At 40.2% G+C, this 72,089-nt stretch overlaps 2 protein-coding genes across 2 annotated transcripts; both read right to left on the reverse strand.

The window, feature by feature from the left end:
* Positions 1-8,754: 8,754 nt before the first annotated feature.
* LOC140142176 (uncharacterized) lies at positions 8,755-42,939 on the reverse strand. The gene is given in 54 exon segments (XM_072164143.1): positions 8,755-8,901; positions 9,580-9,801; positions 10,506-10,577; positions 11,288-11,391; positions 11,788-12,133; positions 12,523-12,594; positions 13,014-13,283; positions 13,548-13,655; positions 14,012-14,119; positions 14,606-14,659; positions 14,946-14,999; positions 15,409-15,516; positions 15,788-15,828; positions 15,831-15,915; positions 15,917-16,057; positions 16,452-16,559; positions 16,955-17,368; positions 17,719-17,880; positions 18,374-18,526; positions 18,697-18,795; positions 18,974-19,081; positions 19,083-19,136; positions 19,418-19,516; positions 19,722-19,820; positions 20,077-20,175; positions 20,390-20,443; positions 20,655-20,699; positions 21,024-21,077; positions 21,413-21,511; positions 21,676-22,095; positions 22,248-22,301; positions 22,665-22,712; positions 24,498-24,729; positions 25,696-25,889; positions 25,891-26,183; positions 26,459-26,887; positions 27,519-27,864; positions 27,867-27,946; positions 28,285-28,710; positions 29,014-29,433; positions 29,698-30,129; positions 30,498-30,508; positions 30,709-30,805; positions 30,808-31,119; positions 31,289-31,705; positions 32,194-32,685; positions 35,527-35,916; positions 36,358-36,783; positions 37,186-37,593; positions 38,351-38,770; positions 39,065-39,481; positions 39,882-40,304; positions 41,684-42,112; positions 42,582-42,939. Coding segments are annotated over 54 exon segments (11,538 nt in total). The 5' UTR covers positions 42,925-42,939.
* Positions 33,248-35,505, reverse strand: LOC140142943 (uncharacterized). The gene is given in 4 exon segments (XM_072164970.1): positions 33,248-33,375; positions 33,566-33,656; positions 33,658-33,989; positions 34,452-35,505. Coding segments are annotated over 4 exon segments (1,017 nt in total). The 5' UTR covers positions 34,918-35,505.
* Positions 42,940-72,089: the final 29,150 nt, after the last annotated feature.

The following is a 72,089-nucleotide window of genomic DNA, read 5'->3' on the forward strand; positions in this document are numbered from 1 at the left end:
CACTGGAAACCTCTGGCTACATAATGTTTATGTACAAAATATTTCTTGCAGATTAATTCGCTTAGCAAAGATATCGTGAAATTTGAATTTCGTTCTGGTGCACCAGAACGAAATTACAACGCATTGTCTATGGAGCAGTGTAATACACACAATCATGCATAACTCGCGAACGCAAAATCGGAATCAACTGAAATTTTGGGAATAGGTTTTTTCGTGGATATCTATATAAATGAAAAATGACATAAATAGAGGATGCTAGGATCACAAAATACTCCTTTAAGACCAAAATACTCCTTTAAGACCAAAAAAAAAAGGTTCGTCTCAAAGCTTGCGCGCGCGTTTGTAAAATCCCACGATTTGACAAAAAACAAATGCAGAAATTTTTTTTATTTAAAAAAAAAAAAATTTTTTTAGTTTTTTTTAGAAAAAAATCGGGAAAATCAGACTTTTTTTTAAAAATACCATGAAAAAAAGTCAGGAATAAAAAATATATAAAATTTCGCATTTCTAAAGCTTTGAGACCAACTTTTTTTTTGGCCTAATCAGAATTAACCCTAAACACAAAAAATAGTTAAAGGAAAACCACTATGCATGCATGCATTCCATAAGATGCCATGATGCAATTGGCCTAAGGAAACAAATTAGTTTGATCTTTCCATGGACCATCGATGCTTGGTCGATCCCTATTATTTATGAAATCAATTAATTGACCATTATTAATTGTGATAACATAATAAACCTTGCCTGTATTGATATCAAAATAAGGCAATAGAAACAAATTAGTTCAATCTTTCGATGGACCATCCATGCTCGATCCCTATTATTTATGAAATCAATTAATTGACCATAACATAATAAACCTTGCCTGGTATTGACATTGAAAAGTATGAATTTAGCATGACTTGTTTGCACAGTAGGAGCTGAATTCTGAATAGAGGAATGGCCTTATGATACATGTATCAAATAATTTGGATTTTTTTCTTCAAATTCGCGATATAATACAAATTTTATGATAAATTATTAAAATTTGATTCAACAGAGCTGAAGGTACACCAGACCAGTGCTGTACGGTGCAAAAACTGATTGAGGCGCCAATGGCTCCTAACTTTATAAATTTGCGCGCCCGCATTTTGCTCCCAGGTAAAAAATCTGAGGCGCCAACTGAACAGCCACGTGTGTTGAATGTTCATGGCTGCTGTACTCAATCTACATATATCCATTGTTGAACACGACATACTTCATACACAGCATGTACAGAGTAGGCCTGTATGTTTTCCAGGAAGTCCCCATCGAGACATCATGATAAATGGATATTCATAGCATACATTTGTACTCTTGAATGCTACGTTACATACATGTTTTGCATTTGCTGGTGATTAAAAGCTTCAACAGTTTGGGGGCCATTGGCGCCAGGGATTGAATATTTAGTCGCATCAGAAAATATCTAGTCACCAATGCGCACTAAAATGGTCGCACCGTACAGCACTGCACCAGACCTATCGAATTGCATTCTGAATAGAGGAATGTCCTGATGATATCAAATAATTTGGAATTTGGATTTGTTTGTACAGTATTTCAAGTAGGAGCTGAATTCTGAATAGAGGAATGGCCTTATGATATATGTATCAAATAATTTGGATTTTATTTTTCAAATTCGCGATATAATACAAATTTTATGATAAATTATTAAAATTTGATTCAACAGAGCTGAAGGTACACCAGACCTATCGAATTGCATTCTGAATAGAGGAATGTCCTTCTGATATCAAATAATTTGGATTTTTTTTTTTTCAAATTTGCGATATAATACAAATTTTATGATAAATTATTAAAATTTGATATTTTTTTTAATTTTTGATATTTAACAGTCCTTGAAGTAAACTACATTTTTCTCCCCCACTTTTTTTTTAGTGTTTTGGGAAAAATCCAATCTTCTTAATAATGAGAGATTAAAATTTTCAATTGATCATAGGCTTTACAAGTCATGTACACTCTACGTACAATCATGTCATTAGATTTGTTAAGTTTACTCCAAGGACTGTTAAATATCAAAATTATCAATTTTGAAAAATTTGCCATAAAATGTGTACTAGTATTACATGTATATCGCAAATTTGAAAAAAAATCAAAATTATTGGATATCAAAAGGACATTATTCGTATTCAGAATACAATTAGATTTGTCTGATGTACTCTCATGTCCCACAAAAAACTGCAAACATCCATACCCCAACCACAAGTTTGAGCTTCCTCTACATGTGGTTCATCAATATTCAGTTTGTACCATTCATTATCAGTCACCATTAATGGGTATATTTTCACGGGAAATTTTTCTGGACACATGACCAATGCGTATCAATGTGAGTGTAACCTCGATGACCTCACTATTCAAGTCTTAGTAATTTTGAAAAGGAATAGTATTTTTTTCCGCAATTTCGATAGAAATTTGTGCATTGCAAACTTATTGAATATCATGCAATCTTAATTTCTTCACAATATCAACAAAACGTAATTTCAAAAATATCTACCTACCGAAAAAAATATTCATCTACAGAAACTCTTACCATAATATTATAAACTTGCGACAAGTTACTTATTTTGCATCAAAGGCGGAATTCTTCCTATTCAAATACGTTGGTAGACCACCCGCTGTGCTCGGGGTCACATTCCATAATGCTAATATGTCTGCGCCCATGGGTGTCATGTGTCAAGAAAATTTTCCAGTGAAAATTTACCTATTAATTTTTACTGATTATTAACTCAAAAAGAAAATAATACTTCCCCTTTCATCTATTCTATGTGTCATCTCCTGGTGAAACACTGCATCTATTTCGCCATCACAGTGAATACATCACCTTAGTTACTGGTTCACATTGGTTTGCACACAGCACACCTGTTATCAGCCATTATGTTTTGTGATCATTTTGATCATGGTTCCTAACATTAGCCAGTGACCTGACAACGATCAATTTGATTTTGCACTACGAAAGCGAATAGTTCTCTTCTCTGTTTTTGGCAGCTGTGACGAACGAATAGCGTGGCCATTAACACACAAGTACACTTATTGATGTTTATATCTCTAAGCATAACTATTTTATTTCTGAAGATAAGCTTTTCACATTTCGATGGCGTTTTATAATCTTCTTCGAACACCTCAGTTAGGTGCTCTCTGAGTCAAGTTGTAGATTAGACTAACTTATCTTGGGATTGATATAAAACTATGTGGAACTAATGTTAATAATAGGTCACCCCAAAATATACTTTTAACCAATGAGGATTCTCAAAAGTAAGGGGCGTCCCCTTTAATAGCCAATCGTATTTATAATTAATATTCATCATGTTTGATTTCCAAGATGAGCAAGTGGTCAAGTAGGAACAATTGTGGTCCACTGCCATCTATTGTCTTTCTTCATTTTTGGCACATTTCCATTACCAAGAAATGTGGGAAGAACATGACGATAGCATTTCTTTTGTTATCAAAGCCTTGAGAAGGTTAATAACTTCATGAAGAGGTTAATAACTTCATGAAGATCATTCTATATTATTACTATTCATTTTACTTTTACTTTTCATTGTGATAATAGGAGATCCACCCATAAGCTCTTTGGGTCAACATCCTCTCTTTTATAGAAATATTATTGATGCCAAAATCTTATGTTTTTAAAGAACTTGTTTTTCTCACCAAAGGTGACCAGTACTATGTATCAAATTTGGTCTTTAGATATTTTCCCAATATTTTATCAAATATTGTACAGCAATTAGTATTTTCACTTTAACTATGTCACAGCAGCCCAAAGGCATCAGCTCTTGTTCGTTACTGCCGCATGGTGCAGATCAATGGCATAGCCGGGGGTGGGCAATGGTGGCAATGGTGGGGAGCCCCTGTCTGTGGTAAGTCTTTCCCCCTCCCCTCCCCTGGAATGCTGGTGGCTTGGATAAATAATATTTTTGGTGTTTTTTTTAACCTTGGAGCATTTTTTGTACACATTTTTGACAATTTTCGTCCTTAAAAAGTTTTTCGCCCATTGCCCCCTCTTAAAAGTCCTGGCTATCCCACTGCTGTAGAATCACTATTACAATCAACCTATTTTTGTTGAACATTGGTCATCATATTCACTTCTTTGGGACTGTAAGCCTCTTCTTTTGCGAAGTGAAAATTGTTGCAAGTGAATTGAACTACATTGTACTTTCTCATTTATCAATTGGAGATTTCTAGGGAAAATTTTTGCACTATAAAAATGTGTTTCAATACCTATTATTTTGTTCTTTTAGGGATGTACCAATTGATTCTCAGGGAGGCTTGGGAATTGGATTGGGCATCATTTCATTTTCTGCTACTGAAGGTGCCAAATTTTAAGTTTTGTTTGCTGCAGAGCAGCAAAATTTTCATTTTCAGTTTTCATGTATAGGCCTACCTTACCAGAGTTGAAAGGGGAATTTTTTTTACTCATTACTGGGAGCAATTTCTTGCTAGTGGCTAAGTTTTCCTTCGCAAAACTCGCATGCACCCCTGGAAATCATTTGGTGCACCCCCTAGTTAGTTGAGATTTTTCTTGCTATTATTTTGAATAATGATGGAATTCGAGGTTTCTTCTCATAATTAGTCATTTGGGGAATCGCTTCATGCTTACAACAAGCATCTTTTCACTCTGGGAATAATATTCTAAAATGCATTGTATCAAGGTCTCAGAAATGGCCTGTTCCAGTATAGTGAATCTTAGCTCATTCAGTGATCCCCAGCAAAAGGTTTCAAAAAAGCTGAATAATTGTGAATAAATTTATTTAAAATTGTCATTTTATAAATAAAAAATTTGGCAAAAAGAAAGGAAAACTCGATATATGCCACTAGCAGGCTATAGCACATCACTAACAAACTTTCCAAATTCTGAATTTTTTGTGAAGATGTACGATCCCCACTGAATCTGGCCTCATGTATGGATTTCAACTGGAATAGCCCAATTTTAATCTTGGATAGTTTTTCAAAATTTTTGGCAACTTTGCTGCCAAATATTCTGTCAACACCTCAACCTTTTTGATCTCAGCAACTGTTGATGTTTTTGGATTTACTGTTTTATATCCCTGGTAAGACATTTGTTCTTAATATCTACTCCCCCTGTAGAATTTTCAAGTTGTATTGCCCGACAAATGTTATTACCCAAAATGCAACACCTTCCCTGCATTGGTTACCATGGTTACAGGCCTATTCAGCGATTTGCTCAGAGAATCATAAAGCCATCAAAATTCCATTTTTCACCTTCGTTAGAAGCGACACGATCAAGGGAAATGAGTTTGAAATATTGGCACACAAAGTGTTAAAATTCTCTTGTTCCAATTTTTTTTTCAGTGATTGATAAATTGATGCAACTTCACAAAGAGAAGTATAATCAAAATAGGGTTTTCAGTTTTTGAAAGCTCTTTTAGAAACTTATGTGAAACTCATTTTCAACTAGGGCCGACATGCCACGCTTTCCCCTTGATCATGTCACATATTTGCTGCATAGCCTGAAAGTTTTAACATTTTTGATTTTCTGTAACTTTCGCTTGGATCACTGAATGACCCTTCAAGACTTCTGTGTAAAATACTATAGCCTGGGGGACTCCCTTTAGACGAGTCTTTTTTTTCCCTAATTTGCTATGCTAAGCTCGCATAATTATATTGAACTATTCACTAAAGGAATCTGTTTTGTTTGATTTTTACAGTACCTACTTGACAGCATGAAACATTGCCACTTATCCAGTTTAGGGTGAGGACTTATCCAGTTTAGGGTGACGACTTATCCAGTTTAGGGTGATGGGGCTGACCTTTGGTCAATGCTTCAGGTTCAGATATCATTCACTGGGACAGAACTGATGGAGGGACTATCTTCAAATTTTGTGTTGCTAATAACATAGTGTGATGCGATCAAGCAAAATCAGAAACTCGGAAGTATCAAATTTTCAGTTTCTTATAAAATAATGAAAAACATTTACAAAAGCTGCATTTTGCAGAAAACCACATTGAAATTGAACAACCAGTTCCAAAAGATATGAACAATTTATTTCAGATTTTAAACAAGAGGAAATATTCCCTTAGTTAAGCTATATCTCAAAATCAATATTTTTAAGTTCAGACTGATTTTGCTTGATTGCATCACATATAGTATTTCTATAGGATAAAAATTTCTAGTTATTTTGGCTAGATGATCAGGTAAATGCATGTTCAAAATGTTTTAAATGTCAGGTTATAAACCATCCTTAAAAATTTCTCGCAAATATCAAATTTAACATAACGATCCTATGAATTAACAAAATGAATATTGTGCAAAAATGTTGGCCAAAATATATTTCACATAACATCTAAAAAATAGTTATCATGATTTAAAATGACATTTAATCCACTTAACAAACATATGTTTCCAGAAAAATACAGCACTAATTTTTTTTTAATTAAAAAAATATTATCCTGTTTAGCCAAATGAAATGCAGCTACATCCCAATCCTTTTATTCAGTTCTAACTGGCAATGAAAGTACGATTTAAATATCTGGTTAATTTTTCGAAATAAGGGCCAAAACATGCGTTTTTAGGATCGCTTTTGGTATGTTGTGACAATCAAGCTCAAAATCATAATACAAAGACTAATTTCAAATGATGCATTTTAACTTTTAGAAACCAATTATCAAAAAAATATCAACATTTTGAGCTCTGTCTTCACCTACAATCAAGATTTTGCATGCTCTGACTCCCCCAAATTGTCCAAATACCAAAATTTTGACTTTTATTGCCAATTAGAATAACTAAAGGATAATGATTTAGCTATGTTTCATTAGCTATAACAAGATACAGTGGAAACTCATTAACACGAAGTTGTGCGCAATTCTAATTTTACTTCTTGTTATCAGGAGTTCGTGTTATCCAGTTCTAATAACATGTGAAATGTATGCATGGGAATGCAAAACATACTTCTTGTTATCAGGAACTTCATGTTAAGAGGGTTCGTGTCAACGAGTTGCCATTTGTAGTATTTTTTTATTCCAAAAAAAATAGTCCTATATTTTTCTGGAATAGGGAGTAGGCACTTCAGGCACTTTTCAGTATCTGGACTAAGTTCTTCAATGAGACACAGAAGAGTGGAAGATTTGAATTTTTGTCAGGTCAATGTCTGCATTTAATGAAACCATATACACAAAAAGAAAACACTGCCACGCATGATGTAGAGCATTGGGATATTCCACTTAAAATCCATATCCCCTATGGAAGTCTTCACAACCTTAATCTTCCACACAGGGAGTGTGAATTTCAAATAGGATAACTTGACTGAGCGACTCCACTAGAAATCTACACTCCCTGTGTAGGAGATTAAGATCACATCTTCCATAGGGGGTGTATGGATTACAACTGGAATAACTAATAGATAAGCAAGGGATCTCACTATTGAAATTGAACTTTTTTAAACATACATTTAAGTAATCATGCTAGTTGCAACATTTAAAATTCCAAAACTCTTACCAATTTGAGGCGATCAAATAAGAGAGAACAACAAAAGCATCACACAAGTACTACACTTACTCAAAATGGTTGATTTTTTTTCATTGTGTATTTCCCCTCTGAGATGAACATGACAAGATATGAGAAGTTAAGATATTACTCTATGCTTAATAATAAATTTTAGACTAGAGAACAGATAGAAAGAAATATAACTACAAAGAAAGGATAGAAAGAAGATTGTACTAGATGGTGCCGTTTTTAACTACTACTACTACTTCTACAACATAGGTTTTAGTTATCAAAAGTGCAATATAAAAATATATTTCTCCTAAAATATGGATTGGACTTACTACCAGCCTGAGGAAATTCTGGGAATTTTACGAAAAAAGATCAGCAATTTTTGAGTTCACTGTTCGTCCCATTACTTTCATTCGTGATGAAGTCATAAAAACAGAACTATGTACAAAGTGTGTCGCACCGAAGCGGGATTTCGCTCATTCAATTCCATTCTTCACACTCCAGCCCTTCAGCTGCTTAAATTTGTAATTTTTTGGTATGTGTACCATTTCTCACAAAAATTGCTGATTTTTCAGTTTAAAAATTCCAAAGCACCATGATTTTTGTTAATAATATGATAAACTGTAGATCAATTTGGCAAGAATGTTAGCTTATATCTCGATAGGTAACTTTACACCCTCTTGTAAATATTTATTAGTTCAGTCAAATATCAAATTATCATACAAGAGTCTTGACAAATTGTCACCAATAGCATGTTTACATCTTTTTGTACAATGTTACTTCTACATTTTAACATTCTGGGTGTTGAGCTATCCTACCACCTATTATATTGACCACTGACATCCAATCGTATATAAAAACATTTTGTCTAGCACCATGGGTTAATAAAACCCTTAGTAATAAAAATATCCTTGTCCATGATTGGTTGAAGGGTACATACACAAATCTTTTGAATACTTAAAAAACAATTTTTTTTCAAGCACCATTTAAAAAAATGCACATCATTTGTTCCAGAAAAAATAAGTTCCCTAAATATTAAAAATGTTGACACTGTGAAGTATACTACAGTCTGTGTTTAGAACTAACCGTTAGGGGCGCTGTGTTTGTGAGAAACAGACCTGAAAGAGCGGACTACTTTACTTCTACGACCCAGAACAAACTAGTTAACGGGGGAACTTGTTTAAATTTTTTTTTCTTAAATAAAAATATCCTAGCTGAAGCGGGTGTCTAGTCTCCAACGGAGTCTAAGCCAGCAAAAGGGGTAGGAACATTTAAACAAAACAGACTGCACCCATTTCTATGCCAAATTGTTGGTTCTTGTTACCAATATCTGCTGGTGCGACATCAATGAATGGTAGACGAGTGTTCTTGGTGGTTACGTATTCGATAATTGTCTTGCTCCATTCATTAGTGTGTGCCTGTAAAGAACAAAAACGAGAAAGATGTGGTTACAAAAACGGTGTATGTGGTCAGGTAAGCTTATCACTATTCATAGCAAGGATCAGTGGTTACAAAATGGTATTGGTGTTCAAGTAAGCCTATCACTATTGAGGATCAAAGTTGCTTGAAATTATACAAGTTATTGGTAATCATATGGTTTGTCTGATATATATTTATCTGAAATTACTCATGTCAAATTTTAGAATTTTTAATTTTCACCATAAATGGAGTAACCATATTGTGGTAATGAGCCCTCAATGAACATTTCCTACAAAAACTAGCACAACTTCAGATAACTGAAATTTTGAGGAAATTCCAAGTTTTCAAAATTTAAGAAATATGCAATCATCAAGAGGGAATCTTGAGCTTCATTCCAGGGGAATCCACATTTTAGTCCAGCTCTGTTAAAGAGGAAGCCCCACCAGAGAAGCTCTTCTGGGGTGAACCAAACCTGCCTGGTTATCAAATTAATCAGTGTCACAGATATCTCTGAATTCGACAAGAGCTAATTGATGCAATAACATTAAAACATCAATTTGAATTAGCACCTGTCAAATTCAGAGATAACCTTGTCAATGATTAATTTGATAACCAGGCAGGTTTGGTTCACCCTAGAAGACCTGCACTAGTTTAGAGCGAGTGACTGATATACTTACATAACATCCATCTTCTACTACATCATAACTGAATTTGCTTGATCCGCCGACAGAGAGTTCTATCTCGCTGCTGGTCATGACCTTAAGTGCTTTCTTTGTGTTTCCTGCTTCTTCATCAAATACAGCTACTGAGTTCAAGCAATGATATGTGAGGTTCTGGCGAGCTTGTGTTGTTAACAATCTTAAGAAAGTCATCTGTACTGCATCGTTGACATAGGTGAACTGTGTGGGATAAAAATATTAAACATGTGTTAATCAACTTTGGAGATGCAGATTTAAAATCTCTCACAAGAAGCATCAGAAATTGTGCTCTTTGTCTCTCCCTGAATGATTGATATTGATTGATCTAGAGAGTGAGCAACCACTTCATTACTTGATTGACCTACATATTGTGCTCTTTGTCTCTCCCCAATTGATATTGATTGATTGGTTGATTGATTGATTGATTGATTGATTGATTGATTGATTGATTGATTGATTGATTGATTGATTGATTGATTGATTGATTGATTGATTGATTGATTGATTGATCTAGAGAGTGAGCAACCGCTTCATTACTTGATTGATCTACATATTGTGCTCTTTGTCTCTCCCCAATTGATTACTTGATTGACCTACATATTGTGCTCTTTGTCTCTCCCCAATTGATATTGATTGATTGATTGATTGATCGATCTAGAGAGTGAGCAACCGCTTCATTACTTGATTGATCTACATATTTGCCAATCAACTACTGGTTTGATCAACTGAAATTTATTTGTTGATCAATAGATAGATTATTTTAAACAATTTATCAATGATTGGTTGGATTAATGATTTATTTGATCGATGCCAGGACAGAAATGGATAAGAACTGAAATTACCACAGATCCATAATCTGTTTTGATTGGTTAATTATGTGACCAATCAGAGCCAGTGTTACTTACTTGTTCTCCTCCCTCCATTGCACCGAAGTAGACATGTTTGCTTGCACCACTGTACCATGGGGCTTTACGTGTCTGAAAAAAATTAAGCAATAGGGAAGATAATTAGGCTATTTAATTTCTACTTGTTGTCCCAGGTAAAAAACATTTTTGATCACAGATAGCTATTTAATTTCTACTTGTTGTCCCAGGTAAAAAACATTTTTGATCACAGATAGCTGAAACTGCATATTATTGTACAATTGTTGCTATTATACCGGCTACTTTTTTGGAATCTTACTTCCCAATTATTTTAGCGCTGAATCCTTTCTATGAAATGTTATCAATTTGTATCCAATAGCAGTTCAATTCAGTTTAATTGGTTGAATGTTGAACCTTCCATCCTTTCTATGAAATGTTATCAATTTGTATCCAATAGTAGTTCAGTTCAGTTTAATTGGTTGAATGTTGAAACCTTCGTAACTTCAATTAAGTGCTAAATTACTCGCACTTTTAACAGTAAGATTTCTACTCTACCCCTTGCACCACCCTTAACTCTCTTTACACGGGTGTCGACTGCAGACGACAAGTTTCAATTTTTTTTTAAAGTCAAAATTTCAGAAATGTGAATTTTCATGACCATATTTGGCATCAGCATGAAAAATGCATTAAAATGAGTATAAACAAGCCTAGTATTGGTTCAGTGGTTCTTGAGATAGCTCTTGATATTTTGAGAAAATATCTCAAACCTTGGGACTTCTTATGTTGAAGCCTATGGCTAGCATGCAGAGCATTAATATACTTACAGCTGGCTGTTGTGGTAGAACACAGCTTTCGCTGGTCTGTCTGTCACACCATACTTCAATGGCATCCTCGCGGCAGCCACGGTTGGGATCAATGAAGTACATACCTGCAACAAGAAAGTAACATGCCCTGGTTTAAGTCTTAGGATAAAAAGTAGATGTCCACTGATAGCTAGTAGGTGTTGGAGAACCAATTATTCATATGAAATTTCTTATTAACTAGGGAGTTTACAACAGACTTGCCAGAATCCTCTGCAATTCCTAATGACACATGTAGCAAAAACACTTGTATCACTTTGCACAGGTTCCGTTTGTTTTCATGTTGAGAATAGACTGGCTAAACATGGGTCGATAGTCATGAAAAAAACATATTCTGCAAGATCAGCAAGGGGCTCCATTCATTGAGGTACTTTTTGTCGCATCAACCCATGTTGCATTGATAGCGAATAAATATGAGAGAAATGCATTATGGGAAGTGCTAGATATTTTCTCTGATTACTTACCACTTTCTTTGCTTGGATGACTCAAGAAGAGATCTTTGCATGTGCGTGCTGGGTTGGTTCTTGTGCCTGTTGGTTTCTTCATGCTCTCAATCTGTTCGTTCAATGATGCCAAAGCGGCCATGATTTCCCTGTCGGTCAAGTCAACATTGCCTTCTTTGCCCTGTGCTGCACGCGATGCATCATCGCCGTAGTAGCCGTATGGATCTGGTCCCTTTCCGCCTCCAGTTTGTGGGTAGGTTACGCCATAGAGTCCTTGCACCTCGCCTGGTGGACCTGGTGGACCTGAGGTACCTGCAGGTCCTGGTGGACCTGCTGGACCGGATTCACCACGAGGACCTCTTGGACCCTACACATTGGAAAGAAACATCATAGAATTTATAACTTAGTGCACTTTTGTTCACCCATCTAGTCACTATGCCCTGTAAACTAGGTTTTTATTTTCAGTCCAAGTTTTCCTTTAACCCTCTTCAAGCGGGTGTTGATTGCAGCCAACAAGTTGCAAATTTTGTTTAACAATTCAAAAATTTCAGAAAATGTATGTATTCATGACCATATTTGGAATCAACGTGAGAAGTGCATTGAAATGAGTACAAACAAGGCTAGTAGTATTGGTTCAGTTTTTTTTAAATAGTTCTTGATATTTTAAGAAAACATCTCAAAACTTTGGTCTTTTTTATGTTGAAGCCCATGGCTAGCACAAACATGAACCAACTGATACAACCTAACACAACTTACCTCTGGACCATCAAAACCACGTGGGCCTGGAGTACCATCTTTACCATTGCTTCCGCGAGAACCAGCTGGACCCTATTGAGGCAAGCAAGGTGAAAATATACCATTAGAAGAATATATTTAATACATGACTTGGATTGATACAAAATAAGAGCAGTAGGAGGTTAAATTCACGAGATTTGATCATCGTGTCATTTCATCTTGAAATCTTGTCCACAAATGGCTTCAATTGAGCCATTATTTCACAAATATTCAGCTTTTTGAAATTTTACACAATAATAATGCCAAAATGGTCCAATTGCGTTTTAATGTTGAACAAGATTGAAGCCATTCAAGTTTTAAATTTTTCATTGTTTCATCTCTCTGCTGAATTAAGTACAACAAATTAAAATCTTGGATCACATTTTCACATGGTCGGGTCAAGTTTGACTAGTCTTTGCACCTTTACAAAACTTCCCTTTCTAGTACCAAGTAACAAATCAACATGTACTTACACGTGGACCTGGACCGCCTGGCTCGCCAGGTGCACCAGGATCACCACCTGCACCGGATGGACCTTGTGGACCGTTCATTCCTGGTACGCCAGCATGTCCCTTGAAACCTCTTGGACCAGTCTCACCACGCTCGCCAGATGGACCCATTGGACCAGCAGGTCCAGATGGGCCAGAAGCACCACGTTGTCCGGCTGGACCTTGTTGGCCAGGGGCACCTTGTGGACCAGATTCGCCACGTTCTCCTTGTGGGCCAGCAGCTCCTGGGGCACCCTGTTAAGACAAAAGTACCAAATTGTTATACAACTTCCCTTGAGATTGAGTTTCCCAAAAAGGCTGCACACTGCAGTAGACTTATCTCCCATCTAACAGGGATGAACATTTATTAATGATTTTATCTTTTTTATGCATCAGGACCAGCATTCAACCTGAAAGTATAACAAAAAGATGGTCTGCAGCGTACAAAACATTGAATCTGCTTTAATTTTAACTTGCTATTTTGTATCTATATCCAGATACTGTTTTAGTAATACTTACGATAGGTCCTGGGGCTCCGGGTGCGCCATTGGGTCCTTGTGATCCTGTGTCTCCCTTGTCTCCACGGGGTCCCGATGGACCACGGGAACCATCCTTACCATCTTGACCCTACAAGACAAAATTAAGAAATGATCAGTATGTTAATAGCACATAACCATGTACTCTAACCCCTATCTCTCCCTAATTACATAAGGATTGAATCTTGATGGTCAATCAGCTTATGGTTTAAAATCCAGCTTTGTTTGCAATTAATTTGCAGACTAACAAAACATGCTTCGTATACGTACAGCAGTTATGACCGCCAACAAACACAATTCGCAAAATTTTGATCTTCGTAGCAATTTATATTGGAACTGCGCATAATTGATATTTTGATCCTTGGTATCAATTATTATTGGGATTGTATAACTAAGGTAGAATCTATACAATACATTTCACAAGGTTGTATTTGCATAAATACTTACATCTGCGCCTGGTTCTCCTGGAGGTCCATTAGGTCCTGAGGGTCCACGTGATCCTGGTGCTCCTCTATCTCCTGAAGATCCTGTTGGGCCAGTGCGTCCGTTCTCTCCCTGGGAAAGGCGAGATATGAAGCAAACTTAGGTTAAATAAGTTATTGAGCTATACAAATTCTACGCGAGCAAATTCTTTTTTTCGGGCATCACATCAGTTTAAACATCCTCACAATAGCTATTGATAGAGGCAAATGTCACTGTTCAAATGCAACTCACTATGGACCACAATGGCCTCATCCCAATGGCATCGCTCAATAACCTCAATTAAACAATCATAGTGCAAAATTTGACCTCAAGTTGCAAAGTATGAATATTAGTACCCAAATTTTCAAAGGTCATTCAATGAATGTGCAAATGTATTGGGGTTAAAGAACTGTGCCTTGATAGATGAGCATGTTGTGGATCCTAGTGACTCGATCCTCCTAACTTTGTGCACAAGAGAAGGTTCCTGCAAGGGTCTAACAATTACTGTAGCCTGGACTAAATGCATCTCTTTCTTATTCAATTTTAAAATTTAAGGAAGAACAAAAACTGTCTACTTACTGCAGGTCCTGGAGGTCCGGATGGACCACGTGCTCCTGGTTGTCCAGCAAGACCCTGGAAATGGGAAAGAAATCGTATTTCAAATTAATAACACTATAATGTGACCATAACATCTGTTTTACATAACAGCTGGCATCATCTTTACAATATAGCAACACATTAGCGTTCTTCTAAACAAATTTTACATGAGTTTTTTTATTTGTTGTTCTTTTTCAATAAAAGACTGCGACATAGAAGATACTCCTACAAGGTCTTTCTGATCTTTTTTGGATGAATTCTGAAACAATTTAACGACAAATGTTTACAATGAAGTGTAGGATACAAATAGTTGCATACTTACCAAAGGTCCTGAGCCACCAGCTGGGCCGGGGGGTCCTGGTGGACCTTGTGATCCCTGAAAAACAAAAATTTCAACAAAGTTAATATCTACTAAGTCGTTATCCAAATTATATTCTTATGAATTCCAATCTTATCGCAAAGCCATGAAGGTGAAAAGTTATCCAGCATTGATCAACAGTTTGCTTTATTGTTTTAAAATCTCAATTTTTCAGAATATCTTTATTTCCAGGGATTCAAAAAGATGTTACATGTATGATATTTCCATTAATCAAGGCAGTTTTTGTTTTTGTGTTTTTTTTTTTTTAGGGTTTTTACTGCACAGCCAAATAAATGTGCAAACTTACTTAGCATTTATTTTTAATTATATTTTTCTTGAATTGGGCGACACCAAATTTCTAACCATCAAGACGAAGATAACAAATTGTGAGTTTATTTATTATTCATGCACAGCAATGCAAACTTACTGGACGTCCGCTGTCACCACTCTCTCCACGTTCTCCATCCTGTCCTGGCAAACCTTGTGGACCACTGTCTCCTGGTCTTCCTTGTGGGCCTGGCTCACCACGTGGGCCCTACAGGTAGTAAATTTTAAGAAAATGTTAAGCGTTTAGTATCATAATTAAATTGCAATCAAGCATCGGGCTCAGGGTATGGTCTCGAGACTAGGGGGCTACTTTTTCTTCCAAATGAATTTTAGAATCACTTTCTGGAAGCACGTTTTTTTTTCGTAAACAAATAGAAATCAATTTTCTCGAAAAACTTAAGAAGTCCTTTAAACAGGCTGATTGAATCATTCCAACTTTAACAAAAGTCTTAAAATGTTTTCTTTGTTTTTGTACTTACTGGTTGACCGTCATTTCCTGATGGACCAGATGGTCCTGGGGTCCTGTTTGTCCTTGTGTTCCTGGTTGACCAACTGGACCCATTGGACCTTGTTGACCAGCTTGACCCTGTGGACCGGTTTCACCACGCTTCACCTTGTGGTCCTGCAGCACCTTGTTGTCCTTGTGGTCCGGCCTCTCCAACTGGACCTGCTGGTCCAGCGGGTCCTGGCTCTCCTCTATCTCCCTGTGAACCTTGTTCGCCTCTTTGTCCTTGTGCTCCTGGTCTTCCCTGTAAGATTATTCATCAAAACACAATAGTAAGCTTTTTATAGTTGCCGTTTGTAACTTTTTTCATGACCATATTTGGAATCGGCATAAAAAATTCATTTAAATGAGTACAAACAACAAGCCTAGTATTGGTTCAGTGATTCTTAAAGATCAAAACTTGGACCTTCAATGTTGAAACCTTGGGGCTAGTACACTGAGCATTAACAATTAACTTACCATTACAGTACACTTTACATAACACGTGTCCTGGTTTGTTTTGTGTGACTTTTTGTTCGCTTGATCGAGTCGCACAGCGCACAATCCGCACATAAATGTGAAATATTAACTCTCAAAAGATTTCAAAGATGTCCAGATTGATAATGAAGATGAAATATATCATATGCAATGGAACTTACAGCTGGGCCTGGGAATCCGGTTGGTCCTGGTGGTCCTGGTGCTCCACGCTCACCTGTTTCTCCTCTTGCTCCTGGTGCTCCAGTCGGGCCGGGGTCTCCGTTATCTCCCTAACAAAAACAAAAATAAAATAAGATTAAATGCAAGATCCGTTTCATCATGTTTGCATGCTTTTTGTTCCTGCAAATACATAATAATGCAGCAAAGTGCAGCACTATTACCTTGCATATATGCCTTCTTGCTTTGGTGCCGGGGGACATTGCCATGAACAGAGCAAACAATGCTTAGTTACTGCTTCCCTAGCTTAATGAATTGTATGACTTGTATTACTCCATGTATGCAACTTAAGTACTTATTTTGATAAACAGAACCTTTTGAAGAACCAAAAACTCAATTTCACATTAAATTGTGAAAATCGAAAGAAATTATGCTTGGGTGTTAACTTTTTTATTTTTTAAGTTCCAAATGAAATTAAATAGACCAATATCTGTGAAGTACTACTTACTGATTCTCCTGGTAGACCAATAGATCCTGGTGGGCCAATGGGTCCGAGCGGGCCCCTATCACCATCTTGACCGGCTGGTCCTGGTGGACCGCGTGCGCCTGATTCTCCTGGTGCGCCACGTGGGCCTGGAAGTCCGGATGCACCACGATCTCCTGGAGCACCTTGGATACCTGGAGATCCTTGAGTACCTTGTTCACCTTTTGGTCCAGCTGGGCCACGAGGTCCATCGTTACCTGCACGCCCTGTCAAACCACGCCTTCCGGCTTGTCCGGCTGGGCCTGGTACACCACGCTCACCTGGCTGTCCACGTTCGCCTCTTGATCCTGGTGGTCCGGCAGGGCCAGTCTCTCCAGCCTGTCCTACTTCACCCTGTGCTCCAGTATCTCCCTGTGGTCCAGCTGGTCCTGGTGGTCCCTGTTCAAAACAAATAATAACATTTGGCATCAATAAATTTTCTCCATGTATATCATAGTGGTAGGATGTATTGAATGGATCATTCATTACCAAGTTGCTTTGATTTGGCCTGTGCCTTTGTCACTCGCAAAGAAAAAATGTCACTCGCAAAGAAAAAATGTCACTCTCAAAGAACTTGAGATATCAATAACTACATTTGGTTGCAAGCATTTACAATTCTGAATGAGGAGCACGTTTTGATTGACCATTATATAAAATTCCGTCTTGGTAGTGAAATATCAGCAATAAAACAATACAGAAATATTTAAAATAATGTTTCTATAAGTTTCATGGAACTTCTTTTTTCTTACCATTGCACCCTGTGCTCCTTGAGCGCCAGCTGCTCCACGTTCACCTTGAGGTCCTGGTACACCTGGGGGTCCAGCCTGTCCTGGGGGTCCTGCTTTGCCCGTTTCACCTTGGTTACCTGGGGCTCCTGTGGGTCCTTGGTCTCCATCATTACCAGCAGCTCCCTGCAAACAAACACCACACCCATGTTAAGATAATCACCTACAGCATATCTGACCACTTATCTACTAGCATTGGTCTTAACCTGTTTATCCAATCCTGTATTGGTTAAAAGTTACTGAATAGCCGATGTCAATACTGGGACATTTTCTATGGAGGGGGTCCTGAGAGGGAGGGGGGGGGTTGAATCCTGAGGGGGGGGAAACCTGGGGGAGAGCAAATTTGGCATTTATATCAAGAGATTGATTTTTGATTGTATTATGGGGATGAATCCTGGGGGGTGAATCGGAGGGGGGGGGGGAACCTGGGGGAGGGCAAATTTAGAATTTATACCAAGGGATTTTAAATGTTTAATTGTATTTGGGGGATGAATCCTGAGGGGGGGGAAACCTGAGGGAGAGCAAATTTGGCATTTATCGGGGGGGGGCTGAATCCTGGGGAGCAAATTTGGCATTTATACCCCATAGGATTCAATGCAAACTTATGATCAGAACATACCTGAGGTCCTGGGGGTCCTGGTGGTCCAACTGCTCCTGGTGCTCCTCTTTGTCCTGCTGGTCCTGCAACTCCTGGACGGCCATCCTCTCCAGATGGTCCTGGTGGTCCTGGTTTGCCATCACGTCCTTCCTTTCCTGGTGCTCCGGTTAGGCCCTGTAAAAATAACGAAGCATCAAAGTATTATCTGTACATTCAAAGTTCATCCTTGATATCAATACAGTTTAGAATCCTCCTACTTGAATTCTATATTAACATTATTAGCCACATTCTATAAATTTAGACTTTGTTAAATTGACTTTGAGATTGTTATAAATGATACATACCCTGGCTCCTGGTACACCAGCTGCTCCTGGTCTTCCTGGTTCACCATCTGCTCCCTTTGCTCCTGGCTCTCCACGTGCTCCTCTCTCGCCAGTATCTCCCTATTGAATGAACAGAAAATAATTGGTAGGTTAGATTCAAACTGATTAGCTTACTGCATAGATTAGGCTATTCTTTTTACAATCTGCACCTTGGTTGAAATCTGGAAAAATTGAAATCTGAAACAATTGTAACTTCAAAATCTGACCATTTTACTGAAGAACTAAAATCAAATCTTACCTTGGGTCCAGCAAGTCCAGGTGCTCCAGCAGGTCCAAGTGGGCCAGTTGGGCCACGTTCACCAGCAGGTCCCATTGGTCCAGCAGGTCCTGGGGCTCCACGTGCTCCCACGATCACCATCTTCGCCAGATTCTCCTGGTGGTCCTACAGGTCCAATTTCACCCTGTAAAGTGAATTGATAAAATTCAAAACATCAGCACAACTCCTTCCTATGTCCCATTTTTTTTAGTATTTTGACTCGACACACCCAACTGTATGTACACAATTGGTCATCATTATTAGCCTTCACTGGATACTCGGTGCTTGTTTTCAAGTGTACTCTTCCAGCCTTCACCAAGCATTTCTGGTCTGTTTATAGATGGGTTTTTTTAACACAGTCGCAATCACCAAACTCAATAGTTACGTTTTCTTTCAATTTCATTACATGTAAATATGGATACTTACACGGATGCCCTGTGGGCCTGGTTCTCCACGTTCACCTGGTACACCTGGTAATCCAGAGTCTCCCTTCTGTCCTGATGGTCCTGGGCTTCCAGTAGGTCCCTATTAGTCACAAGACAAAAAAAAAAATGAATTTGTGTTAGTTTTCTAAGTAGTCAAAGGGATGCTGATTTCCTGTGTTAAGTCACTAGTAATGTGAATGTATGCTTGAGAATTTTATATTATTTTCAGATATCTGGACATGCCATATCAACAGTTAATATGAAATCTGGATGGCTGACGATATTAAGTGTGTACATGTACTTACTGTAGGTCCCTGAGCTCCTTGGAATCCTGGGGGTCCTGATGCTCCTGGGGCTCCTGTTGCTCCCTTAGATCCTGGGGAACCATCACGTCCTGGTGCACCCTGAATATAATGCATACAATCTTAGAATTAAACATCGGTATAATATTGGTATACACTGTACTTTATTTTTATCTTAATACCATAATGAAAATTAAAATGTTGTCATTTCTGTTCATTAGAAATTGGAAAAGAGGAAGACGAAAAAAAGATTGAAAGAGACAAGAAAGAAAGAAAGAGAAAGAAATAAGACTAGAAAAACACACACAGATGGAGAGTCTCAATTTATCAGTATGAGCAAAAGAAAACCAGTATTTACCTGTTGTCCTGGAGGACCTTGTGCTCCATCACTTCCACGTTCACCACGGGTTCCTTGCAATCCTGGGGGTCCACGGGATCCTGGGCTACCGGCATCACCCTTGAAAAGAATGGATTACCAAGTTATTATTAGCAGATTGATTCAGTTTGCGTCAATATTTTGCATCATCAATTTGTTTTATCCTTTGCATCGTTTTGCATGGGTATCAGTGTGTGTGTGCATGCATGCATATGAATGCCCATGTATATTATCTTTTGAGTGCATTAGTAAAAGTTTTGTTTATTTAATTCTATTATTTGAGAATTTCCCTTACCTTGGCTCCTGGGTATCCTGGGCTTCCTGGGGATCCTGGTGATCCTGGAGATCCCTGTTAGAGACAAAGAAGAAACCGACATTACATACCAGGAAAATATGATATCCTAATTCCCCACAAAAATGCACTGAACACTGTTTTGCTTAAAAAATACCAAATGAACTTCAGCAATTAGTACAAGATATGAAGTTTATTTTCTAGATTCTTTGTGACAAAATCCATCATTTAACGGTTCATCTAGGAAGAAAAGAATTGTGCTACTTACTGGTGGTCCTTGTGCTCCTGGTGCGCCATCAGATCCACGTGCACCCTAAAAATGAGAATAAAGACAAGCATTAAATCTCTCAACAAGCCTATGCCTAGCATACAGGGCATTTTTCTATGAGTTTCTCGTATCTATGGTTCCAATTCTGTTAGACAACAGGATGCGCTTCCATTATGGGGACACTGTTTCCGCATAATTCATTACCCCTTGTTTTTTGAGACATTAATATATTTTTTTTATTAATCAAAGCATCTGTCGGCATCGCTGGGCAAGTTTTTGTAACACCAAAAACCAGCTCTCTACCTAAATGACGGTTAGTTCATACATGCTGAGTAGAAGCTTACTGAGCTTGTTTAAGATCATACTTACTGCTTCTCCTGGAGATCCAGTTCGGCCTCTTTCTCCCTGTGGTCCAGAAGGTCCCTAAAGAAGCAAAATTTAAATATCAAGGGTTATTATTAGCAAGCTCAGCAATAGAAGTGCTTTAGGATTATTATTATGTCACGACTTGATGATTGTAAGAAATATTTATTAATTTACTCAACTGAATTCGATTTATTCAGTGTACCATTAATGTTATATTATAATAAGGTGTAAGTAATTATTTCTGATGTTGAGTTGGGAGCCTCTCTATAACACATTCAACACCATCATCTCAAATATTTAATCATTAGAATTCTGCTTACTTGATACAAGTATTACATATACATTGGAATGAGGCCATTTTAATAGTTTCATTTGATCAGAATTGTACTTACTGCGGCACCTGGTTGTCCGGCCTCTCCTGGGGAACCATCATTTCCACGCTCACCCTGTGCTCCTGTTTCTCCCTGTTGTCCTGGTAATCCAGTGAATCCCTGAAGACAGAATAATAATATGGCCATGATTATTAAGCGCAATACATGACAACAATACACAGAAACGATTAATAGTCAATTTTTTCTATTTAGACAGCAAACAGACTATAATGCTACTTTTTCATTTTTCATTTGAATATTGTAATCTCATGATCTCAACTTACAGTGTGTCCTTTGGGTCCTGGAGATCCTGGCATACCTGAGGGTCCTCTCTCTCCAGTAGAGCCACGTGGTCCAACAGGTCCTGGTCCACCATCCTGTCCTCTATCACCATCAGATCCTGGTCGTCCAGATGGTCCGGGTGGTCCGCTTGGTCCAGCAGGTCCTGGTGGTCCAGGTTCGCCAGATTCACCAGATGGTCCCATTAAACCTTGTGCGCCTCTTGCTCCAGGGGGTCCTGGGGATCCACGTGGTCCTGGTGCTCCTTGGATTGCTTGAGGGTACTGGTATCCTGGTAAGCTGGGTCCTTTGAATCCACCACCTTGGCTGGTAGCAGCTCCTGCAAGATTTCCTGGGGGTCCTGGAGGTCCTGGTGGTCCAGGCATACCTGGCATACCATTCAATCCATCAACACCCGAGTCTCCCTGTTGAAGAATATTACTTGCAATTAGTTATCAATAAATTCTTGCATAATACCTGCACAAGAACACTATGTCCAACAGAAATGTAAGCAAGATTATTTATAACAAATTAAATTTTCTGATAATTTGTTACATTGATGATGGTGTCAACTTACTCTTGGTCCTGAGGGTCCTAGATTTCCGGCTGCTCCGTTGTTTCCTCTACCACCCTGAACAAATAAGTAAAAAAATTATCAGTGAACAAATGAAGAACTGCAGCAGCAAAGAGAACAGAGAACACATTTTTAAAGACTCGTGCAACAATGTTAACATACAATTTGGTTGAAAGCAATAGCGTCACACTTTCAGTGGTAACACTGGACCTTCGCTGTCAACTTATTTAGAGGTTAATAACCAGGGGGGACTACATCCCACCTACCCCATTTAGTTATGCCACTGACTCAACACCGACATATCCCAGCTGTGGATCAAACATTCAACATAAGTTCCATAATGCTTGTTTTGCGTTATACATGCACTCAAAATCAAATTAATTACAACAACAAAAAAAGAAGAAAAAAAGTGCTACTTACTGGTGGGCCTGGGGGTCCTGGTAAACCTGCTGGGCCTGGTGGGCCAAACTAAATAGCAAAGAAGGCAAGAAAATACATATATATGTGCACAATACAAGTTATAATACATCCCCCCAGAAGTTAGAATTCAGTATATGCTTTGTCCAAACGACTCGAGAAATTTTCTTTCAAATCATACACACCAATTTGAAATTGCCTGGTTTATTCATCACATTTATCCATATTTAAATTAAATGTTAGCTCAATAGACCCTATGCAATAGTGCATCAACAAAAGCTATATATGCTCCAAGATCTATTCCACAGAATCATTTATCACCATCATTCTGAAATGCCTATTGATAGATTCTTTTTAAGTTGGGTCTGTTGCATAGGGTCTTTGGCAATAGTTGATGGTTATTGCCCCGGGGTTTTGCATGGCGTCTTTGGCAGGAGTTATAACATAGGGAATTAAGCAAGAGTTCTGAAGCCGATTGCATTTAAAATATTGCAGAACATTTAAGCTTTTGCATTTTATTTCACACATGTTACACTATGGATCACAATGGCCTCATCCCAATAGCATAGTTCAATAACCTCAATTAAACAATCATAGTGTAAAATTTGACCTCAAGTTGCAGAGCATGAGTTTATGTACCCAAATTTTCAAAGGTCATTCAATGAATGTACAAATGTATTAGGGTTAAAGAACTGTGCCCTGATTGATGAGCATGTTGTGGATCCTAGTGTTACTCCAGTAGAAATCCATACACCTGTGGATGACATGATCTTTATCTTCCATGCAGGGAGTGTGGATTTTTAAATGGGTTACCTGAATGGCAACTTCCATCTTCCATTTCACACCCCCTGTGTGGGAGATTAAGATGTCTTCCATGAGGAGGTGTATGGATTTCAACTGAATAGGCCAATATCGTGAGGGCCACGCCCGATACAAGTGAAAGCATCATGTGTAGACATTTAATACAAAATTAATTTGTGTGAAATAGGACAAAATGTTCAAAAGAACTGGTTACAAAAACTGCAAAAAGTGGATAGAATTTCATCAAAATGATACAAAGTCAAGCAGAATAGTTGCAAGAGATAATTTCTGCAACCAAAATCCAACTTTGCAAGTTGCACGCTTTCCTTGGTGGTTGGAAATTACTCCCCAGATATTACCCATCACTATGGACCGCAATTGCCTCATCCCAATGGTATAGTTCAATAACCTCAATTAAACTTAAAATAGGGGAAATTTGACCTCAAGTTACAGAGTATGAGTTTTTGTTCCCAAGTTTCTAAAGGTCATTCAATGAATGTACAAATGTATTGGGGTTAAAGAACTGCACCCTGATAGATGAGCATGTTGTGGCTCCTAGTATATGGCTTCAACTTGTATCATTTTGAATGCAACTCCTCATTAATAGAGAAGTTTGCACATTGAGGGCGGATCCAAGTTTATGGGGACCCAGGTTCATAGAAAGTTATTTTTTTTTAGGGGGCCAGAGGATCCGCCCTTGTGCACAACATGGCATTAGCAATAGCATTTCAGCAAGAGTTATTCCATTATCATGCATTGTTTCACATCCACTCTCTCACTTTCACTCAGCTCAGCAAAAACAAAAAAAAATGAAAATAATGCAAGGAAAATGGGGGCAATAATAAATAAAGCAGGTTCAGCAGCCAAGTATATGCAGTGCTTACGTGAACCCCCTCTCTCTTTGCTTTATCATTGCTGATGTACGAGCGAACCTACAGAGAGCGGGGGCCGTGTATACAAACTTTACACTGCACAAGTCATGTTGACAAGTTGCTATGCAAGAACACAGAGCATCCGGTAACTGCGTAAACCTACCACTCCGCTACCAAATTCGCTCATATCAGCTGCCTCGCCTTTTTGACCTTTTTCGCCTCGTGATCCTCTCCTCTGTGATGATGAAGATGGCGATAGCGGAGTGGGGGAAGGGACAAAGAAATGAAAGAAAAAAACAAAACTGTCAGACATTTTGAAAGAAAAATATTTTTTGGAATTCAACTTACGCTTTCTAGCCCTGATCCATCGAATGAGGCTGGTTCTCCTTTTTGTCCTTTATGACCGGGGATACTTTTAATCTGAAAACACAAGTACAAGATTTAAGTACCCTCCCCATTAACAGCATATTTCCCCTTTACAATATTTCTGATTAAACTAAAACATAAATCATTTTTGAATTGCTCATTGTTAATATCGATTCTTCCTCCAAGATTTTTCTTTGTTCTCCTTCCTTCCACATGAAGTAGAGAGACTGGAATAAGCAACTTGAAATTACTGATTTGAAATCTTTTTTATTTTAACCCTCTGAGCACTACCTGCCAATCTAACATTACCTCTGATTGGTCAATTACATGATATCTTCACTTAAATCACCAATCGGAATGGAGATTTGAAAATAATTCACCCCAATTTTTTTGTGTGGTGAAATTATTATAACAATGTTGCTGATGATTGGGCCAATTGATAATGAAAACTTCTTTTTGGCCAATCGGCAGGTAGTTCTCATGAGGTTATGCTTTAGATTTATTACTGTATGAAAAACCAATACTCACTGTTGCTATTATGAAAATGTAGCCAACATCAGTCAAGGAAGACCATCAAGGTGATTGGAAAGAAAAAATAAACGGATTAATTTCTTGCTAAAAAGAAAAAGTATACACATTAATAGCAAATTCTTCTCCATTCCAGTATCCATGATGACTACTTCACCTCCATGATCAAAGCAATTTGACACCTTTATCTTCCATACAGGGAGTGTGAATTTCAAATAGAGTTACCTGAATGGGAGACTAGATTTGAAATTCACACCCACTGTGTGGAAGATTGAAGTCATAGGAGAGGTGAAGTAGTGAAGTTGTTGAACAGCTAACCAAGTGATCTGTAAATCTGTTAGGAGGCAAAGTAACTTGTAAAATCATTTAATAATTCAGGGTAATCAGTGCAGCAAGATTTCAAAGGAATCTTCACATCATGACACTTATCTTCTCGCTCTCACATTCATTCATCACATTAAGTGTACACACATAAAATAACACCACTCAAACAATAGAATAATTTTTTTTTTTTTATCTTCCAACCTGGTGGTTTCTTGGCACACTTGATCTTCTCACAACTGATGTAAGAATTCTCGTATGCCGCTTCCATTGTGAAATCCACCGAGGGTCTATCCCCTCTGGCTAGCTCCACACACAGATGGGTATCCTCGTCGCATTCTGATTTGGTCTCGGTCCACCTGCACAGCAAGATTTCTGAATACTGTCTGTCCTCCAGATGCCAATGCTTGACTTGTCTGCGATGGGGCCAAAGTCTGCTCATCCAACAGGTTACGTGCTCCTCTTCCGTTAAAATCAGTTGTTGTGTAAGTTCTAAGCTTCCACAATCCGTTTCCTCTAGCATCCGCTCCGCTTGATACGGAAGAGACGTCTACGTCAAATTCGATGTTGTTGATGCCAGCCTCCAGTTCTCCCTTGCCGGTTAACTCAAGGCGAGTAGTCTCAATCAGTACACCTGGGGGAAAATAAATAACATATTTCAAGAATCGACTTGCGTTGGGATGATCGATGCATCAATCACCAGTCCTTTAAAGGTTCATCTGGTCATGTTGAATTAACTTATTTGTAATATGAATAATATACCTTACATGAATGTTCATTGCTTGCATGTTATCTTTGACTTTGTTAATTTACTTCAGACATGATCAATCAATCAATCAATCAATCAATCAATCAATCAATCAATCAATCAATCAATCAACCAATCAACCAATCAATCAATAAACTTACCTTGGCAATCAATACTCATACAATCCGTAAGAACTGAAGGATCTGGGACTGCCATGAACTCAAAATCAGGCCTGGGACTGCTTCCCTGGCGAAGATCAGCACATATGTATCTGACATCCTGACATGTATGGCCAGTCATGTCAAAGTTGATGTCAATAACTCCAAAATTAATTGGATCCCCATTGCCATAGGCAGGCATATCGGCTTGTCTTCTGGAGAGGGTGTAGTAAGACTGAGGGGAGTATCTTGGGCCCTGGCCTTGTATACTAGTACTTCCATACACTGTCAATTCCCAGAGTCCTTGGCCAGATGCTGCTCCGCTGTCTCGTGTTGTAGCAGCATCGAGATCGAACATAATGCGGTTGAAGCGAGAGCCCTCAATTACCCCACCAGTGAAGATGGTTGTCATGAGGTCATTGATTTTTACAGCTGTAAATAATAAAATATCACATTTATTACTTAGTTGGGATTTCAAACACAAGTTATACCACATTGAACTGAAAAGCTTGATATCAGCACCATTTACCATCACAATTTGTTACAGGTCTCAACAATTTTGAGGTTGGTTTCATTCAGTTTAACAAGGTTAACCTAACCCTATGGTAGTGTGTATTTAAGGAAGCATTTCCAAGGTGTGCCAATATACTCTGCAATTGATGTTAAACAACGAACAAAAATATATTTTCTGGATAATTTCTTTAATATTTTTTATGCTTTCTCATTGATGACTGATAGTACCCAATGCTAGTTTCATACTTTCCTGCCACTTGCTGCTCAGCATCACTGCGCAGTCGCACCAGAAATGCTAGCGGTTGATGACCAGTGGCAAGCCGATATATATCAATCACTCCACTGCTTTACTCAAAGGGGCAGATCACTAGGAGTTGAATGTAATGTGGCGGCGCTCCAACATACGAGAACAGAAAACAATTTTTAGCAATGCTGAGCCACAACATTGGCTTTCCTAGTCATGTCGCTGCCACTCAGTGTCACGCTGTTCAGCGGCAAGCGGCAGAAAGTATGAAACCAGTATTAGTCGAATTATGAAGACTTGACTTACGTCTCTGGCACTCGTACTCTTTGCAGTCTACGATGGAATCACCACCATTTGAGTAGGTCACATCAAAGTCCGGGTTTGGTTGGAACCCTTTGGCAAACTCCAGACAGAAATACTTCCATTCGGATCCGCATCCCAGCTGAGTGAAGTCGAAATCCCCAGCTAACTGGTCAAAGTTCATGGAGTACCCAGGTGTCATGTCTGTACCGGCAGTTGGTTTATCCAAGATCTGTCTTCTATACCCAAGACGTTCGCCAGCACCCACTGGGCTTCTGCTGCCAAAGATTCCAAAACGCCACAAGCGTTCTCCGGTTACTCTTGATGCGCCACTGAGTGAGAACACGCCAACGCGTCCATAACAGCGGTGTCTGGTTTGTCAGAGATGACCTTTCTGGCTTCCAGAGTCCACTCCATACCAGTGATCATCAGTCCTGCATGGAAAAATTGATTTGGGAGAAACTGACATTACACAATTGCAGCAAGAATATCAATCCCTCATAACTTAATCATTTGAAATGTGATTTAAGTAGCAATGAATTATACTGTTGTAAAGTAAGTTCAGAAGTTATCAGTGAAGGGTGCTAGTAAGACAATAATGTTCTTAACTTTAAAACTGCATGATATTTCCAATCAGCGGAAACGTTTTACAACAATTCAATGCACAATGACTGCATGGAACCAAATTTATTTTGCTTTAATTCTGCATAATATTTTCCTAAGAATACTGGCTAAGTGAAAATAAAGCAATTTCCAGTTTGTAATTTCTTACCCTGGCAGTTTTCCACACGGAAACAGTCGATCAGCACCTCCCTATTGGGCCTAGCCTGAAACTCAAATGATCTCAGTGGGTTCTTGTCCAACTCCGTACACAGATACTGCACATCTCTGCAGCTCAAGTCAGTCATGTCAAAAGTAGTATACACATTGGGATATCCAATGGTGGCCCCAGCTTCCATCAAAGGTAGACTTGCATGATATGCTGACAGCACGTTATCTTGTCTGTTCATCTGAGGGCCGCTACCATCGGGATTACTGCTGCCGTACAATGCCATGATCCACAAATCTAGTCCCTGTCGTACGGTGCTACTATCGTCTGCAGATTGGGCGACAGTGGTGAAGACGACGGTGTTATCGGTTGATCCTTCTTGGAGGACCAGGCTATCCGGAGTGGTTACTTGCCCAGTAAGGACAACAGCTGCAATGAAATAACAATTCAAAATTTATAAGATGCTGGCATACAATACATTTACATTATTTGAATTTTGCTATGTTACTACAATGATCGTCTGGTTCAAAACTTTTTGATGCAACAAAAAGAAATCAATTTGAAATCCATACACCCCTTATGGAAGACATAACACAAGGGGTGTAGATTTCAAATGGAGTCACCCCTTCAGGTTACTCCTTTTGAAATTTAAATCCATGTGCAAGAGATTAAGGTCATGTTTTCCATAGGGGGTGTACGATACCAACTGGAATAGCCCAATCTTCAACTTACCTTGGCAACTGACTTCCTGGCAAGATATTAAACTATCTCCTCCTGTCGCAGTTTGGAAAGCAAAGTCTGGATCCGATCCGGCTTGTTTGGAGAATTCCAGACAGATGTACCTAAAATCAGTGCAGCCAAGTGGGTTCATATCAAGCCTGATACCACCTAATTGAAAATTAATCGGAGCCGGTGGGCTCAACTCCCTAGCCTGATTGTAACCATCCAATATCTGGGCACGAGGAACTACCCGCCTTCCGCTACCATCTGCTGCGGTACTCACAAACAGACCAAGTTGCCATAAGCGTAGACCGTCTACATCCCGACTGTCTTCGGTAGTGAGGGCATCGACATCAAAGGTGAGAGTTGCCATCTCGCCATAGGAGTAACGGCTGGCCTCGTATGTCCAATCAAGTGCAGTGGCAATTACACCTGCAAAGCAAATGTCAAATACAACACTTAAATATTTTGATCTTTGATTTCTGGATATGATCCAATTTTTTTTTGGATTTTCTGGATTTATGATCAACCAATACTAAGCTTCTTTGTATTCATTTTAATGCATTTTCATGCAGAAGTTAAATATGGTCATAATTCTTAAATTTTGTAACTTTTTTAAGGTTTTCAACTTGTCGTCTGCAGTCGACGCCTGCATGGAGATTCAAATCAACCCCACTTGGCCTTAGAAGTACCTACCTATACATCGATCTGCCATGCTCACACAATCTGTTAGAACAGCATCATCCGGTCTTCCAATCATTGTGTACTCGATACTTGTAGATGGGTTTGGTTTCAAAGTCACACACATGTATTTCGCCTCCTTGCAGGTAACACCACGCATGTTTAGATCAACCTCTATGGATGTCATGTCCAAGGTGTCAATAGGTTCTAGAGCCACATCCTGATTGGGTTGTTTCAGAACATTTGATTTCAATGAATACTGACTCCCACTACCGTCCATGTTTTGGCTCAAGAATACATCGGCCTGCCACATGCTTGTTCCTGCAATGATATTAGCGTCTGCTGCCGGGATACCTTGGTAGTTGAGGACAAATTCATTGCTGCGTTGGTTTTCTACCAAGGGCTGTGTGCCGGTTACATCGGTAACTGTGTCTGTGAATATGGCCTCTGTAGCAGGAAGAAGAGAGAATTGTTGGATCGACAGTTAAGTTTTATCATAAAATGTTTTTTTATAGCAAGTTCATTACAAAATACATGGGTTTCTATATATAGCATTCAAGTTTAAATGGTTACAAGTACAAATTTTTATCCTAATCTCTTAAAAGCCAAAATGAGTTCCATCAGAAAATCCATTCACCTCAAATGGAAGACATGACATTTCACACATACACTCCATTTGAAATCTATACCCTCTGTGTGGGAGACGAGTCGTCCAAAGGGGTGTATTGATTTTAACTGGAATAGCTTTACTTCAATGGCACAGACTATGAAGATAGCTGAAAATTGACCTCATGTTTAAGTACAAGTTCTTGTACCATGTATGAACCTATTGGGTGGAAGAACTGTGCACTTACAGATGAGCATATTTAAGATCTTGGTGCATGTTTGAGAAAACACAACAGTTTAAAGCTAATCATGCTGCAAGGTTTTAAAAAAGAAACTTACTCAAATTGCATTTCTGTGGTTTGCACGATACAAGGGTGTCCGTCTTAGAAGCTGCCCTCCACTGAAGTCTCCTCCAATTACAGGTGCCACTGGTTCTGGGGTTCCTCTTCACCGACACGGAAACTGTAGTTGGGCACAGGTTCATCACCCTGGGTGAATTCCAGACAAACATAATCGTGTCGGTGCACCCAATAGAGCCAATATCGAACATGGTTTCCACATCATTGATGATCAATGGAGTACCACTGGTCAGAGAGGTGCCAGCTTGGGCCTCGCTGAGTGTTTGTGTTACTAGACCAAAACGATCGCTAGATCTGTCGCCTGGTATCTCAGTCCTGGATCCAAACATGCTCATCTTCCACAAACCTTCACCGCTAATGCTTCGGCTGGCTTCAGAGACAAATACAGTAGTGTCAAGGGTCACCGGGGTTGCCTTTCCTGGTACAGTGTTTTCGGCCTCCAAGGTCCACTCAAAATCAGTGAGAATAACTCCTGTATAAGAAAAGAAAAATTTTGTGAAAAAGTTAAAAATTACAGTTTTGATCAGAATTGTCATGAATTGGAAGAGTTTGCATTGCGTGTTAGCACTTTCAAAATATTAACAATCATCAAAACATTGGTATGATACCTTTTAAACCTAAATATTAGAAAAATTACATACCTGCACATTTTAATGGGTTGCAGACTTTAAGAACACTGTCATCTGGCTGAGCCTGCAGGTTGAAATCTGCCGTGGGAGCTGGGCCTTTCATCAATTTCACACACAACACCTTTGCTTGTTCACAAGTTACTTCAGAGAGATCGTGGGTGTACGCTACTTGACCATACATGAGTGATCCTCCAGGCTTTAAAGTCTCGTCGGATTGAGCAGAGTTGAGAATCTGGGACTGCACTGCGTATCTCATAGGAGATGTAGCCTCTGTCGTAACCCATGCCTCTAGTGCCCATAAGCCTTCACCGGCGACACCTCTTGATGAAGGGTCTGCTTTCGCTGATGATGTCAAAACTAGGCGGTTTTCTTCTCCTTCGGAGATCTTGTTTTCAGCTAGTGAAGCCAGTAGTTCTACCAGCACAACATCTGCAAAATACATCAAATTAATGGCATAGTAAGTGCTGTTCTTGTGTATTTGCTGTAACAATCACACTAACCGACAAAGTCAGATTAATTTATGTTAAATGATTAAGTCATGAAAAGTCATGAAATATTATTTCATAACTTCATGGGCACTGCTATGTCTTCTTAGAACTCTGGATTAGTTTCAAAAAGGGCTATTATATGTATTGATCCAATCAGAGATATGATAAGAAAAAGCCAGTAGGGGTCAAGGGGATTATAATCCAAAAGCTCTTTTTTGATTGGCTACTCAGATGATTTGATCAAGTAATTAACCTATCCGAAGCATTGTTTCTTTTAGATATGTTTCTTTTAGGTTATTTCTTATTGGATCATGTAATTAACCAATCGGGAGCATTGTTTCTTATATTAGATCAAGTAATTAACCAATCAGAAGCATTGTTTCTTATATTAGATAATTTAATCAACCAATCAGGAGCATTGTTTCTTACCTTTGTTGCATTGCACTTCTTGACAGCTAGACAGTATATTTGTATCCCCTTTTCCAGACAGACTAAAATCATTATTCCCTGGTACAGTCAGCCTAGATCCATCGGTATCCCCTCGTCCTAGCACATCATACTTGAAATCTGGATTGGGCGTTTCGCCTTGAGTGAATTCCACACACAAGTATCTGTATTCGCTGCATCCCAGATATGCAACATCAAAAGTGGTCTCGACATTGTCCAGTTCCAATGACCGTCCCTGCAGTAGTGTGGTGCCTGCTTGTGAATTGCTGAGGACTTGTTCTTGGTAGTCAAGTTGTGATCCGGTACCATCCACATTCTGGCTGCCCCAGACACCCATTCGCCAGAGACCACTGCCGGTTAGACCTCTGCTATCATCGGTCATTGATACCTCGGCATCAATGATCAGTGAACCTTCCTGATTGATGATTACATTGGCCGTCTCATAACTCCAGTCTAGAGCTGTTGCTGTCACACCTTTTTTTTCAAATTATGGAAAAAAAAATGAAGATGTTGCAATTAGTATAATTTGTACACATAATTTGCATCATGTTTGGAAGAATTTCATCAAAAGAGATTAAATATTGCATTTAGAGAAAATAAGAAATATGATAGCACAGCTTTTACAGAGAAATTGATTTTATATAAGTAGAGAGAAAGAAAGAAATTTTAAATAATGCGAATTTAGTTATACAGGTTTTAAAGCAGAACAAAAATGGCTTGCAGGATTAAAAAAATAATAAAGAAACAAAATATGATATAATTGTGGAAATATAACAAGAATTGTGTGCTGAAATTGGATTGCAAGGAAGACTGCTGGATTGACAAGGTACGAGGAAGACAATGGAAGGCAAAAAGAGGCAAAATTAAGCATAAAGACATATCAAGTTAGGGTATGGAAGGCACAATAAGACAATAATTTTAACGACATATCAAGTTAGGGTGTGCTAAGGTAGGAAGGGAAGGTAACGGTAGGAGAGGCACTTCAACAATAGAAGTTTTGGCAAAAGGTTGCATATCTGCTGCATTCAGGTGCACATTAGGCAGGTACCAGATAGCCCAGCCTTGGGCGGCAGGTAGTCATTAAGCAGGTATCAAATTGCCCAGCCCTGGGCGGTAGTTTCAGCTTGGTAGTTTGCAGTTCTGTTGCACTGGATTGGTTGTCAGCTATAAGTAGGAAGTTAAGCAAAGGAATAAGGATTTTGCATCAAGGTTTTTGATATACTCGGCAAATATAGCAAATCGGAAAATTATCAGCATATTATAGAGCCAGGTCCGACATCAGCAGCAGGGGTAGCAGCAGCTTGGTGAGAAGCTTGGCGAGAGGCTACATCTTTTGTATTGTAAATCTACAAACCTCCACAGTGGACTTCGCTACAGTCTTGCAAAACAGATTCATCCGGTACAGCAGTCAAAGTATAGCCAATACTAGCGGATGGATTTTTTTTCTAGCCTCATACACACATACTCAATTTGTGTGCAGGTTACTCTGGACATGTCAAAGTTCACTGCTACTCGTCCATATTGAACTTCTCCCCCTGGTTCTAAACTCATACTCGCTTGTCTTCTGTTTAATACTTGCACTTGAGGTTCGATTTCAAATCCTAGCCCATTTGGGTCTGCGCTACCAAACATTGTGACCTGCCAGAGGTCATTACCCACAATGCCTGGGGAATCCTCAGTGGATATTGCCTTGACATCAAATTCAAGGGAGTTGGTTGCTATGGTTTCGACTAGTTTGCCATCCTCTAGTGGTGCCAATAACCTCTTCATTTTGATTTCTGAAAAATACAATGGGAATAACATTTTGAGCAAATAATTCAACTAAAGATGAAACTTTTTAAGAGAAAACCTTAACTCTCGATAGGATGGGGTTAACTAGTTTTGCCATGTCTAATTAAGCTAATATTTTAATAGCCAATATTGCCAAAGGTCAATAACTATTTTTGCAATGTCAAATCATTTTATCATTAGCATAATTACTTCAAACTTTATATTTAACAACTTTAAGCCAATATTAATATAAAAAAAGCCAATTTTACGAAATGTCAATTTTCAAATACTGAAGTGAATAAATAAGGCAACTTTTGACGGTTTAAGGCAAAGATGGTCCTTTCTGCAATAGCTGCTCTATGCTACATGTGCACTTTCAAGTGCTTTAATATCACAAATCTAACACTTGGCAGCTACTGCAGATAGGGCCTTCTTGCCCCAAACCCTCGGATGTGCATTGCTTTACTCACCTGCTCCACAATCCAGCCTCTTGCATGTGATGAGTGTGCCGGCTCCTGTCTCAGTGAAGAAGTAAAAGTTTGGATCTGGCGCATCGCCTCTCCCGTACTCCAAACATATATGATCTACATCAGCACCAGCACAACCAACTGAACCAATATCAAAACTAGCTCTCAAGCCATCAAACTGCAGAGCACCAACTGCACTCTCTAAAGTCAAATCCTGTTGGGGTTGCAAGAGAAGCTGCTCACTAAACCCTACACGTTCACCGTTTCCGCTCGGATCTCGAGTACCAAAAAAGTTGACTTTCCACAGACCTGTGCCGCCGATATCCTTGAGTGACTTGGCTGTAGCGGTGGCATCTATCACTAGCGGTACTTCCTCACCAACTGTGATGGGCCCTTGTGGGATATAATCCCACTCTAGACTTTCCGCAAACACTCCTACAAGACAACATGGTACAATCCAAACACTCATGATTCATGTGAAACCGAGCTTGAGACAAAATTATCCGTATTCACCAAGTCATTCACCATCGTAGTGTGACGTCAAAATTGATCATTGCCAGGTCTACTGGTTCATGCTATCTGTGTTCAGAACCACGATCAAAATGCACAACACTAAGTCAATGGATTGCTAATGGGTGTGCAAACCAAGCATGAACTAGTAACCAAGGTATGACGTATTCACTTCGAGGGTGAATAATGACCTCATTGCTAATGGCATAGCATATCGACTCTCGCAGAAAAAATGGCAGCTCAACATTTAATTTGAAAGTTGTGGATAATGAGAGTTTGGCACCTTATAACAATCAAGAGGTCATTCTAAAATATTTTCCACATGATCAGTGTTACAAACATGATCTGTGTGAGATCCTAGCGATTAGGGTTTATTTATGTTCCAATCATTGAGTTTTGACTTATCAAGCACACAATTATCAAACCAAGCAGTCACAATTTTTTTCCATACAATAACTAAAAATAATATAATATGTTAAAAAAAAATCTTGGGTCCACCAAACAATTTCTTACTGAAAACAAAAAGCTCAATTTCACTAAAATCAATGAATGTTAAACCACAACTAACCTTCGCAATCAAGTCTGAAACACGTCCGCAAACCATTCTCGTCTGGTCTGGGTTTCACCATGAAATCAACGGAAGCCGCAGGATCTCTCTTCAACTCAACACAGACAAATCTAACTTCATTACACCCTATGCCAGTCATATCCAAATTGAAATTCACCTGACCGATATCTAAATCTTTTGACGGTCGCAACATCAAATCGCCCTGTTCTTCCGTCAACACCTGTTGTTTCGGATCGAACTTTTTACCGCCTCCGTTAATCGTTTTACTTCCCCATGCTTGCATCCTCCAAAGGTTTTCGCCGGCGACACCCTTTTCACCTCCAGCAGCACTGAGGACCAACTCGACAGGATTGTCCACCCTGTCGTCCACGATAGAACCGAGATTCAGCTCTCAAGTTAAGGGTCCCAAAAACAGACCTGTATACAATTAACAAAAGCCAAAAGGAAAGAAAAAATAAGCACTTGTATACTGTTTACAGCAGATTGAATCATATAACAAAATTTTGAAACTTAGAACAAACAGTTAGGTTAAGAAGTTCATTTCAGGAATCATGAAATCTAGTTTTGTGACAATAATTATCATTGGTATATCGCAAAAGTACCAATAAAGTTCAATTTTATGGCTAGTTGGTTTGCTCAAATTTTATATATCTATATATTTGTGTTTGAACTGTGGATTATGGGCTGAACACTTGTCCTTAAGAATCAACTTTTACTTCAGCACCCGCATCATATTATTAAGCTAGTCTCAATAAGCATAGCCAGTTTATTCGGATCTTGACTGTTTATGCCATCGCCAACGAAATTGCTACCAGTTGCATGAATGCCTACCTGTTTGACAAGACTGTTCCTGACAGGTGATCAGCGTTGGCGAGCCTTCCTCGGTGAAGAAGATGTAGTCTGGATCCGGTCTCTTTGCTTGCCCAAATTCCAAACACAAGTATCGATACTCGTCACATCCCAATAGACCCATGTCAAACTTAGTTCTCATTTCTGCAAAGGGTAATGCCTCCCCTGCTGTATAACTCAACCCCTGCAGCTCAGTACCTAAAATCTGTTGAATCTCTGCCAGCCTATCACCGCTACCGTCCATCTCTTTGCTGCCAAACATACCTAGTTTCCAAAGACTAGTTCCCGACAAACTTTCCAAACCATAATCGGCGGTCGTAACAGATGCCTCTACATCGATGGGATTCTTCTGACCAAGTATAATTGGTGCAGGTGTGGCCTCCCATGTAAGAGCCCTAGCAAACACAGCTTAAAGAAAAGCAATTCTAAATTGTAATTCTCTGAATTTTTATTCCAAAATCGAAAGCACGTCACGATTCAAAATTAGTTTTATTTTCTCTGAATCTTTATTCCAAAATCAAGCATGTATGATTCAAAGTTAAGTTTTATTTATCTTTTCTAATTTGGAACATCCATTTTTTTTGGAAAAATTTGGCAATTTATCAAATAAATTAATTGAAATCTTTAACGAAAAGAAACCATAAACAAAAAGTTAATAGAGAAACAAATAAATGAAAAATAAAGCAGAGGATTTTGACAAAACTGTCAACTAAAATCAGAAATGAAAACAGAACTATAGAACACCTCAAATAAACAACCTCAGCAGGTCCAAAACATCACATAACATCACCACAAATATGAGCTACGTACCATCGCACTGTATTGGCATACAATTCATCAGCCCCATTTCCGGACGTGCTATAAAATTAACACTGGACTCCTCATTTTTAGTTAACTTCAGACACATGAACCTGACATCGCTACATGACAACCCCGACATATCAAAGTCGAAATTAACTAATCCAAATTTCACCGGCTCTTCAGGATTAAGGGTCATGTCACTTTGCCTCTGGTTCAAGACTTGGTCTTGTTTAAAGAACTGCGGTCCGGATCCATCCGCGTTTCGGCTTCCAAACGTTGTCACCTGCCACAGGTTCTGACCGAACACACCGTAGGGTCCGCCCTCGAAGGAAGTTGGAATTGCAAATGGATTGCTTGGTCGATCGTCAACTATTGTGCCAGTCTGTATTTCTGTTTGCAGATTGCGTAGATTGATCACTGTGGACATGAATAAGATACGAAAATCAATTTTAGTACAAGTATTTTTTTTGACGGCAATGTGAACCATAAAATGGCGACAGTAAATTTTAGAAAATCTGTAGACAAGATATTCTTGTTCTATTCTTAACAATGTGACAGTTACGGTTTTTCAATTTTTATTTGGTTGTTTGAACAATTTGACAGTTACGATATTTTTTCTAGTCCTTATCAGACGCCATCAATTTCTGCATAAAATATATGATCTCCATCACAAATTAAACCTATAGAACTGTATTAGTTTCAAGAAAGTCATTTCAAACAGAATAGATTGTGTTCTTCATATCTTTTTACATGTGTAATTTTTGTAAATGGTTTTCATAGCGTCGTCTGCTCATGTTTTTAGTATAGTCTGCACATGTTTTATGGCTTTTTTACGATTCTATTTTATCAGCCTTGCAAGCTCCAAGTGACTCGATGTGGAACACAAGATTTTGACTTTTAAAAGATGGTTATCAAGTTTGATCAGCTCGTAATCGACGGACTTTGTGATATCGTGGATTAATATCAATATATTTTGTGGACCAATATGGCCTCATCCCAACGGCATAATTCAATAACCTCAATTAAACAATCATAGTACAAACTTTGACCATAAGTAGCAGATGATGTGTTTTAGTGCTCAAATTTTGAAAGGTCATTCAATGAATGTACAAATGAATTGGGGTTTAAGAACTGTGCCCTGATGGATGAGCATGTTTTAGTTCGTTTTACTTACCTATATTGCACTCTCTTAGTTGGCATGTTATCAAGGAGTTGCCACCATCGATGACCATCACATAGTCTGGTTTGGGTCTGTCTCCTTTCATGAATTCAACGCAGAGATACTTTACTTCCGTGCATCCAACCGGTGCCAGATTCATTTCCGTTTGCGCCTGAATAAAAGAAAGACCGCTTCCTTTGCGCAAGGGATACGCTTGCATATCCGTGTCTATGATCTGTGTTTGCTCATCAAAACGTTCCCCTTTGCCTTTGTTGTTCTTGCTACCAAAGATGTTCATTTTCCATAAACCTTTGCCTGATAGGTCTTTGCTGAGTTCATTAAATGTGACATCAGCATCTACAGTCATCGGATTCTGCTTGCCCAGGATTAAAGTTCCAGTTAAGTAACTCCAATCCAATGTTTCAGGAAAGACACCTGAAGATGGATGGGGAGGTAGGTAGTGGTAGGAGGTTAATTAACAGGTATGTAAACAATAAAATAAGAAATTAACGGGTGTAGTGAACAATCATTACATTTAAAAAATAAACAGGTATAGTGAACAATTATCACATTTAAGAAATAAACAGGTTTTGTACAAAATAATCACATCAAAGAAAGAAACACGTCACTTCAAGATGGTAGACATTTCAGAGATTTAGAGTAAACAGAGATGGACAGAAGGAGCAAGAAAAAGACATTATTTTTGGCAATTTTCAAACGAGTTCTTACCATCACATCCCGCCTCCACACAACTTGTGAGGAGGCGTTCATCAGGGAATGCTCTCATTGTGAAAGGCGTTGTAGCTGCTTCGTTTTTACCATAACGAAGACAGATGTACCGGACGTCTTGGCATGTCAAACCTGTCATATCCAGATTGAACTCGATTTGTCTCAGCTCCATTGCTCTTCCTAGTGGTAACAACGTATCTTGCTGTGATTGGGTGAGCACTTGAGTCGTCGCGCTGTACTCGGTTCCACCTCCATCTGGCAGTGTGCTACCGAAAGCAGTCACCTCCCAAAGACTCTCGCCTGCAACGCCCACACCGCTGGTCACGACATCCATGCTCATCTCAAAGTTGTTTACTGCACGGTTATCTACGACTCCCCCACTTTGCTTCTCTGTTTCCAAGCTCATGATTGTTGTAACTGCAAGGGAAAGGAGTATTCAACATGCAATTGGTTAACTTCAATGACAAGTATGCCTAATGAGATGTTGATTTGCATATCAAGTTTAACTTGCGCCATTCCAGCAGTAAATAACATTTTAGTTACAAACAATATGATAATTGAGTCTTTATGCAGACATCATTCCCCCCCCCCTAGGTTTGCTTTGACATCTTAAAAAACAATATCAACATCTTTGGATCACAAAGAACTGAAATGGTTGCATTTCAGGCGGCACCACTCGCTTCTATTCAGGTATCTTCTGTTCAAGTGGGAATTTTAGTGTTACTATATTTTTGCACTTGAGAATGTACCCAAAACATTGTAATAATGAACATAAATGATCAAGATATTGAGATTAAAGAACTGTGTCCAGACCCACCTGCTCTGCATGGACTTCTCTCGCACACAGTCTTGATGTCATCATCATCTTGCAACGAGTCAAAGGAAAAATCTGGCGATGCAGCATCATTTTTGGTGAAGTCCATGCATACATAGTCAAACTTAGTACAACCTATGGCGGCAATATCAAAATTGGCTTCGCCAAGTTCAAATGAAAGAGTTTCTCCAGTCAAAGACTTTGAAACTTCAGCTGCTGTTAGTACTTGTTCATGGTACTGAAATTGTTCTCCGGCACCCTCGGGGTCCGTGCTGCCATACATGGCTAGTCGCCAGAGATTCGTACCGGACACCTGTTTGCTGTTGGCTGTGAAAGTTGCTGTGGCAGTGATTTGTAAAGGATTGCGTATTCCTGCGATGACACTGTTGGCGCTGTACGCCCATTCCAAACCTCGTACCATAACACCTGTAATACGATTAAACATTTAGGACCAGGAAATAGACAAAATATAACACACATTGGGAAGGAAGACACGAACATGTACAAAATTATATTAATAAATTGCCAAATTCATAATCAAATGTGAATACATTAATATTATAACATGCAGAAAAATAATTGACCATTACAACGTTGCCTGCCCATGTTTCAAGATTGTTTGAATTCAATGCTTCGCTTACATTTCAGAAGCTAACATTTGCATTTTTATTTTAAGCTTGGCAACACAACTTGTGCATAAATTTGAATCCAAACAAGTTTTCATCTCCACCTAAATGTTATTAAATGTACAAGAATGGCAACACTGAAACCAAGAATTGGCAACACAATGACATGGTTACCACATGGTTACCACAGAAGGAGCACAAGAGACTAACTAGAACTACACAATGTTATCATTTAAGCATGCACTGTAGACTAACTAGCCTTTTATGCTCCCGAACACATCTAACATAACAACAATCATACAAACATTCAAAAATGCTACAATAAAGGTTAGAAACTGGTTAGTTCGGATTTTACTACCACAAAAAATATGGTGCATTAAGGTATTAGTAACATGATATTGGTTATTGATGATCCATGTATAATACATTGTATTGCCAATGCTTTAGGCCTGGATCTCGCAAGGCAAGGTCCTAGGCTAGTTGAGTTTTAATTTTTGATTTTTTTAAAAACTTTCGGTATACACCTTTTTGAAAGCCATTCTGCTTCACAGATGAAAAGGTATAAAGAATTTTCAACAACCTTTTACCTGCAATTTAAGAACCAAAAGTTTGAAGTGCTTAAAGGTCCACCACCACATCTGGAATAATGAGCTATATAATTGAGTTATGTGGCCCAGGGCATATCAGTCCAGACACCACCTAAGTCAGACAAGTATACAAGTATACAGGAGTGTGATCTACAAGGACAAGGTCGCTGGTCAGTTGACCAGGCCAACGTTTGTTCCTCTTTAATCAACATATTCGTAATTATTGTAGAAACCTAGAAGTGGTTTTGAAGACGTCCAAAAACCATCCTTATAATTACAAGACAGTTTAACTATTTCAGTTCCTGGCAGAGAAGAACGGCCCTTGCTTACCTTTTGAGGGTGTACACAGCGTGAACAAGGAAGTGGGGGGTCTGATTAGCAGATTTAATTGATTGACCATCATCATACAAATGATACAATCACAACAAGAGACAGGTAATCTGATTGGCTGCTTGACGCATTAAGAGCTGCGATCGGTACTTATCAAGTGTCACTAAGGAACACAACTTTGGTCCTGCTGATGTGCGCACGAGTCAATCAGAGCAAGAGAGCGCCGTTCTTCTCTGTAGTATAAATCTAATCAGATTCTTACCAATACATTTGGGTGCTTTTGTACATCCAGTCAGCGCATCTTCATCAGGGTCCCCTGTCAAATCAAACCCGGGTTTAGGCTTCTTGCCTTGTAGCAATGTCGCACAAACATAAGGAATCTCATGACACCGGATGCCATCCAAATCCAACGTATAGGGCATGTTAAATTCAAAAAGTTCCCCTTTGATCAAGGGTGTAACTTGTTGCTCTAGATCGAGCACATTTTTTGCTATGGAAATTTGAGTTCCACCGGGTTTGCGTGTATCACTGGCAAACAAAGTCATTTGCCAAAGCCCTCTTCCTTTGATATCAGTTGTCTCTTCAGTGTCGATGTATGTTATATTTACATTAAGGTTCAAATCATTTGGCTGGTCTTCCACTAGTTCAGTATCTTTTGGATAAGTAGGTTTTACCCTTGAAATAATAGTACCTATGGAAAAAAATGTTGAAAATATCAATGTGCAACACCATTTAACTAACATTTTACTAAATCAATTGTTTATTTTTACTATTTAGTCATATTTACTAGTATTGATTTTAAACCATTTGTAGATGTTAAATCCATATTTTAAAGCGATTTTAAGAAATTTGTAGGAAATTCAAAATTTACAGTATGTAATACATCACGCTTTTCACTTAAAGAGCGTAGAAATCTTTTTTCTCCTTTATATCACTAGGATCCACAACATGCTTATCTATCAAGGCACAGTTCTTTAACCCCAATACATTTGTACATTCATTGAATGACCTTTGAAAATTTTGGTACAAAAACGGTGCACTGCAGCTCGAGGTCAAATTTTATACTTTGAATGTTTAATTGAGGTTATTGAACTATGCCATGGGATGATGTCATTGTGGTCCATGGTGTACAAAAAAAAATACATAAAAGAAATACTTACCAAAAGGACATTTTGGGCAGCAAACTCCCGGCAAGTAGATCTCATTTTTGCAGGTTATTGGTGGACATGACAATATGTCGCACTTCACAGTTGAGTTCTGGCAATTACATTCCATGCACGGATTTGTTTCAAAATGCCATACTTCTAGGTCCAAGTATATTTGTCCACGGTATTCACATGGCCGATGGTCGTAAATGTTGTACGAATCGTCGGAAGATGATGAAAACTGACTAGTGGATACGAGTTCAAAGCCTTGTCTCTTGACTCTATTATCAGTCCCATCTTGGTCATATGGGCTGTATTCTGTATTGAATTCTTGATTATAATCTGAACTGTAATCCATTTCTTCATTGTCTTTTCATGAGACAGGTTAAGTGGTGGATGAAAGAGAAGCACAATTTTTAAAGCATAATTATTTGAAGTAAAAACATTTACAATTTTGACTTTTCTGATTTTTGTCAAGTGGCCTGCAAGTTAGCCAGTTTGTTGCTTTTATAGTGTGCTTTCTCCAATTAAGTTTTGGATACTAATTTTTTGCTTTTTTTTTAGCTTCATGTTTTTTAATTGCATTAAGTTTTGGTCTTATCTTGTAAAGCCGAGCTCTCCCTTTTTAAGGGATTTTTGTTCCTTTCTTTCTTTGACTTGTTTTCAAAGGATGGATGTTTTGTTTTAGATTCTAAACCCTGGTTCTATGTTCTAATCCTGGTCTTAACCCTGATTATAGATTTTTAACCCTGGCTATTATAACCAAAGGCAAATGCTAGAAGTATGGGCTTAATCGAAAATCTGCAGTTAGTTATTTGCTACTTATAATAGTGGGAGCTAGGGTTTATATCAAGATCAAAATTGGAATAATTGGGCTAGATTTCTGTTGGAAGGAAATCCACACAGCTCCTATGGAAGACATGATTTTGATCTTCCACACAGGGGTATTAATTAATATCGAATGGGTTAACCCTAAAATGCGATATCAAATGGGTTGCCCAAATGAGTGACTCCATTTGAAACAGGCCTCGAAATAAGCCAGAATTTCTGAGGGCCACTTGGGCCCTTGATCTTAAATGTTTCAGGGCCCTAGCAAATTTTAGTGGGCCCGAATTTGGGCCATTGGTTTTAACCTAAGAATCCCACAAAAAAGTGAGCAAATTGCCACAAATTTTGTTTCTTTTGTGGGCCCCTCACTGATTTTAGGGAGCTGAGGGACCCCATTTGGGCCCTTGATCTTAAATGTTTCAGGGCCCTCGCAAATTTTTGTGGGCCCGAATTTTGGCCATTGGTTTTAACCTATGAATCCCACAAAAAAGTGAGCAAATTGCCACAAATTGTGTGTCTTTTGTGGGCCCCCTCACTGATTTTAGGGAGCTGAGGGACCTTGGGCCCTCCTTATTTCGAGCCCTGATTGGAAATCTAAACAACCTGCGACTGTGTGGTAGGTTATGGTTGCATCTTCCATAGGGGTGTGTGGTTTTCAACTAGAATAGCCCAGAATTCAAGACATGTCCCCCTCCTTTTATTATTTCCCACAATTTAAAAAAGTTAATAAAACAGAATTTTTTCAATTTTTATTTTCGTGCTCATCTGTCTTCTACCTCGTGCCTAAATAGTGTTACGTCACGTCACATCGTTCATCTCTTCGTACTCTCTCCCTCTCTCCCACTCTCCTTTTCTCGTCTCACAGAATTAAATAACATTTCAAATACAGTCGCTATTCTCACAATTTAATGACAAAATATGCAATACACTCACTGGGGTGGGAGGAGAAAAATACATTGCTGCAATGATGTTACCCCTGCATATTAAAACTAAGGAGGTTATACCTCTTTAAGGAGGTTGTACCTCGATTTCACAAATCACAAACCTGCCACATTTATTGAAATATATCACTTATTCAAGATGGCTGCCGTCCTGGAAAGCCCCATAAAATGGTCGCCATGGAAACTGGTCAGGGTTGAAGAAGAAAATGCTTGTAAAAACACATTTCAAAACATTGTTAAGCTCATGTTAGGCATTATTTATTATATCACAGCATATATTTTACAAATAGTCTGCCACTTTTTAACTATTTAAAGAGCCAAGTTCCATCCATACCAAAGTGGCAAAATATTTGTAAGCAATTAGCTAGCACAGCAATATTAATATTATTTTATCTTTGTTCAGCCACTTCAAACTTCATTCAATCAATTAGCTCAACAGCCAATCAGCATTAATAGTAAATTTATTCAGCCAATCAGCACTTAGCTCAACAGCCAATCAACATTAATAATTATTTAATAAGCCAATCAGCAGTAAGCTTTCAAAGTTTGTTTTTAAACATGCAGCAAAGTCATGAACCAGCTTGCAAATTATTAAGATTAAGCTTTCAGATAGCAGATTTTAAGCGAAAGAAGATAGCCATTAGCTCTTGCTTGCTTGCTTGCTTGCTCAACTCTGGCTTAGTAGCAGAGTTGATAGTTAAAATGCCTTTAAGCATTGGCTCAATGCATGTATGCTCAATGAAAGAAAGATTTGTTAAATGTTAGTAAAAGTGCAGAATTCAGCAACTTGTTTAAATTAAAGCATGCCCATGTTATGCATCCATCATCATCACACCCAGAGTCACAGTTCATACCTGGATTTATCAGTGCATGGGTAGATCGACCACAAGTACTACAAGCTTTATTATTTTACTACATATTTGTACTGTGCACTCTGGATATGAGAAAATGAAGTGTAAGATTTGAAGTGAAAAAAAGTTGCGAACAGAGTCAGTCAAGACATGCATTTTGAATTGCAGATTTAAACCCAAAATTTTTTTGCAATTTAAAAAAAAATGCATTATTTCACGAGAAAAGATTAATTATTATTGATAAATTAAGTTAACTTACTTCAGAAAAATGTAAAAAATTAAAAGAGTAATTCCTCTGCAACAGTTACGAAGTGGCTTTGCTCAAATTCGTCAAAAAAATTCTTTAAAAATTTGGATTATCTTTTGTATAAATTAAACAGTGCAACTTTACACAGTTAGTGAGAAGTTGAGCAAGATCAATAAAAAAATGAGGCCAAACATAATGTGCAAGTAGCACTTTTGAATGATATTTAACTTTTTCAAATGTTGTCCCAACTTCAAGCTAAAAAAAGCTGCATAACTACAAAAGCAAAGTGCATAGCCCCATCCCCATGCAGAAACATGCAAATAAATGAAGGCCTACACAAACATGCAATCAAATTAGGCATTAAATTCATTAGTGTTCTAGTCTTGAATGACCTCAGGCACAAGCAGGCATGCACATGCACATAAAAATAACAACAATACACATTTCAACTTAAATAACCATTTCGGTTGAGAATATAATTTTTTATACTATTTTAACAATATCAATTAAAAATATCTTCACCCATGCATAAGATGTGTTTCAAAAGTAAGATTGCTTGCAATTGGTCTTGGCTCTTGATGATCATGCAAATATTTGTGTACCACGTTTGGGAGTGATCTTTAAGATCAACTCTCTACACCATTCAGTCTTTATAGTAGACATGCTTGTATGTCCATAATTATACCCCATGCATGCCCATGCAAAATATTCCAAAATATATTGTATCAAATAAAAAATTAACCGAGAATAAAACAGCTTAAGCATCTAGGTACAAAAAAAGTTAAGATAAAATGCAGCCATAGAGCTCTTTATTATCAGCAGCTAGAACTCTTTAGTCCAAAGTGTTAAAAGCACTACAGAAACATTCACAATTCAAAAAAAAAAAAAGAAAAAAAAACTTTTTACGACACAAAATAAATTATTTTGATTTCATATCTGACTGACACTGACAGGAGTTGACAAGATAGTAAGTTACAGATTGAAAGATTAGCGATGGAAAGTCCTATCTCAATAGCTGCCCTATGTACATTTTAATCACTTTTGCCTTCTTTATTGTGCACAATCGAATTATGACATCTGGCAGCTATTGCAGATAAGACATTCTTGCCCTTATTAGCCTTGAGAAGATGAGGGAGCTTTAAAATGTTTTGGTAAAATGCTTTTAAACAAGTACAGTTGTATAAAAAGACAGGGTGTGGTACATAAGTTTAATAACTTGTACAGATAGAAGGGCCAATATTGGGATATTCCTATTGATATCCATACCCCTTGTGAAAGATGTAACGAGAACTAGTACACACTACCGGCCAAGTCTGCCAAAGGGGGTGTATGGTTTTCAACTGGAATACCCATTGTCTTGAAAGAAAAGAGGTGCAAGGGGGGAAAACAAGACATTGTTGACATGTGTGCATATTTAGTCTATTTACCAATAAATGATTAATATTTTAAATCTCTTCTACACAATCACATAGACAACATAAAAGTGCTATAATTGCTAGCAAGGGAGGGGTTGTGGTCTACTACAACAATGTAGGAATATTGGGTGTACACACAATGCCCCAGATCTAGTCAAATATTAATTTCCTGGGAATATAAACGAAAATTTCCCTCCCGTCAAGAAGACATGATTTCCTTTTGACCCAGACTTGAATTTCAAACCTTTCAATATGTCCCCAAAACAAACCTGCAAGTCATAAACCACCTCATACACACCATTTGTCTAGGATATAGGCCTACCTATACCAGCTTGGGTCTTTAATCCAGGCTTTAATCCTATCTGGGATATTCTTTAATCCAGGCTTTAATCCTATCTGGGATATTCTTTAATCCAGGCTTTAATCCTATCTGGGATAAATATCAGAAGATCAAAGGAACCTATATCGGGCATGTGCCATTGAATTAAATAATATCTACCAACTATAAGATCTTATATTTTTCCTTGCCAATCATATTAGGCCTAGGCCTACATACATCTTTCCATTTAAAACACAATAACTTTTAATCAAATTAAATCAAATTTAATCAAAATTTAATTGCCACATCACAAAGCATTGCAATTATGCAGCACACAGCAATCATAAATAATTGCAGGTGATCCCTTGGTTAGCAATCACTCTTTTCCTGTCCAACTAACTTTCATCCAATAGGAAGTGGTGTTTTATTTGCATAAGAATACCCACGGAAATAAACCTGATACAGGACTAGGGGCCATCTTGAAATAGTAGTCCAGGTTTTATGAAAATGCAAAATAAGCACAATTAAGGTGCTGCAAAGACTGCATCGCATAATCAACTGATCGATAATATTATTATTGGCCTGCAGCTCAAAAATCAAAAATATAATGCATCTTTATTGTATTTAAATGTGAAATTTGGAATATTAATATCTGAAGACTACAAAAGCAAATTACAAACTAACCATAAATGTCATGGTATCTAAAATTAATTCATAAGATTATGTAATCCAGGCATGAGAACGATCATCCATGAAAAAAATCTGAATAGTTTGAAAAAACCTTAAAAGTGTGCGGAATTGGGCTAAAAATGCCAAAAAACAGGCTGAAATTAAAAGAAAGTGCAGAAATTTGGACCAAAAAGCCTTCATGCCTGTATATCTCCATTACCTTTCGTAAGCAAGGCATGCATGAGTAGGGCCCTACAGAGTAAAATTCAGTTGTACTATTAAATCAAAATGGCTTGGAATTCTACATTGGCCTTGCCAACCAAATGTCAGCTTGTGATTGGTCCATTCAGCAGCTCCCAAACCCCTGGTACACCAAAGCTAAAGCATAGACCCTAGAAACCAGAGAGCCCTAACTTCTGTTTAATCAATCATGCCTCACTAACACACCACCTGATTTCAGCTGTTACCCTCCAAACTTTTCTCTATTTTCATCAACTTTTCTCATCAAGGAAAAAAAACTGCATCTCTCATTTCATGCCTACTTGCACTATTTTTAACACAACAGGCAATAATGTTAAACCATGACCTCTATACAAGAACAGTGGAAAACCATAAATTTTAAAAAGTTTAGCACTAGTCATAACCCATAAACTCATAAACCAAACTGACGCAGCACTCCAGGTGGTTTTTAGAGCAAACAGAGGCCACAAATTTGTTGAGATTGACTTGTTGCCATCTCTCCCATTGGGCCCACTACTAGCTCAGCAAGGTCAAACCTAGTCTAGATACCAGTGACAGACTCCCTCGCTCAACGAAAAGCTGACCCAGCACTTTCTCAGCTCATGGCTGGCAAGGTTTCAAAATAATTGTGCCTCCATTGCAAATTTATTCATGTCAACTGGGATGAAAATTATGTTCATGTCAATGCATTGCAACATTTTTCTGAAATAGTAATTTTAAGGGCTTTATTTTTGCCAATATCTAGGGTTAGGTCATGAATTGAACAAAATCGTTTGTCATCTAAATTCTAATTCGACATTTTAAGTTAAGAATTTTGCCATGATGGCAACACAAAAAGTTCTAATTTGTTAGAAATTACAAACAAAAATCCAACACAAAAATGATCACATACTTTGGTTTTGAGCTGCCAATTTTGTTAGTACTGACCCGGAATGCAATATCTACTTAAAACATTAATACACCCCAACCGGCTGCAGATTGTTCCAATTAGAGGCTCTCCCACAGTTTTTTAAGTAAATGAAACAAAATGAACTTTACCCAATTACAACCAGACCTACTTGAGTAAATTTTAGACCTGTTAGAAACCAGGATATTACTGAACGCCCAACTGAACCTGAAACCAAGCGCATACCAACCACACAACTGAATTCCTACTATGAAGCATCAACCAATTTAGACATTCTCATGCATGCAAAACCAGAACTAAACTTGCAGATACATAACTGGAAATGTACAGATAATTATGTTTGAAGATTGTAAAATCTATAAAACTAGGCAGTTTTCATGACTAGGGAGAGAATATTCCAGAAATCGAGCCAAAATTCAACCTTTTTGCCCAAATTTGTGATTTAAGAGGAGAATATTCCAGAAATTGGGCTAAAAATTCAACCTTTTTGCTTGCTTTTGGATACAACAAGTTTAAGATACATCTCCAGACATCTTCAGACTACATGGTAGGCACCCATGGGAGTTAATTGGATAATACTGAGCTCTGATTGGTCCATGAGGCTCGCCCTCCTACACACATGTGATCAATCGCAGTTTTCAGTTCCTTAGAGGTCATGGGGCTTGACCCCAAGCACATTAAGGGTATTTTAAACCACTACAGCAGGCCGATAGATAATGATTATTACAAAAACATTTGTGCATTTGATTTTTTTTTCATGTTTTTGTGCAAAACCTTTACATTGGCATAGTAAAGGAATAAAAACTTAGCAAGTCCAATAAAATAGTAACTTGTGAGACATGCCAAAAAAACCATGATCTTGAGAGGTCAAGGGTCAAGGGGTAAATGGGGTTAATACCAGCTGGAAAGTAATCACTAATACAAAACTTGACAAAACAAAACGAACTAAAGTTAAATTGGGTAATTCTTGGCCACAAGGCCAGGACGCACTATTCCAAGATTTGTGGTGCGAGCATATTTACCAGGAATGAATAGAGCATAAATACCCTTCCCATAGTGCATTGCTCAAAATTGAGTTAAAAACACATTATTATCAACCATGAACGTGCTTTAATACAGAGTGGCCTATGTTCATAGAAAATCAATAGGATCCCCTTCCCACAATGCATTTCTTCTGTACCAATTTGCATTTAGTGCAACATGGGTTGGTATCGATTGTGACAAAAACACCTCTATTTATTGAAGCTCATCCAGATCTTGCAGGGAAGAAATGCATTGTGGGAAGTGAAAAACAGGGTATCTGATCTAAAACCATGAAGTAATACTCTCAATTTCATGGAAAACTAAAATATGGGCTGGTTATCAGGAGTAATGCATCCTGGGAAGAGAAGATGCGCCATTTAATCACTATCCATGATATGACTGACTGACACATCACCAACATGTCAACCAATTTTATGTTACCAATTTGCAAGTCCTATTACCAGTGATTACATAACCACCAATCCCTGACAGCCTGTGATAAAACTAGACTATTATTACATAACTACAAGGCATCAGATATAAATTATGACCCCCTGGAAAAATTTGCATATATTATGATCACGCCTAATTATCCCAAGTAGATGTAGAAATAACAATCAAAATCAACAACTATTAAATCTTAAATGCCAAGTTGTTATTAGCACTGCAATCAACCTATTCACACTTGTATATCCTGGAATATCATCAAAGGACTGAAGAACTTTCACAGTTACATCAGAAATTCTGAACTATTTTAGACTTGACCCAATGCAAAATAAAAATTAGTCTACCCCATCAGGGGTCATGCCACATGGGGTGGGTGGCCAAGTGGTTTATTTTTGAGGAAATACCTCTTTTTATAAGGTTAATTTGGAATAATTTAAGTGTTCATGACAAGTTGCTCATAATAGCAACAACAACATTCTTTTTAACAGGCAAACAATATAAAACAAAATTTAATATGCAATTTTTGATCTATTTTGAGCAACAATGATTTGACCTTTCGTTGCAGAGGTCAATTATTTAATTAAAATCTACCAAATCAACCACTATGGAATAAAGCCAGATTCCATCCTCATTCCCCACCCTCCCCTCAAGATCAGCAAGGAATTGTTTAAAATATTACTTTGCCTACCACCTAATAAAATAACAACTTTATATTCCAATTGAAATTCATCACCCTAACCATTTTTGTTATAAATATTATGCTTTTTCATAAACCCATCTTTAGTTACTAGTTGTCAAACCACACCCTTGGGCAATGGTAAACGCCCTCCCCCTGGTTTCCAGTCTTAACAAGACCCATTAGAAATGACTACACACGTACACAGGCAGAAAAACCCACCATGCCCACTGCTGGCAAAACCGATCACATTTTCTCGCTAGGTGCCACAGTCGTAGTCTGCCACTTCACACCAGTGGGCTTTTATCTACGAGACCCTGTTAATTACAGAGGAAAGAGACCCAGGCCTGATCAATTCCTGTTACCTAATTATGTGTGGGCGACTTACGATTACATAACAATTAACATGCACCTAATCTAGTGTTATTAAAACACAACTAAAAGGTCAATTCTAATTCCAACTAGTACTATTCACAACTCTGTACACATAATTTTAATTTCTAAATCATATGATTTTAATTTCTAAGGTGCAAAGATTAATTTGAAGTGCAGGGTTTAGTATCACAAAACAAATAACACCCAAAACATTGAAACAAATTAAAGGTGCTTAAAGATGCAATTTAAACAAAAAAGAGCTCAAACATAAAATAGCTGCTGATAATATATAAAGAGGAGCTGCTCATCACCAGTGTGCTGCTCGAGAAGTGAGTTTTAAAAAGCGGGACCACGGCAGTGATAAAACTCGCTGCACTGGCCCACCTGGTGCACAAGAAAATTGCACACGCATAGCCCTCTTGAAATTATTTTGCTCAAAAAAAGTAACTCTTTGTGCTTTTAATTTAAGTGGCACATAAGCAAGCTATATTGCAAGACCATAGCAAAAAACATCCATGCATGAGTTCAGATAATGACTATTAATTAAAACAAAAACAACATTTTAACCTTTTCTTTGAGATATCGATCACAAACTTTTTGAACAAATTCTGACAAAATTGCAATATTTACAAGCAAAATAGACAACAAAAAGTGTTTTGAGACTTACCCTGTGCCGATGATGTTGTGTATAAGGTAAATAATAGGACAATTGCTAGAAGTATTCTCCGCCTATAGCGGGCTAGGTCCTAAAGCTATACATGATTGTACAATCTTTGTAGATACCTAAAATTAAAATGGAGACAGCACACTTCTTTCCAGGACTCAAGCTCTCACTTGTCTCCAAAAGTCCAGTATGGTTTTATATCCCTTATTATGGGATGTATGACACCAAAGGTCACGCTAACAGCCAATCAGGATGTCCTATTTCCAGTCTGCTGGAGTGGAAGTCATCAGCTAACTTTGTGTAACCTGACTCTAGCCCTCACACTGCAAGCTGTATAGGCTGGGATGGGTTGGTGTCTACTCAGCAACTTTACCAACAACAGGGCAGGCTGTCTGGCAAGAACACTCCAAACTACCACTTTATCTCCATGCTTAGCCTAACAAAAAATATTACATATTTAGCAAAAAAAATCTGTTTACCCCTCACAAAAAAGAGATAGATATTCAGTTGTCTGTCTGAGAAGTGTGGGTTTTAGTTCATGGACAACTTCAAGAGCTGACTGACAAAAATCCCTTGTTAAAACTGGTTACCACCTGATGTAAAAAGAGAGTAAATAGCCATACTATAAAGCTCTAAAAAGACAAATATACCCCCACATAGAGCCATGAATTACCTGTATTAAAAGTTTTTATTGGCAAGGTTAGCCAATTCTTCCTTCCTTTTTAATAACCAACTTTGGCAATTTGCGTAATATTTGTTTCCAGCATTTAGGCCCAGAAAATGAAGAGGAAGATTCATCTTGTGAGAAAATAGGTATACATTCCTGAGCTGAAGCCAGAGGGTGTGATACACCTGTATTCAAATGCCAATTTTAAGATGAAAAAAGTAGATTTTTTCCTGTAAAAAGAATTAAAAGAAAAAACAAAACCCTGAATTGGTTAACTTCAAGATTATACTTTGTTTTTCTTAATTTTTTTTTTTTGGTATTGCACCTTGAAAATCTTGTTTTGATGGTATGCGCATGACCCGTCGCACGTTATAAATCCATTACCCTTTTTTAAACACAAATTGTTTTATTAGTTCTGACTTTTTAGCTTCCTCACCCTCTCCCATCCCCATAAATCCAAGCTACTAATTTAATGACAACTGGAAAAGTAAGTCCTCTTTAAAGTCCGATTCAGATGCCACATCGCAACATCGCGTAACGTTGCGATGCTCATTTACCCCGCAGTTCTGTTAACAGAACGTAAATATAAATTTGACTATATTGACTATATTTCTGCCAAATAAATGAATTCGATATGCAAGAAATATTTTGCACATAAACATTATAGCCAGAAGTTTCAGTTGGTATAAAAATCACAACTTTTTTTAGAAAGGGGGGGGGGCTGAATTAGGCTATGTATCACGATATGCCCCTTAAATAAGAATATTAATAAATAAGGACCATCAAAATTGTAAGCTTAAAAAATCTCTTTTTTTTTTTACTTAAAAATGAGCTCTGTGTAAAAACTTTGACAACAGGATGAAAAAGACATGATAAATAATTGCAGATAATAATTTAAATACCTACTAAATACAGAATTGGAGAGATTATTCAAAACTTGTCAGCAGTAGCGGATAGAGCAGTCAGAGGGGCCAATTTAGGACCATCAAAATTGTAAGCTTAAAAATCTCTCTTTTTTTTACTTAAAATGAGCTCAGTGTAAAAACTTTGACAACAGGATGAAAAAGACATGATAAATAATTGCAGATAATAATTTAAATACCTACTAAATACAGAATTGGAGAGATTATTCAAAACTTGTCAGCAGTAGCGGATAGACCAGTCAGAGGGGGCCCAATTTGAGAAAAATATAATGTAAAAAATGGCCACAGGGCAGCCATCGCGTCGGGCAAGTGCCCCCTCAGAAGTAAGAAACTTTTGCAAAAAGATCTATTGAAGCAATTTGATAGCATTGGCACGGGAGATGAGAGTAGGATTTGACTATAGGATTGGACTATCATAGAGGAGAAGGTATAGGAGGTGAGGGCAGAGGAGGTGAGGGTAGGATTGGACTGTCATAGAGGAGAGGGTATAGGAGGTGAGGGCAGGGGAGGCGAGGGTGGGATTGGACTGTCATAGAGGAGAGGGTATAGGAGGTGAGGGCAGGGGAGGTGAGGGTGGGATTGGACTATCATAGAGGAGAGGGTATAGGAGGTGAGGGCAGGGGAGGTGAAGGTAGGATTGGACTATCATACAGGAGAGGGTATAGGAGGTGAGGGCAGGGGAGGTGAGGGTGGGATTGGACTGGCATAGAGGAGAGGGTATATGAGGTGAGGACAGGGGAGGTGAGAGTAGGATTAGACTATCATACAGGAGAGGGTATAGGAGGTGAGGGCAGAGGAGGCGAGGGTGGGATTGGACTGTCATAGAGGAGAGGGTATAGGAGGTGAGGGCAGGGGAGGTGAGGGTGGGATTGGACTATCATACAGGAGAGGGTATAGGAGGTGAGGGCAGGGGAGGTGAAGGTAGGATTGGACTATCATACAGGAGAGGGTATAGGAGGTGAGGGCAGGGGAGGTGAGGGTGGGATTGGACTGGCATAGAGGAGAGGGTATATGAGGTGAGGACAGGGGAGGTGAGAGTAGGATTAGACTATCATACAGGAGAGGGTATAGGAGGTGAGGGCAGAGGAGGCGAGGGTGGGATTGGACTGTCATAGAGGAGAGGGTATAGGAGGTGAGGGCAGGGGAGGTGAGAGTAGGATTGGACTATCATAGAGGAGAGGGTATAGAAGGTGAGGGCAGGGGAAGTGAGAGTAGGATTGGACTATCACAGATGAGAGGGTATAGGTGGTGAGGGCCGGGGAGATGAGAGTAAGATTGGACCATCACAGAGAGGGTATAGAAGGTGAGGGCAGGGGAGGTACGAGTAGGATTAGACTATCATAGAGGAGAGGGTATAGGAGGTGAGGGCAGGGGAGGTGAGGGTAGGATTAGACTATCATAGAGGAGAGGGTATAGGATGTGAGGGCAGGGGAGGTGCGAGTAGGATTAGACTATCATAGAGGAGAGGGTATACTAAGGTGAGGGCAGGGAGATGAGGGTAGGATTGGACTATCATACAGGAGAGGCTATAGGATGTGAGGGCAGGGGAGGTGAGAGTAGGATAAGACTATCATAGAGGAGAAGGCATAGGAGGTGAGGGGAGGCGATGGTAGGATTAGACTATCATAGAGGAGAGGGTATAGGAGGTGAGGGTAGGGGAGGTGCGGGTAGGATTGGACTATCATAGAGGAGAAGGCATAGGAGGTGAGGGGAGGCGATGGTAGGATTAGACTATCATAGAGGAGTGGGTATAGGAGGTGAGGGCAGGGGAGGTGCGAGTAGGATTAGACTATCATAGAGGAGAGGGCATAGGAGGTGAGGCGAGGCGAGGGTAGGATTGGACTATCATAGAGAAGAGGGTATAGGAGGTGAGGCAGGGGAGGTGAGGGTAGGATTAGACTATCATAGGGGTATAGGGGGTGAAGGGCAGGGGAGGTATGAGTAGGATTGGACTATCATAGAGAGGGTATAGGAGGTGAAGGCAGGGAAGGTGAGGGTAGGATTGGACTATCATAGAGGAGAGGGTATAGGAGGTGAGGGCCTGGATGGTGAGAGTAGAATTGGACTATCCTAAAGTAGAGCATATAGGAGGTGAGGGCAGGGGAAGTAAGAGTAGGATTGGACTATCATAGAGAGGGTGTATAGGCGCCAGCGGTGAAGGCAGGGGAGATGAGGGTAGGATTAGACTATCATAGAGGAGAGGGTATAGGAGGTGAGTGCAGGGGAGGTGAGAGTAGGATTGGACTATCATAGAGGAGAAGGTATAGGAGGTGAGGGCAGGGGAGGTGAGGGTGGGATTGGACTGTCATAGAGGAGAGGGTATAGGAGGTGAGGGCAGGGGAGGTAAGGGTAGGATTAGACTATCATAGAAGCTCATAGAGGAGAGGGTATAGAAGGTGAGGGCAGGGGAGGTTAATAGGATTAGAGAAGAATTATCATACAGGAGAGGGTGTAGGAGGTTATGGCAGGGGAGGTGAGAGTAGAATTGGACTATCATAGAGGAGAGGGTATAGGATGTGAGGGCAGGGGAGGTGAGAGTAGGATTAGACTATCATAGAGGAGAGGTTATAGGAGGTGAAGGCAGGGGAGGTGAGAGTAGAATTAGACTATCATACAGGAGAGGGTATAGGAGGTGAGGGCAGGGGAGGTGAGAGTAGAATTATTGGACTATCATAGAGGAGAGCGTATAGGAGGTGAAGGCAGGGGAGGTAAGAATAGGATTGGACTATCATAGAGGAGAGGTTATAGGAGGTGAAGGCAGGGGAGGTGTGAGTAGGATTGGACTATCATACAGGAGAGGGTATAGGAGGTGAGGGCAGGGGAGGTGAGAGTAGAATTATTGGACTATCATAGAGGAGAGCGTATAGGAGGTGAAGGCAGGGGAGGTAAGAGTAGGATTGGACTATCATAGAGGAGAGGGTATAGAAAGTGAGGGTAGGGTAGGTGAGAGTAGGATTAGGCTATCATAAAGGAGAGGGTATAGGAGGTGAGGTCAGGGGAGGTGAGGGTAGGATTGGACTATCATAGAGGAGAGGGGGTGAAGGCAGGGGAGGTAAGAGTAGGATTGGAATATCATAAAGGAGAGTGTATAGGAGGTGAGGTTAGGGGAGGTGAGAGTAGGATTGGACTATCATAGAGGAGAGGGTATAGGAGGTGAGGGTAGGGGAGGTGTGAATAGGATTGGACTATCATAGAGGAGAGGGTTTAGGAGGTGAGGGCAGGGGAGGTGATAGTAGGATTGGACTATCCGGGGGGTACTCAAGTTTGGTTTTGGTAGGGACGTGCCGCTGAGAATTTGAAAGTGGACCCATAAATATACCAATTTTTCAAGAAATTTGGACCCATTGATATACCAAATGTCAAAATTTTCGGCCGAATTTAACCCAAATTGTCTTAGTTTTACAAAATTTCCCAAAATTTTGGCTAGACTAAGAAAAAAATTGGGCTATTTTTTTTGGAGAAAATTTTGAAAAAAGGACCCATTCATATACCAAAATAGGCCTTGAAAAAGGGGTCATTGATATACCAAAAGGCTGAAAATGCTACCCATATTTGCGGCACGTACCCGTATGGTCATTTGTACTGAGTACCCCCCCGGGACTATCATACAGGAGAGGGTATAGGAGGTGAGGGCAGGGGAGGTGAGAGTAGTATTGGACTATCATAGAGGAGAGCGTATAGGAGGTAAGAGTAGGATTGGACTATCATAGACGAGAGGGTATAGGAGGGGAAGGCAGGGGAGGTGAGGGTAGGATTAGACTATCATAGAGGAGAGGGTATAGGAGAGTAGGATTAGACTATCATAGACGAGAGGGTATAGGAGGTGAAGGCAGGGGAGGTGAGGGTAGGATTAGACTATTATAGAGGAGAGGGTATAGGGGGTGAGTGCAGGGGAGGTGAGAGTAGAATTGGACTATCATAGAGTTGAGCGTATAGGGAGGTGAGGGCAGGGGAGGTGAGGGTAGGATTAGACTATTATAGAGGAGAGGGTATAGGAGGTGAGTGCAGGGGAGGTGAAGGTAGGATTGGACTATCATAGAGGAGAGGGTATAGAAGGTGAGGGCAGGGAAGGTGAGAGTAGAATTGGACTATCATAGAGTTGAGCGTATAGGAGGTGAGGGCAGGGGAGGTGAGGGTAGGATTACACTATCATAGAGGAGAGGGTATAGGAGGTGAGGGCAGGGGAAGTAAGAGTAGGATTGGACTATCATAGAGGAGAGGGTATAGAAGGTGAGGGCAGGGGAGGTGAGAGTAGAATTAGACTATCATAGAGGAGAGCGTATAGGAGGTGAGGGCAGAGGAGGTAAAGAGTAGGATTGGACTATCATAGAGGAGAGGGTATAGGAGGTGAGTGCAGGGGAGGTGAGAGTAGGATTGGACTATCATAGAGGAGAGGGTATAGAAGGTGAGGGCAGGGAAGGTGAGAGTAGAATTAGACTATCATAGAGGAGAGGGTATAGGAGGTGAGGTCAGGGGAGGTGAAGGTAGGATTGGACTATCATAGAGGAGAGGGTATAGAAGGTGAGGGCAGGGAAGGTGAGAGTACGATTGGACTATCATAGAGGAGAGGGTATAGGTGGTGAGGGCCGGGGAGGTGAGGGTAGGATTGGACTATCCTAAAGTAGAGCATATAGGAGGTGAGGGCAGGGGAAGTAAGAGTAGGATTGGACTATCATAGAGAGGGTGTAGGCGGTGAAGGCAGGGGAGATGAGGGTAGGATTAGACTATCATAGAGGAGAGGGTATAGGAGGTGAGTGCAGGGGAGGTGAGAGTAGGATTGGACTATTATAGAGGAGAAGGTATAGGAGGTGAGGGCAGGGGAGGTGAGGGTGGGATTAGACTATCATACAGGAGAGGGTATAGGAGGTGAAGGCAGGGGAGGTGAGGGTAGGATTGGACTATCATAGAGGAGAGTGTATAGAAGGTGAGGGCAGAGGAGGTAAGAGTAGGATGAGACTATCATAGAGGAGAGGGTATAGGAGGTGAGGGCAGGGGAGGTGAGAGTAGAATTGGACTATCATAGAGTTGAGCGTATAGGAGGTGAGGGCAGGGGAGGTGGGTCGGATTGGACTATCATAGTGGAGAGTATAGTAGGTGAAGGCAGGGGGAGGTGTGAATAGGATTGGACTGTCATAGAGGAGAGGGTATAGGACAGTGGCGGATCCAGGAATTTTGAAAAGGGGGAGCACAAACTTAGAATAATTGGCGCGGCAGCGCCGTGCGTTGCGCTTGCGCGACGGAGGGGGGTGTCTGAGGGGGGATGTGCCCCCCCTCAGAAGTGAGAAACTTTAACAAAATAAAGACCTAATTGTAGCCATTTGGGGGACCATTTTGTCACTATTATTGTGTAAAATTTTTAATTTGAAAAAGGTGCAAATTTGTGAAATGACGATCCAATTGAAGTCATTTGCCGATAAATTTTCACTATTATTGTGTAAATTATTGCTTTAACATAACTCTTGGTTTGGGTGTCCAAAGCAAAAGCGAAAAGGGTAACTTCCTTATGCATACTCAGGGGGTGTCTAAGGGGGATGTGGCCCCTTAGAAGTGAGAAACTTTTGCAAAATGAAAACCTAATTGAAGCCATTTGGTGGCCCATTTTGGCACTATTATGGTGTAGTATGTTTATTTGAAAAAGTCGAAAATTTGTGAAATGACGGTCCAATTGAAGTCATTTGTTGACAAGTTTTCACTATTATTGTGTAAATTAACTATTTTAAACTGTTGTGATTTGGTAGTTCACAGCATCTTGCGGGTAGTGAGATTTGGCCAAAATTGCATTTATCATTTCATAGCAAGCGTTTTATAGAAGAATTCAAATATCACAGATATACTTTTGTAGGTCCTGTGGTTCTTCAGTTATGTTGTAAAGAGGGCTGAAACAACAACACTTTTGTAAAATGTACATAACTCAACAACAAATCAAGCACGTTTTCAAATATACGGTATAATTTGTAGAATGAACTTTTGCAAAACATCAAACTGATCAAAGTGTTATTTTTCAATAATATAGGGCCTACTGATTTAAATAATGAAAATCGAAGTAATCAGAAGTAAGAATTGTGTATTTTGTAAAGTTTCAATTTGAAAAAGCCGAATATTTGTGAAATGACGGCCCAATTGATCGACACATTTTCACTACTAATGTGTAAATTACCGGTATTGCTTTAAACATAAAGGGTCTGGTGTCCAAAGCAGAAGTGAAAATGGCAACTTCTTTATGCATACGCAGAGAAGTTAATGTGTGAAAATGAAGGCCCAATTGAAGCCACTCGTAAACCATTATTCACTACTGTTACCATGATTACTGTAGGCCTAATTATTTGGTTATATTATTGCTTAAACATGTTAAAATATAGAGTGTACGGATGTCCAAAACAGAAGCGAAAATGGCTACCAGCTATACCAGAAAAATTTTGCAAAATGAAGGTCCCATTTAAGTCATTTGGTACATATTTTTACACTATTATCATTGCTTTTCAATTTGCAAAATTTTAAATATTACACTTTATTGGACTTAAAAGCATGCACGGATTGATGTTGAAGTCGGCATTGAGTCGTCTTAATACAGATGTTGGTGACAAAGTGTGACGGGCCTTGCGCATCGGCGGGCCCGCAGTAATTTCACAGGCTTTCACAGGACCCGCCTTCAACATGTTCAAGCAATGCCTAAAATAATCACAGATAACATAGATAAGAAGGCTTGGGCCTACTCAAATACGTGCAAATATTGTTTTTCTCTTCTTCTCCATTTCTCTTTTCCTTCTCTCATTTTCGAAGCTTTTCGCCCCTTCTCTTCTCTCCTTTCCTCATTCTTTTAGCCGCGAAGGGGGCGGGGGAGCACGGGCCAGTGTGGCCTTCCACCTGCCCCACGACTGGTCCAAAACAGAAGCCCACTTCTTTATCCATATGCGGAGGGAGGTGTCTGAGGGAAGATACACCCCCTCAGTATTTGGAAAAATTTTAAAAATAAAGGCCGAATTAAAGCCATTTCATGGACCATGAAAGGGGACACGGTCCGGGGTGTGCCCCTGCATGGATATGCCACGGCATGGGAGGCCGTTTATCTGTGATCAAATTGCGATTTATATCTTCCATAAAACATGTAAAAATGTAAAGCCAAACAAAGCCCAACAAAATTGTACAAAAAAAAAAAAATTAGGACCCTCGAAAAGGGGGGGGGCACGGGCCCGGTGTGCCCATGCCTGGATCCGCGCCTGGTATAGGAAGTGAGGGCAGAGGAGGTGAGGGTATGATTAGACTATCATAGAGGAGAGGATATAGGAGGTGAGGGCAGGGGAGGTGTAAATAGGATTGGACTATCATAGAGGAGAGGGTATAGGAGGTGAGTGCAGGGGAGGTGAGAGTAGGATTAGACTATCATAGAGGAGAAGGTATAGGAGGTGAGTGCAGGGGAGGTGAGAGTAGGATTGGACTATCAGAGAGGAGAGGATATAGGAGGTGAGGGCAGGGGAGGTGTAAATAGGATTGGACTATCATAGAGGAGAGGGTATAGGAGGTGAGTGCAGGGGAGGTGAGGGTAGGATTAGACTATCATAGAGGAGAAGGTATAGGAGGTGAGGGCAGGGGAGGTGAGAGTAGGATTGGACTATCATAGAGGAGAGGGTATAGGAGGTGAGTGCAGGGGAGGTGAGAGTAGGATTGGACTATCAGAGAGGAGAGGGTATAGGAGGTGAGGGCAGGGAGGTGAGAGTAGGATTAGACTATCATAGAGGAGAGGGTATAGGGGGTGAAGGCAGGGGAGGTGTGAGTAGGATTGGACTATCATAGAGGAGATGGTATAGGGGGTGAAGGCAGGGGAGGTGTGAGTAGGATTGGACTATCATAGAGGAGAGGGTATAGGGGGTGAAGGCAGGGAAGGTGAGAGTAGAATTATTGGACTATCATAGAGGAGAGCGTATAGGAGAGTAGGATTAGACTATCATAGAGGAGAGGGTATAGGGGGTGAAGGCAGGGGAGGTGTGAGTAGGATTGGACTATCATACAGGAGAGAGTATAGGAGGTGATGGCAGGGGAGGTGTGAGTAGGATTGGACTATCATAGAGGAGAGGGTATAGGATGTGAAGGCAGGGGAGGTGCGAGAAGGATTGGACTATCATAGAGGAGAGGGTATAGGAGGTGAAGGCAGGGGAGGTGCGAGAAGGATTGGACTATCAAAGAGGAGAGGGTATAGGGGGTGAAGGCAGGGGAGGTGTGAGTAGGATTGGACTATCATACAGGAGAGGGTATAGGAGGTGAGGGCAGGGGAGGTGAGAGTAGAATTGGACTATCATAGAGGAGAAGGTATAGGATTTGAGGGCAGGGGAGGTGAGAGTAGGATTGGACTATCTTAGAGGAGAAGGTATAGGATTTGAGGGCAGGGGAGATGAGTAGGATTAGACTATCATAGAGGAGAGGGTATAGGATTTGAGGGCAGGGAAGATGAGAGTAGGATTGGACTATCATAGAGGAGAGTGTATAGGAGGTGAGGGTAGGGGAGGTGTGAATAGGATTGGACTATCATAGAGGAGAGGGTATAGGAGGTGAGGGCAGGGGAGGTGAGAGTAGGATTAGACTATCATAGAGGAGAGGGTATAGGAGGTGAGGGCAGAGGAGGTGAGAGTAGAATTGGACTATCATAGAGTTGAGCGTATAGGAGGTGAGGGCAGGGGAGGTGAGGGTAGGATTACACTATCATAGAAGAGAGGTATAGGAGGTGAGGGCAGGGGAAGTAAGAGTAGGATTGGACTATCATAGAGGAGAGGGTATAGAAGGTGAGGGCAGGGGAGGTGAGGGTAGTATTGGACTATCATAGAGGAGAGGGTATAGGATGTGAGGGCAGGGGAGGTGAGGGGAGGATTGGACTATCATAGAGAGGGTATAGGAGGTGAGGGCAGAGGAGGTGAGGGTAGGATTAGACTATCATAGAGGAGAGGGTATAGGAGGTGAGGCCAGGGGAGGTGAGGGGAGGATTGGACTATCATAGAGGAGAGGGCATAGGAGGTGAGGGCAGGGGAGGTGAGAGTAGGGTTGGAATATCATAGAGGAGAGGGTATAGGATGTGAGGGCAGGGGAGGTGAGAGTAGGGTTGGAATATCATAGAGGAGAGGGTATAGGATATGAGGGCAGGGGAGGTGCGAGTAGGGTTGTACTATCATAGAGGAGAGGGTATAGGAGCTGAGGGCAGGGGAGGTGAGAGTAGGATTGGACTATCATAGAGGAGAGGGTATAGGAGGTGATGGCAGAGGAGGTGAGGGTAGGATTAGACTATCACAGAGGAGAGGGCATAGGAGGTGAGTGCAGGGGAGGTGAAGGTAGGATTGGACTATCATAGAGGAGAGGGTATAGGAGGTGAGGGCAGGGGAGGTGAGAGTAGGATTGGACTATCATAGAGGAGAGGGTATAGGAGGTGATGGCAGGGGAGGTGAAGGTAGGATTGGACTATCATACAGGAGAGGGTATAGGAGGTGAGGGCAGGGGAGGTGAGAGTAGGATTGGACTATCATAGAGGAGAGGGTATAGAAGGTGAGGGCAGGGGAGGTACGAGTAGGATTAGACTATCATACAGGAGAGGGTGTAGGAGGTTAGGGCAGGGGAGGTGAGGGTAGGATTAGACTATCATAGAGGAGAGGGTATAGGAGGTGAGGGCAGGGGAGGTGAGAGTAGGATTGGACTATCATAGAGGAGAGGGTATAGGTGGTGAGGGCCGGGGAGATTAGAGTAAGATTGGACCATCACAGAGAGGGTATAAAAGGTGAGGGCAGGGGAGGTACGAGTAGGATTAGACTATCATAGAGGAGAGGGTATAGGAGGTGAGGGCAGGGGAGGTGAGGGTAGGATTAGACTATCATAGAGGAGAGGGTATAGGATGTGAGGGCAGGGGAGGTAGGGTAGGATTAGACTATCATAGAGGAGAGGGTATACTAAGGTGAGGGCAGGGAGATGAGGGTAGGATTGGACTATCATACAGGAGAGGCTATAGGATGTGAGGGCAGGGGAGGTGAGAGTAGGATAAGACTATCATAGAGGAGAAGGCATAGGAGGTGAGGGGAGGCGATGGTAGGATTAGACTATCATAGAGGAGAGGGTATAGGAGGTGAGGGTAGGGGAGGTGCGGGTAGGATTAGACTATCATAGAGGAGAGGGCATGGGAGGTGAGGCGAGGCGAGGGTAGGATTGGACTATCATAGAGAAGAGGGTATAGGAGGTGAGGCAGGGGAGGTGAGGGTAGGATTAGACTATCATAGGGGTATAGGGGGTGAAGGCAGGGGAGGTAAGAGTAGGATTGGACTATCATAGAGAGGGTATAGGAGGTGAAGGCAGGGAAGGTGAGGGTAGGATTGGACTATCATAGAGGAGAGGGTATAGGAGGTGAGGGCCTGGATGGTGAGAGTAGAATTGGACTATCCTAAAGTAGAGCATATAGGAGGTGAGGGCAGGGGAAGTAAGAGTAGGATTGGACTATCATAGAGAGGGTGTAGGCGGTGAAGGCAGGGGAGATGAGAGTAGGATTAGACTATCATAGAGGAGAGGGTATAGGAGGTGAGTGCAGGGGAGGTGAGAGTAGGATTGGACTATCATAGAGGAGAAGGTATAGGAGGTGAGGGCAGGGGAGGTGAGGGTGGGATTGGACTGTCATAGAGGAGAGGGTATAGGAGGTGAGGGCAGGGGAGGTGTGAATAGGATCAGACTATCATAGAGGAGAGGGTATAGGATGTGAGGGCAGGGGAGGTGATAGTTGGATTGGACTATCAGGGGGGTACTCAAGTTTGGTTTTGGTAGGGACGTGCCGCTGAGAATTTGAAAGTGGACCTATAAATATACCAATTTTTCAAGAAATTTGGACCCATTGATATACCAAATGTGAAAAATTTCGGCCGATTTTAACCGAAATTGTCTTAGTTTTTACAAAATTTCCCAAAATTTTGGGACAATTTTGACCATTTTGGCTAGATTAAGGAAAAATTGGGATATTTTCAGAAAAAAATGAGAAAATTTTGAAAAAAGGACCCATTCATATACCAAAATAGGCTTCATTGATATACCAAAAGGCTGAAAATGCTACCCACATTTGCGGCACGTCCCTGTATGGTCATTTGTACCCGGGACTATCATACATGAGAGGGTGTAGGAGGTGAGGGCAGGGGAGGTGAGAGTAGTATTGGACTATCATAGAGGAGAAGGTATAGAAGGTGAGGGCAGGGGAGGTGAGAGTAGGATTGGACTATCAAAGAGGAGAGGGTATAGGAGGTGAAGGCAGGGGAGGTTAGAGTAGAATTGGACTATCATAGAGGAGAGGGTATAGGAGGTGATGGCAGGGGAGGTGAGAGTAGGATTGGACTATCATAGAGGAGAGGGTATAGGAGAGTAGGATTAGACTATCATAGAGGAGAGGGTATAGGAGGTGAAGGCAGGGGAGGTGTGGGTAGGATTAGACTATCATACAGGAGAGGGTATAGGAGGTGAGGGCAGGGGAAGTAAGAGTAGGATTGGACTATCATAGAGGAGAGTGTATAGGAGGTGATGGCAGGGGAGGTGAGAGTAGGATTGGACTATCATAGAGGAGAGGGTATAGGAGAGTAGGATTAGACTATCATAGAGGAGAGGGTATAGGAGGTGAAGGCAGGGGAGGTGTGGGTAGGATTGGACTATCATAGAGGAGAGGGTATAGGAGGTGAGTGCAGGGGAGGTGAGAGTAGGATTGGACTATCATAGAGAGGGTGTAGGCGGTGAAGGCAGGGGAGGTGAGAGTAGGATTGGACTATCATAGAGGAGAGGGTATAGGAGGTGAGTGCAGGGGAGGTGAGAGTAGGATTGGACTATCATAGAGGAGAGGGTATAGGAGAGTAGGATTAGACTATCATAGAGGAGAGGGTATAGGAGGTGAAGGCAGGGGAGGTGTGGGTAGGATTAGACTATCATAGAGGAGAGCGTATAGGAGAGTAGGATTAGACTATCATAGAGGAGAGGGTATAGGAGGTGAAGGCAGGGGAGGTGTGGGTAGGATTAGACTATCATACAGGAGAGGGTATAGGAGGTGAGGGCAGGGGAAGTAAGAGTAGGATTGGACTATCATAGAGGAGAGTGTATAGGAGGTGATGGCAGGGGAGGTGAGAGTAGGATTGGACTATCATAGAGGAGAGGGTATAGGAGAGTAGGATTAGACTATCATAGAGGAGAGGGTATAGGAGGTGATGGCAGGGGAGGTGAGAGTAGGATTGGACTATCATACAGGAGAGGGTATAGGAGGTGAGGGCAGGGGAAGTAAGAGTAGGATTGGACTATCATAGAGGAGAGTGTATAGGAGATGAGGACAGGGGAGGTGAGAGTAGGATTAGACTATCACAGAGGAGAGTTTATAGGAGGTGAGGACAGGGGAGGTGAGAGTAGGATTGGACTATCATAGAGGAGAGGGTATAGAAAGTGAGGGTAGGGTAGGTGAGGGTAGGATTATACTATCATACAGGAGAGTGTGTAGAGGAGGTGAGGGTAGGATTTGACTATCAAAGAGGAGAGGTATAGGATGTGAGGTCAGGGGAGGTGAGAATAGGATTGGACTGTCATAGAGGAGAGGGTATAGGAGGTGAGGGCAGGGGAGGTGTGAGTAGGATTGGACTATCATAGAGGAGAGGGTATAGGAGGTGAGGGCAGGGGAGGTGAGAGTAGGATTAGACTATCATAGAGGAGAGTGTATAGGAGGTGAAGGCAGGGGAGGTGAGAGTAGGATTAGACTATCATAGAGGAGAGGGTATAGAAGGTGAGGGCAGGGGAGGTGAGAGTAGAATTGGACTATCATAGAGGAGAGGGTATAGAAAGTGAGGGTAGGGTAGGTGAGAGTAGGATTATACTAAACTGCTCACATAAAGAAAGTCCGCTGTCATGTAACCCGTCCTACACCAAGATCTGATCTTGTTATGAAAATTTGATTGATACGGTTGTGTGCAGAATCTTGTTAGCTCTAATTTGATACCAAATTTGATACCAAACACTCAAAAGTGACAAAGACTGATACCAGTTTATGGCATTTGGTGCATTTGGTGCATCATAGAGAGGGTATAGGAGGTGAAGGCAGGGAAGGTGAGGGTAGGATTGGACTATCATAGAGGAGAGGGTATAGGAGGTGAGGGCCTGGATGGTGAGAGTAGAATTGGACTATCCTAAAGTAGAGCATATAGGAGGTGAGGGCAGGGGAAGTAAGAGTAGGATTGGACTATCATAGAGAGGGTGTAGGCGGTGAAGGCAGGGGAGATGAGAGTAGGATTAGACTATCATAGAGGAGAGGGTATAGGCGGTGAGTGCAGGGGAGGTGAGAGTAGGATTGGACTATCATAGAGAGGGTGTAGGCGGTGAAGGCAGGGGAGATGAGAGTAGGATTAGACTATCATAGAGGAGAGGGTATAGGCGGTGAGTGCAGGGGAGGTGAGAGTAGGATTGGACTATCATAGAGGAGAAGGTATAGGAGGTGAGGGCAGGGGAGGTGAGGGTGGGATTGGACTGTCATAGAGGAGAGGGTATAGGAGGTGAGGGCAGGGGAGGTGTGAATAGGATCAGACTATCATAGAGGAGAGGGTATAGGATGTGAGGGCAGGGGAGGTGATAGTTGGATTGGACTATCAGGGGGGTACTCAAGTTTGGTTTTGGTAGGGACGTGCCGCTGAGAATTTGAAAGTGGACCTATAAATATACCAATTTTTCAAGAAATTTGGACCCATTGATATACCAAATGTGAAAAATTTTGGCCGATTTTAACCGAAATTGTCTTAGTTTTACAAAATTTCCCAAAATTTTGGGACAATTTTGACCATTTTGGCTAGATTAAGGAAAAATTGGGATATTTTCCGAAAAAAATGAGAAAATTTTGAAAAAAGGACCCATTCATATACCAAAATAGGCTTCATTGATATACCAAAAGGCTGAAAATGCTACCCACATTTGCGGCACGTCCCTGTATGGTCATTTGTACCCGGGACTATCATACATGAGAGGGTGTAGGAGGTGAGGGCAGGGGAGGTGAGAGTAGTATTGGACTATCATAGAGGAGAAGGTATAGAAGGTGAGGGCAGGGGAGGTGAGAGTAGGATTGGACTATCAAAGAGGAGAGGGTATAGGAGGTGAAGGCAGGGGAGGTGAGAGTAGAATTGGACTATCATAGAGGAGAGGGTATAGGAGGTGATGGCAGGGGAGGTGAGAGTAGGATTGGACTATCATAGAGGAGAGGGTATAGGAGGTGAGTGCAGGGGAGGTGAGAGTAGGATTGGACTATCATAGAGGAGAAGGTATAGGAGGTGAGGGCAGGGGAGGTGAGAGTAGGATTGGACTATCATAGAGGAGAGGGTATAGGAGGTGAGGGCAGGGGAGGTGTAAATAGGATTGGACTATCATAGAGGAGAGGGTATAGGAGGTGAGGGCAGGGGAGGTGAGAGTAGGATTGGACTATCATAGAGGAGAGGGTATAGGAGGTGAGTGCAGGGGAGGTGAGAGTAGGATTGGACTATCATAGAGGAGAGGGTATAGGAGGTGAGTGCAGGGGAGGTGAGAGTAGGATTGGACTATCATAGAGGAGAGGGTATAGGAGAGTAGGATTAGACTATCATAGAGGAGAGGGTATAGGAGGTGAAGGCAGGGGAGGTGTGGGTAGGATTAGACTATCATAGAGGAGAGCGTATAGGAGAGTAGGATTAGACTATCATAGAGGAGAGGGTATAGGAGGTGAAGGCAGGGGAGGTGTGGGTAGGATTAGACTATCATACAGGAGAGGGTATAGGAGGTGAGGGCAGGGGAAGTAAGAGTAGGATTGGACTATCATAGAGGAGAGTGTATAGGAGGTGATGGCAGGGGAGGAGAGTAGGATTGGACTATCATAGAGGAGAGGGTATAGGAGAGTAGGATTAGACTATCATAGAGGAGAGGGTATAGGAGGTGATGGCAGGGGAGGTGAGAGTAGGATTGGACTATCATAGAGGAGAGGGTATAGGAGGTGAGTGCAGGGGAGGTGAGAGTAGGATTGGACTATCATAGAGGAGAGGGTATAGGAGAGTAGGATTAGACTATCATAGAGGAGAGGGTATAGGAGGTGAAGGCAGGGGAGGTGTGGGTAGGATTAGACTATCATAGAGGAGAGCGTATAGGAGAGTAGGATTAGACTATCATAGAGGAGAGGGTATAGGAGGTGAAGGCAGGGGAGGTGTGGGTAGGATTAGACTATCATACAGGAGAGGGGTATAGGAGGTGAGGGCAGGGGAAGTAAGAGTAGGATTGGACTATCATAGAGGAGAGTGTATAGGAGGTGAGGACAGGGGAGGTGAGAGTAGGATTAGACTATCACAGAGGAGAGTTTATAGGAGGTGAGGACAGGGGAGGTGAGAGTAGGATTGGACTATCATAGAGGAGAGGGTATAGAAAGTGAGGGTAGGGTAGGTGAGGGTAGGATTATACTATCATACAGGAGAGTGTGTAGAGGAGGTGAGGGTAGGATTTGACTATCAAAGAGGAGAGGTATAGGATGTGAGGTCAGGGGAGGTGAGAATAGGATTGGACTGTCATAGAGGAGAGGGTATAGGAGGTGAGGGCAGGGGAGGTGTGAGTAGGATTGGACTATCATAGAGGAGAGGGTATAGGAGGTGAGGGCAGGGGAGGTGAGAGTAGGATTAGACTATCATAGAGGAGAGTGTATAGGAGGTGAAGGCAGGGAGGTGAGAGTAGGATTAGACTATCATAGAGGAGAGGGTATAGAAGGTGAGGGCAGGGGAGGTGAGAGTAGAATTGGACTATCATAGAGGAGAGGGTATAGAAAGTGAGGGTAGGGTAGGTGAGAGTAGGATTATACTAAACTGCTCACATAAAGAAAGTCCGCAGTCATGTAACCCGTCCTACACCAAGATCTGATCTTGTTATGAAAATTTGATTGATACGGTTGTGTGCAGAATCTTGTTAGCTCTAATTTGATACCAAATTTGATACCAAACACTCAAAAGTGACAAAGACTGATACCAGTTTATGGCATTTGGTGCATTTTCAAAAGTTGCAAATCAAAACGATAACACTGTCGAAATTGCTTAGCGTGGCATGTGGTCAAGCGTGCTTGCCCACGATGAACCCATGTCGACTATCCCAAGTGCACGCTTTATTCAATTGTTAATTTAAAACGCATGGATTGCTACAGTGCTTTACTGATGAATACTAGGGCACGATGCGATCGATATGACCTAGCGGTTGTTTCGGGCTATGTCAATGGTCGCGCTATACCATTCACCTCTACAGCTCCGCGTGGTCCATTTTTAATTTGCAACTTTTGAAAATGCACCAAATTTCATATACTTGTCTCAATCTCTCTGAATTTAGAGTTTTTGGTGGCATATTTGGTATCAAGTTGGAGCTAACAAGATTCTGCACACAACTTTATCAATTAAATGTTCATAACACGATCAGGTTTTGGTGTAGGACGGGTTACATGACTGCGGACTTTCTTTATTTGAGCAGTTTATCATACAGGAGAGTGTGTAGAGGAGGTAAGAGTAGGATTGGACTATCATAGAGGAGAGGGTATAGGAGGTGAGGTCAGGGGAGGTGAGAATAGGATTGGACTGTCATAGAGGAGAGGGTATAGGAAGTGAGGGTAGGGGAGGTGAGAGTAAGATTGGACTTCATATCAAAACCTTTAGTAACATTTCAGAATCAGTGAATTCACGGCAGACTTGGCCATTCAAAACGCAACAGAAAACTGGCTAAAAATGACCAAATTTTTCTTTAAATCACCGTCAATTTCGAACTAGTGAACTCAGAATTCTATACCCACGTTTATATTACCTTGAGATATTCTTTAAGCTGTAGGTGCTTCCATAAACCCGCCTGAATTTTTATTTATTCCATCTTTTCACTCATTTTGTTCCTTTCCCTGCGTGAGATCAAGTTTTTTCTGGGTTTTCCTGTCAAACCTGCCCTGTTCCAACAGTCACTCTACTGAAATAGCGCCACGTTATTAAAAATGTTCTCGGTTAATCGACTGTATAGACATTTTCCCTAATGGTCATCTAAAAATGGTTATGATAGACCTGAATTTAGTCTCACAAGACACAAAAAACTATGGGTACCCCTAATCAGAAGTCAATTCTAGTCCCTTCGATAACTCGCTGGGTCTGCCAGTCTTAGTCACAGCCTATATGGCACAGCATAATTCGCATTACGTGAAATACGACCACGCGTAGACTTTGCGTAGACTATACGATCTATTTTTAGCATGACTCCACACAGCTCACGTTCATCAAGGTCACTATTGCTTTTCATTGTGTAGTGAATATTTTTGGGTAAAAAACATGTTACTTTTCACATAGAAAGGTTTTGATATGTCAAAGAGGAGAGGGTATAGGAGGTGAGGGCAGGGGAGTTAAGGGATATTTTTAAATACCCCCTATTTTAAAATTTGCACTGTAATTGGGAAAATCAGGTGTCATTGAAAATGGCTGTTTGAAAATCACAAAAAAGGGGTTGTTTTTGGCCAAATTTTGTGATTTTGCATGAAAAAGGGGGGTAAATTTGATGAAAAATCATTGCAAAGGGGGTCTTTAGATTTGGTAACTCTCATGGTTACCATCTTTTGTGTTGAGTTGGGGGGGCAAGTTATTTTCACAACCAGGGCTTGAACTCAGAACGTCACCAACTGCGCTAACTTGACTGCTTATGATTATGTGAAACAGAAAAAGTTTTAATGATATGTAATAGGACTGAGTCCATTTCACATAACAACCTATCATAAAGGTATTACGATACGCCATATCTGAAACAGATATAATATGATACGGCACAGATAGGTTACAATGTAATCTGCAAAGTGTGCATATTGGCAGAAGGCAAAACTATGAAACACTAAGGCCTAAAAAAATTGTTTGATTGATGTAACATAAAAAAAATTAGAGTATGAAATAGGTTGGTAGGCATTTCTTTTCTTTTTTTACACCGTTTTTCAAACTGTAAATTATGTATGATAATGGCCTTGGAACTTTTTTTTTTTTTTCTTTTTTGATTTTCTTTTTTTAATTCAAAAAAAAAAAAAAATTGTATGTGCAAAAATAATAAAATAAAGAGTCAGGCGTACTTAGAGTCGGTCGGGTTACACCATATCAAACAATTTTTTAAAATCCTGTATACCAAGATGACATTCAATGTCATAATAGCATTTAGTTACAGGTGTTTCACTTTAAACCCTGATTAAATTTCAATTAAAAAGAAAATCCATTTGAAAAATCAAAGCACATGTTCTGTAATTGGCTATTTATGTATGTATTGGTTTATTAAACCACTGGGTTAACCACACAGAACAATTTGCTAAAGCAAC

The sequence above is a fragment of the Amphiura filiformis genome, chromosome 20 (genome assembly GCF_039555335.1).
Source record: "Amphiura filiformis chromosome 20, Afil_fr2py, whole genome shotgun sequence".
In the NCBI taxonomy this organism is placed as follows: Eukaryota; Metazoa; Echinodermata; class Ophiuroidea; order Amphilepidida; family Amphiuridae; genus Amphiura; species Amphiura filiformis.